Source organism: Macaca nemestrina, chromosome 13 (assembly GCF_043159975.1).
Source record: "Macaca nemestrina isolate mMacNem1 chromosome 13, mMacNem.hap1, whole genome shotgun sequence".
In the NCBI taxonomy this organism is placed as follows: Eukaryota; Metazoa; Chordata; class Mammalia; order Primates; family Cercopithecidae; genus Macaca; species Macaca nemestrina.
In genome coordinates, this window is record NC_092137.1 from 28376426 (window position 1) to 28437373 (window position 60948).

General features: G+C 50.7%; 1 protein-coding gene across 2 annotated transcripts; it reads left to right on the forward strand.

The window, feature by feature from the left end:
- Nucleotides 1-20128: 20128 nt before the first annotated feature.
- On the forward strand, nt 20129-40320 carry LOC105479731 (FOS like 2, AP-1 transcription factor subunit). 2 transcript variants are annotated; one of them, XM_011737897.3, is made up of 4 exons: nt 20129-21076; nt 31282-31533; nt 36058-36165; nt 39284-40320. In XM_011737897.3, the coding sequence occupies exons 1-4, from the start codon at nt 20975-20977 to the stop codon at nt 39800-39802; spliced, it is 981 nt and encodes a 326-aa protein (XP_011736199.1). In that variant the 5' UTR covers nt 20129-20974; the 3' UTR covers nt 39803-40320. The 2 variants fall into 2 exon arrangements, with proteins under 2 accessions (XP_011736199.1, XP_011736200.1); XM_011737898.3 differs by lacking the exon at nt 20129-21076 and adding an exon at nt 22193-23022.
- The last annotated feature ends 20628 nt before the right edge of the window (nt 40321-60948 follow it).

Genomic DNA, 60948 nt, shown 5'->3' on the forward strand with positions numbered 1-60948 from the left:
CCTGTCTCTCTCCCCATCCCTTTTGTCAGATGACCTGACCCCCACTTTTCAGAGCAAACATAAACCAACCTGAAGAGTCTTCCCTGAATTTCCCTAACTTCTATTTACATCCAACCTTTGCACTTACTCTCAACTTGCTGCCATATGGCTCCTCTGATCCAAACCTCCTCCTCCTCCTCCTCCTCCTCCTCCTCCTCCTCCTCCTCCTCCTCCTCCTCCTCCTCCTCCTCCTCCTCCTCCTCCTCCTCCTCCTCCTCCTCCTCCTCCTCCTCCTCCTTCTTCTTCTTCTTCTTCTTCTTCTTCTTCTTCTTCTTTTTTTTTTTGAGACAGAGTCTTGTTCCGTTGCCCAGGCTACAGTGCAGTGGCGCGATCTTGGCTCACTGCAACCTTTGCCTCCCAGGTTCAAGTGATTCTCCTGCCTCAGCCTCCCGAGTAGCTGGAACTACAGGCATGCGCCCCCATGCCCGGCTAATTTTTTGTATTTTTAGCAGAGACAGGGTTTCACCATATTGGCCAGGCTGGTCTGTAACTCTTGACCTCAGATGATCCACCTGCCTCGGCCTCCCAAAGTGCTGGGATTACAGGCATGAGTCACCGCCCCAGGCCCCAAACCTTCTGACAGTGTAAAAGTCCCCTCAGTATAGCGTGTTGGTAATGGGTCAGGTCTGGGACTTTTTTGTCCTTAGAGACATACCTCCTGGAGGCCACCACCCTTTGGTTCCAGCCTGCATAGGTTGCCCTTCATGACTGCTACATAGTTGTCATCTGAGACTTCTTTCATCACTCACCTGTTTAGATTCCTGGTTTCTTAGATCTTCCAGGGAACGGATTCATAGGAGGTCACCTTTTTGGGGTGATCACGTCTGAAGATTTTGTATGTATATTTCTACCTTCACTTTTTTTCTTTGACTGAGTACAGGCAGAAGATCATTTTCCCTCATAATTTTAAAAACAAGCACCCTTGTCTTCTTGCTTTCAACAATGCAGTTGAGAAGTCTGATTTCATTCTAATTCTGGATCCTCTGCTTTTGACCTATTTTCTGTCTACTCTGGAAGTTTGTAGATTCTTTTATCTATCTCCATCCAGAAATTTCACAATATTCCTTGGGTCTTTTTCATATATTGTATTAGCACTTGGCATTTTTTTTTTTTTTCTTTTTTGAGACAGGGTCTCACTCTGTCACTCAGGCTGGAGTGCAGTGGCATGATCACAGCTCACTGCAGCCTCATACTCCTGGGCTCAAGCAATCCTCCCATATTAGCCTCCTGAGTAGCTGGGACTACGGGTGCCTGCCATCATAACCAGGTATTTTTTTATTTTTTGTAGAGATGGGATCTATGTTGCTCAGGCTAATCTCAAACTCCTGGGCTCAAGAGATCCTCCCACCTCGGCCTACTCCCTTTCTCCCAGGCCCAGTGCTCCGAGGGGTTAACCTAGGAAGCCTCTGAGGTCCCTGCCAGCTCTAACAGTCCCCAGTCCCCTAACTTAGAGGCACACTCTCCAGAGCACTCTCTCTGGGATGAATCTGCTTTCTAACATTCTTTAAGTTTATGCAGGGGCAATCATGAAAAACAGACCTCAGCCTCCCAAACAGTTGGAATTACAGGCATAAGCCACCATGCCCAGCCTGGCAATTTTCTTGCTGAAAGACATTTGATGATTACTTTCATATTGGTCACCCATGTCATTAGTCCCGGAAAATTTTTCTTTTATTATTTATTATTTATTTGATTATTTTTTCCCTCCAATTTCCCCATTCTCTTTATATGTAATTATTAGTATATAGTCAGATGGTGAACCTCTTGGATTAATTCTCTAATTTTTTGATTTGTTTTTTCTAATTTTTCACCTTTCTATTCTATTTTCTGGGAAAGTTTCTCAACTTTATCTTCCAACTTTTCTACTGGATGTCTTTAATTTTTCTATCACATTAATTTCAAAGAGCTCTTCTTTATTTTCCAGTGGTCTCCCTTTGTAATATATATCTTCTTGTCTTTATTTCACAGATACGTAGCTTCTCTTATTTCTCTGAACAGTACAGGTCATTTTTAAAAGTTTCTTGTGCTCCCTTAATAGTCTGTTTTCACTCTTAATAGTCAGAGGCAGAAGCAGGCCCAGAGTGCAGTGAGGTTTCCAGCCAGGGCCTCTGTCTTGAGGCCTCACACTTTGAACATTCCCTGTGCCTCCTCTTTTTCCTTCCCTTCATCAAGACAAAACCCATCTTACACCCATCTCCTTAACAACCTGCCTTATGGGAGCTAACCGTCAAAGTTTCAGGAATTTGGAGAACTGGCTGGTGTCGCATTGGCAGCTTGAAATCAGTGGTGAGAGAAGCATTTAAACCATGACAATTTGCAAATGCTATACATCAGGTTATTGTTGTTTTGTGGCTTGGGGGGCTACTTGGGGGAGTTGTTTTAAGAACTGGGTATTAAACATTTACCAATATACCACTGAGTATCAGTGTCTCTCATCCCGTGCTCTTGTCCTAGGGAGTGGGTTGCAGGACGATTGCAAGGAGTTGTGTAACAGGGCAACCCTGGTGGGGACTGATGCTCCGAGGCTGGGCCTGCTGTTGAATACCTCTGTTGAATGCCTCTGCAGCTTGCTGCATTAATGAATTGATTTTACTTTACGTGCTTGGAATTATGACTTATTATGCAAACAAGTGCAACCTATCTTCAAATTACTATCTCTGGGACACTTTTTTTTTTTTTTTTAATAGTCACTGTAATCCACACGGCAGGGCGCCATAGAACCAACCACAAGCACCAGGGGATCCTGATTGTCCCCAGGAAGCAAATGCATCTCTTCCTGAAAAGGTAAACCGAGGACTCTCTTGTCCCCGCAATGTGGTGGGCAGCCCACCCCACCTCTTCAGTCTTGTAACCTCCTGTTTCTACCTCTCTTAGCTGCTCCTGTAAAGATAGCTTGAAAGGCTGGGCTGCCCTTGGTGCCAAGCCTCAATGTGATCCCACATACAAGGTGACCAGAGGAGTTTGGGAAGTGCAGAGAAAAATAGGGAGTCTGTTCTCAAAGCCCCGGTGCAAAGGGGTTGCCCGGGGTCTTGACTGTCTCTGCCCCTTCATGCCCTATGCTCCCATCTCCTGCAGCTGCCCTCCTTCCAGTGCCTTCGATGCCGGCTTCTGCCACCCAACCAGACTGAAGATGGGCTGCCCAGTGCACACTTCCTGGGGCAGCACAAGGGGAAGGAAAGAATCAGGGAAGCAGGTCGTGAGGTGCCTGCTCTGAGCCTCTCACTGGCCCCTTGTGGACTCTGACTGACTGCTCCAAAGGAAGGTGCCCCAAGTGGACCCTGGGGGTCGAGGGCACCCGGGCTTGGGCAGCATCAAATTCTAGGTATACTAGGTAAGCACTTACCCTTCTGCCCTGTTCTGATTTCTTTCTGTGCCTTAGTTTTCCCATATGTGAAATGGAACTAATCACCCTCAAAACACCCCTGCAAGGTACTAATTACTGTCTGTGAAAGGCTTTGAGATCCTTGCATGGAAAATAACAGTACTAATAATGGATAATAACACTCTCCTTCTCCAGGGCCTTTCATCCACGGATCTCAAAGCCTTTCACAAACCTTAATTATTCTCACAACACCCCAGTGCAGGAGGCTGATGGTCATTAGCCCTATTTTACTGCTGGGGAAACTGAGAGAAGCCAGGAGACTGGCTTGAGGCCACACAGTAAGTTGGAAATCTTTTGAAGGTTGGAACTCACAGCCCCCGGCCCTTGGGAAGGGCTCAGACAATGGGGCCTTCTACCCAGCCCAGCAGGGGGCAGGAGCCCAGCGGGGCAGCAGCAGAGCCTCCCAGCCCACCAGGGCCCCTGGAGTGGCTGCAGAGGGGAGACTCGGGAAAACAGGAGGAGGCCCATAAGCATGGACTTTGCTGGCCTGGCCTGGCAATTTGGGAAGAGAAGTAGCATTTATAGGGTGGTTCCTGAATGTCTTCAGGAAGCAAATGGACCTCCTCCAAAAAAGATAGATTAGGGACTCATTTGTCCACTGAGCCCTTGATGGGGTCGGCAGCCTGGCATCCCTACTCCCAGGCCTCTGTGGCTAGGAGGGCTAATGACCATCAACCTCCAACATACACCAGGTCCCATAAGAGGCACTTTTGTGTTGTGGTCTCCTCCTACCTGTGAGGAAGGGCATAGTGTTCTCATGAAGAAACTGACTTGTTTTATTCTCACCTCCGGTGGGCCCGGCAACTTGCTGCTGCCTTCATTGGCCCTAATACAACCACAGGCCATGCAGGGACTATTAGCACTAGGCCCTATTAACCATCATTTTAGAGATGGGGAAACTGAGGTACACAGAGGAATACTGACTTGCTCAAGGGTGTGACTGTGACAAGCCACTGCTCTTCAATGGCCTTTCCCCGCCCCCTCCCCACCCCGAGTGAGTAGGTGAGGCTGAATGAGATCATGTCCAGAAGGCCTTTGAAGTGTGCGGAGACTGCAGCTCTGGGGCCTCCCAGGGGAAGATGAAAAGCCTGGGGTCCTGGGCTCAGTGAATGGAAGACAGCAGGGTCATCTGGGCTGACTGGGCATCACCTGGGGACATGTCCTGCCTCTGAACTTCTCTGGGGGAGGACCATGCTTCCTGGGACAGAGGGGTGAGCCCAACCCTGTATGGGGCGGAGAGGCTCTGAGACCACAGCTGTGCAATGGGGCAGCTACTCTCCTTCTCCCAGGCCCAGTGCTCCAAGGGGTTAACCTAGGAGACCTCTGAGGTCCCTGCCAGCAATGACAGCTCCCAGTTGCTTAACTTAAAGCCACACTCTCCAGAACACTGTTTTTCATGATTGCCCCTGCATAAGCTTAAAGAATGTTAGAAAGCGGATTCATCCCAGAGACAGTGGCAGGACCTTGAGGATCCAGCAGGGTGTCAGGAGCCCCGGCTCAGGCTCCTGGCCATCTCACAGAACTGCTGTGTGATCTGCACAAAGGTCTTCCTCCTCCTTGCCTCAGTTTCCCTGTTGGTAAAAACAGCAACGGAGAATACCAATGGAGTAATCCTGAGGCGGCTTGTGAAGCCCAAGGAAAGACATGCAGGGGGTGGCAATGATGAGCTTTCGTTGGCCAGGGAGAGCGCATGCAGGGACTTACAGAACGAAACGGGGGCGGTGCACATGGCATTTTCTTTCGGGGACAATACTAAAAGCTCTATTACAGTTTTGCTCACAGCCTGCCCAGCCTCGATAGAAGTAACATTTCATGTCTGTGTAGCCTTTTACCTAAGTTAGCAACAGGCTTTCTCTCCTACGTTATGTCTTTCCATTCCCCTAGACACCTCGGGGGACAGGTATAGTACCCTCGATTTAAGGACAGGGAGACTGAGGCTCAGCAAGATGCAGTAATCTGCTGGAGGACACACAGGTGAGGGCAAACCCAGGCCTCAAAGCCAGCAGCCCCTTTGAGACATGCTTCTCTAGAAACTTCCACACCACGGGGTCCTTCCTGGGACCAGTACAAGGCAGGTCCGTCCTAGTGGTTGGGAGTGTGGTCACCACGTGCCTGGTTTGAGGGTCTGGATCACAGAGCCCACTTTCTGGGTCCTTTTCCTTCTCTCGAGGGCCCCAGGAGGTAGGCAAGGTCCCTTAGAGTGGGGGGCCTGGCCCCATGTGGGAGGTGAGGGCAGGGTGGGCGAGGTTCCTTGGGGTGGGAGGCCTGGCCCTCGTGACAGTGAGGGCAGGGTGCAGCCAGCAGTAGGTGGGAGGTGCAGGAGGCTCCTGCTCACTGGCGGGGCAGGGCGGGGCAGGGCGGGGCAGGGCGGGGCAGGCACCAGGAACAGGGTGACCTGGACACCGTGACCTGTGATCGTTGAACAAGGCACGCAGAGGCAGTGGTGGAGATAGGGACACCCTCTGTGCCTGGGGGAACCCTCACTGACGTGGGCACCCTCTGAGCCTCCCACCCTGCTAGCTCCCCCTCGGCCACCGCTAGGCAGCTTCCAGCAAGGATGTTCCTTCTCCCTCCCAGCAGGCCCTCACCTGGAGCCTGCTCAGACCTGCCCTCCCCACAAAGCACGGTAGCAACTCCCCAGGGCAGAAAGTGTCTCTTCTGAAAGCAAGACAAGAGTTTAATTAAGCCCTAAATGCGCAGAGTTCAGCCTGAAATTAGGGTGGTGAAGGGAGGGGGAGAAGGCAGTTGAGGACGGGGGGCTTCAGCCCAGCCCTGCCCCAGCTGAGCAAAACAGCCCACGAGCAAACATTTGCAGAGCCCGAGGGCGTGGTTACAAACATTCTGACCTAGAAAGGGGAGAATGCCAAGTTCCCTTCCCCCTAAACTCAGGTTTGGGGCGTGGTATTGGGTTTGGGGCTAATTTGGACAGTGGAGAGGGGGAAACCAAGAGGTAAAGAGAGGCCACCTCTGAAGGTGGATGCCTGGGTCTCTGAGGGTGTGCGGGGAAGCATGGGTCTGCCTGGATGGAAACTGGCAGGTGGGAACCCTCCCCACCCTGAGAGGGAGGGAAGGAGAGAGGACACTGAGGGCTGCCGGGCTCTGGGTAAGCCAGTCAGACTGCACACACAGGTGTGCCAGGGCTGGGACTCCTGCCCAGGACACCCAGCACCGCTCTACCAGGTGGGCAAAGCTCATTCTGCTCCCCAAGGAGGAAGGGAGCGGCCAGCCCTGATTGACACAACCAACTGGGCTCCTGGCTTTAGGGACAAAGCAACTGAGACTTGCTTTTACCAATGGCTGCAGGCATCTGGACAACTGGCAGTGTTGAAGGGAGCACTGGCCTCAGCCCCTCTCTCTCCTGTCCCCAGGTCTCCCTAAACTTCTGCTGAGACATTCAAACCGCAGCCTCCTCCTTTCCCTGGTAATTGATCCTCTTTTGCCCTGCAACTTGGGTTTGGTCTTAATTTGCCAGGCACTAAAGGCAAGAAGAGACGAGCAGGAGGGCGTGTTATCGCTTGTCTCCGGGCACAGAGGCTGTTGCAACAGAGCTCCTGAGTGCGTGTAAAAGTGCACGCGTGTAGCAGAGGAAGGGAACAGGCTGCACACGGGGTGGGGGATGGGTGCCCAGCTCTCCTCCCTTGTGTGTGCGTATGGCGGGGGGAGGGTCACTGGGCTGATTTCTGTCACTGAGGCAGGGGACCTCACGACACAGAACAGACCCAGCAAGGCCTTGGTAGCAGCAGCCGCTGCCTGAGCTGCTCAGCCTCCCTGTACTGACTGATACTGACTGAAGCTGGCCTCACAGCCCCACTCCTAGCTTCTCAGCCCGTCTTGACTGGCACCTGCCTGGCAGCGCATTGACCACTTAGTGGAGATGGTCTGACACCCTGGGGGCTAGAAGCTGGTTGTAGGTTCTTTGACTTTAAGGGACTATCTTCTAAAGAGGCCAAAGTAGGCACCTTTGCTGGTGGCTCTGGCAGAGCTATGGAAGCAGCAGCTCAAGTTCTGCCTTGAGACTGAGTCCATTTGCTTTCCCCCTTCGCCGGACAGACGGGAAATCCTACCACAGTTTTCTCATCACTGAATCAAAGGTATCACTGGGGGTGACGACCAGTGGGCAGGGGGTCAGGAGAGGCCCTGGGATCACTCAGCACAGACTCCTTCGCCGCCTTCCTCCTCAGCACCCCTACCTCTCTTGGCTTCCTGTGGCTGCTGTAACAGATGACCACAAACTCGGTGGTTTAACACAACAGACTCTTCCTCTTTCACAGTTCTGGAGGCCAGAAGTCTGAAATCAAGGTGTTGGCAGGGCCTCGCTCCCTCTGGAGGCCCTGGGGGGACCCATTCCTCGCCACTTCCAGCTTCTGGAGCTGTCGGCATTCTTTAGCTTGTCTCTGCATCTGTCTGATCTGTCTTTGTGAGGCCTTCTGTGTGTGTGTCATCTCCCTCTACCCCACTCTTATAATACTTCCTGTTGAATTTAGGGTCTGCCCAGATAATCCAAGAATCCAAGATGATCTCCTCCTCTCAAGATCCTTAACTTCCTTACATCTGCAAAGACCCTCTTTCCAAATAAGCTTACATTCACAAGTTCCTGGGATTTGGACACAGACCTATCTTTTTGGGAGACCACCATTCAACCTGCTACACCATTCATTGGTTGGTAGGTTGTGGCTTAGACCCCTCTAGTGATGGGTGGCTCACTAGGGCAGGAGTTGGCTCCATCTATGTCCAAACAGGTCTAATTATTTTAAAGTTCTTACTTGGGTGGAGCTGAAATTTTGCTCAACAGGAACTTTTACCCACTAGCCTTAGTTCTGGTCTTCAGAGTACATAAAATACATCTAAATAAATAAACCTTCCAACCCTACCGCCTCTGCCCCTGATTATAAGGCAAAAACAAAATGAGAAAAAGGATGAATGGGCTTAGTTTTGATATCAGGGAAAGTGCACAGACCCCAGTCTCCCTGGTGGCTCTGTCCCTAGCAGTTTGTGCCTGTTACCTCACCGTAACACCAGAGAGTGGCGGAATCACCGTTTCATGGAATGCTTTTGAGAAATGCATCCTGGAGATTCACAGTTTGCACTGGTACATTAAAGGCTCTGAGAAGTCCTAAGTAAAGAAATCCACTGAACCCCAATATTTTCCAAACTTATTTGAAAATACAGTGCTTTTATCGACTACCGTCTTCTTTTGTCACCTTGCAAAACTTCCTCACTGTTTGGGGAAATGCTTTCAGTGATGCCTCGGGGTCTTTTCCAGCTTTCACAATCTGTTTAGGTCAAACCTAATAGCTCATGTGCTCAGATGCCCATCCCTAGCACTGTTGTTAAGCATTTTGCTGGAGGTAACAAATAATCTGGAAAATTAGAGGCCCCTGCCCCAAGCCACAGACAGCCAGGGTGAGGCTGTGGGCCATGGCCTCTGCCTAGGGGCCCTGGGCCTCTCTAGCCCCTACCTGGCACCACAGGAAGCTGAGGGCCCTGTGGGAGGAAGCCAGGGAAGTAAGGAGTATTTCTGTTGCTCTGTCCCCTGGAGATCCAGACCTTGTCTCCACTTCAGACTCAGCGCTGCTCAGCCATCCTCGTTAGGTAATGCTGTCTCTGAATCAGGTCTTCTGGAAGCTTTATTTGGAGGTCTGAACTAAATTCTACCTTGGCTGTGGGGGGGGGGGCAGGGAAAAAAAAACAATCTCAAAGGAGTTGAAGCTTATGAAGTGGGAGCAAGAAATACCTAGACCCCCCCAAATGAAAGGTGCTTCTAGTCGGGAAAAAGAAGGATCTGAATGATTTGTCCTAATGGAAGAAGGAGAGAGACTGAGGATCACTCACTGATGGAATCGGTGGGGCTGGGTGAGAGATGGAAACGTTGACAGGAAAGCTGAATTAGGAGAATGGAGTGTCTTGAAAAGGCTACCACGTTTCTCCCCCTGCCCAGTGTGAGATGACATGTGGGCTATTACCCTCTCCTATCCTTTTCTGTCTTTAAGACTCCTAGAAGAGGACACACAGGCTCAGAGGATCAACCTTTATGGAGTGTCTCTTACCCGATAGTTTCATCTGCAGAAACAAGGTTCGCTGTGCCCTGAGATACAGCTGTTTACTGTATCTCAGTAAACGAGTGCCCCGTACCAGATACCATGCTAGCTGCTGACACACATATATTATTTCATCCTTTTAACCTCTAAACTCTTACAGGTGAAGACACCAAGGCTCAGGCAGGTTTAGTGTCATGCCAAATGTCAAGAAGCAAAGCGTGGAGCAGGGCCAGATCTGTCTGGCTCCTGACCCCACACCACAGCTTTCGACATTATTTAGTAACAGCCTCTGCATCCTGAGGGTGCTCTCCCTTGGTCTGACCTGAATCTCTCCTCCCCTTGCCTGAGTTGGATCTGATGGAAGGACCCTGCAAGTAGGTCGGATCTGCTCCTAACCCAGCCTTGAGAGACATCACCTGTCTTCTCGTGCAGGTAAGTAGCCTTCTAGCTACTGGGGTGGGGAATGTTTGCCTTCTGTTAATGAAAAGAAAGATGTGATAATAAATAAATGCCCAACCCAGTGCAGTAATCAGTGTCCCTAACAATAAGGCTCTGTGTTTGGTCTTGGCTGTGGGTTCTATTCATTGGCTAACGTCACTGCTCAGGAGCCCCTGGGCATGTCAACAGGGTAGGGCCCCAGGCACACTTACAGGGGAGCGGACTGAGCCTTTCTGCCCAAGCTCCCAGAATTCCTCCTGGGAAGTGAAGTTCCTGCAGACCTGCTTCCAGGTGCCCCAGGCCAGAGTGAGGGAGGTGCCTTGGGCTCCCAGGTGCATGGGGCAGTGGAAATGGCACCCTGCGCCTGACATCAGGATATGGGGGTCTTGGCCCAGTTCTGCCTCTGGCGCCCTGGGTGACGTGAGGCAAGCCTGTTTCCCTCTCTGAACCACAGTTCCCACATTTGTATAATGGTGGGGGATTGCACCAAATATGTTCTCAAGTTCCTTCTAGTTCTGACATTACAGGATCCTGTAGACGCAGCTTCTCCCAGATTTGCTTTATTCCAGGTGCCACAGCACAGGGGCCCCCAGCTGGTAGGTGGAAGACCCCAGAGCTTCAGCAGCCCAACCTCTTTTTTCCGTAAGCTGCTGGACACACTTGCCTACCTCAGCTTCCCCGGACACTTCCTTTCTTCCCCACTGTCATGTGTATGAAATTTCCCAGTTTGTGAGACATTTTCAGAAACATTATCCCACTGAAGCCTCACCACAACCCTGTGAGATGGGCAGAGAAAGAAATGTAAGACTGTGGGCATCACCCATGTCCCCCCCTATAGGGACTCTTCCTATAGCTAGAGAAATCCTTTTGGGAATAAGGCAGAGTATAAATAAACAGATGGTGGGTGGATGGTTAGACAAATACACACGTGTAATTCTCACCGCGGCCTGGAGATCTTGGTGTTATCATTATCATCACCACATCACAAGGCAGGAAAGTGAGGCTCAGAGGGGTTCAGTACCTACCCAGGGTCCCCTGGCTATCAGGCAGCAAAACCAAGATTTGAACCCAGGCCTCTGTGGCCTAAGCTCATGGCCCTTTCTGCTGTGTGCTAAGGACACAATCAACATTCTTTGCTCCAAATGAACTGGATATATAGAGATGAAGTGACTTTGTCAAGGTTACTGAAGCTCCAACTGGCAGAGCCGGGAGTCAAACCCCCATTTGTTGCCTACAAACGTAAGGCTGTTTCTGGAAACAGCACAGTTGCCTCAAAAGAAAAACCAGTGGAGTCCCTCCCACCTTCCCTCCCTTTCTTCATTCCTCCCTTGCTTCTGTCTTTCCAGGAACATCCCCTCTCCTCTCACATGTCCTGAGCAGGAAATCGCATGATCTGCTCCTTGGCTCAGATAACACAGCCACCACTCCCCAGGCTCTGTGTCTTTAGAGGCGTGGGGAGTGCGGGCCCCAGGCAGCAGCGCATGTACTCAGTGACCCACGGCAGCTGATCCATGGGGTCTGTGTGTGCTGTCCTTGAGATGTCTGGCTGAGTCTATGCAGGTCTCCTCTGTCCCTCTGAGCGTACCCCAGGCAGTTGGAGTGGCAGGGCCTGCCCACACAATGAAGTTGGACTCTTTCTCTGAGGTGTACTTGCCTTCTTGTCACCTGGCCCTGCTACAAAGTCTCCCTACCTCTCTCCCGAACCACGGCAGAAGAGTCAAGCCGCCAGCCTCCTCTCTGGGCTCTTCCTGTTGCCTTCCATTCTTTACCCTGCCACCAGGGAGATCAGCTTAAAACCAGACTTTTCAACTTCAGGCTGCAGCCCATTACATGTGTCCCACGGGTCATGGGAAAAAACATCTCACTCTGGAAAGTAGCAAATTTGTTTGGAAAACTCTTGCTTAAAGCATAGCCCAGAGCATGTCTTCTCCTCGCTTCTCAAGAAATGATCAGTGGAGGAATCCTACTTACTTCAGATCTCTCTCCGTGTGTGTGTGTGTGTGTGTGTGTGTAGGGGGTGGTATTTTGGAGTGAATTTATTGCAGTCTAAAACATACATAAGGTACACAAATCATGTGCACAGTTCAGTGAGTTCGCACAGAGCCAGCAGGCCTGCAGTAGAGTCCCAAGTCTGGCACAAAACTCACAGAATGTTAAACTCGGCTAATTCGACTCTCATTTCGTTTCTGAGTCTCTTTTCACAGCATCCACCGTACAGACCCAGCCTCTTTCTGAACATTTGCCCCAAACAGGTAGCACCACCTTCCTTAGTCAGGGGTCAGGTCTACTTCCTCCATCTGCGAGCATCCATTCTTAGTCCTAGCCTTGTCCTCTGGGGTCACTCCAAATAAGCCTAGTTTCTTTTCCATGGGGAATATCTTCAAATATTTGGAGATACTTCAGATACTTCAGAACTATCCTTTCCCCACCCTGCCCCAGCCTATGTTTTAGACCTTTCCTTTGGTCCCAGGTAATCCCATCAATTTACACTTGCCCCTGCATGTCCATACTTCCCTGAACCTGGGCCCTTCCTCATGCTGTCTGCCCTGTAGCTTCCCTGCCTTCACCTGCCAACATCCTATCAGACTTCTGAGGCCAATTTCACCACTACCACCTTCGTGAGAACTTTTCTGATGTGTTCCATCCAATATAGAAAATTCTCACCCTTTGCATTAACCTGAGAACCCGGGTAGCTGCCTTGTGCTGTCAATTGTGTTCTGACTTGTTTTAAAGTTTTTGGAGAATCTTTGTTATCCCTCACCAGCTTCCAACTTCTTTGAAGACTGATCCTTTCTTATCTGTATTTGTTTTTCTGGAAATGTCTTGAAAAGAGTAGATGCTTGGGCCGGGTGTGGTGGCTCACATCTGTAATCCCAGCACTTTGGGAGGCCGAAGTGGGCGGATCACAAGGTCAGGAGTTCGAGACCAGCCTGGTCAACATGGTGAAACCCTGTCTCTACTAAGAATACAAAAATTAGCCGGGCATGGTGGCACGTGCCTATAGTCCTAGCTACTCAGGAGGCCAAGGCTGGAGAATCACTTGAACCTGGGAGGCAGAAGTTGCAGTGAGCTGAGATTGCACCACTGCACTCCAGCCTGGGTGACAGAGAAAGACTCCGTCTCGGGGGGGTGGCGGGGAAGAAAGAAAGAAAAAAAAGAGTAGGTGCTCACAGTATGTGCTCTGCGTTCACTAGTACATTAGGACCTTTTTGGTCATAAGTGACAGATATCCAACTCAAATTGGCTTCAACACAAAAGGGATAATTTCTGTATAACAGGAAAGTCCAGGGAGATAACCACTGGAGGTATAGTGGGGTTTAGGCCATCAAACAATGTCATCAGGAACTTGCTGTTCTCCACTGCTCAGCTTTGCCGCCCTCTAGCTTGGTTTTCTTCCTGGTATTTCCGTCTTTAAGGAGTAATAAAGAGTATAGTGCCTCAGTTGAAAAAAGACTGCTTCTCCGCTTCTCCAGGAGTTTGAGCCATAGTCTCAAATGTGACTCTCAGAAGCCAGTCTTGGGTCATTGCTACAATCCTGAACCTACTACTAACTGTAGGGAAGCGAGATGTTCTGTTTGGTCAGGACTGGATCGTGTGTCCATGTGTTCACCCCAAGAGCTCAAGGGTAGGGTCACCCATGGCACATGAAATGGGGAAGTGGAGGTTCTCCAAAGGAAAATTGGGGTGCTCTTACCAGAAGAAGAGTTCATTAACACCATTTGTACCAAGACTCTGGGACCAGAATACCTGCATTGAAATCCCAGCTCTGTTGCTTTTCAGCTCTGGAAACCTGGGCAAGTTGACCTCTTCTGACTTAGTTTTCCCCATCGTTGAATGGGGATAATAACTGTAGCTACCTCATAGGGGTGTTGTGAATATTAACTGAGTTAATGCAGTATATATGATCCAATTAAAATACTGTCTGGTACCAGGTAAGCCCAATTAGAGGTTTTTATAGGTGTCCCCACAGTTATTGCCTCATGCCCCTAATATTTTGTGTGTTACTCTTCATTCTTCTCGGCTAGATTGGAAGTTGCCTGAGGGCAGCGCCCATCTAGGCTTCCAGCTTCTCTTATACCCCTGAGGACAGGCTGATAGTGGCTGTGAGACCATGGCTGTGAGACCCTGGCAGCATCCTGGGCCCCCCACCCCATGAGGAGTAGATAAGCCTGCCTGAGCCTCCTGGTCTGGGCCTGAAGCAAGCAGGGCTCCCGACAGCCCCTTCCCCCTTGCTTTCCCAGATCCTCAGAATAGGAAGGGGGCAGAATCGTGTTTCACAGTGGGATTTGAAGATGCTGGGCAGGAGACTCATCCAGATGGAGGGGCAGCAGGGAAAAGCTTTACCTCCTTTAGGACTTCTGTGTCTCCCTTGCCTTACAATGTATCCAACATTCAATCCAGCATCTTGGTGGCAGATGAGGAAGCCGAGGTCTGGAGATGTCAAGGGGCTTTGCCCAGGTCACACAGCCCGCCATAGCAGGGCTGCCCTTGGAGCTCCATTTCCCAACTGGAAGCCAAACCCTGTGCTGCCTCTCCTTGTGCAGATCCTAGAACCAGAGAAGCAGCAGGGGAAGTTGTCCTGTTTCTCTTCTCCCAACCTGACAAACATTCCTACCAGGGGTGACTTCTGTTCTGACTCATAAAGATATTTCTGAATAAGAGCACTGGTCACTTTATCTCTGGAATGTATCCGGCTTTTAAAAAAACCAAAACCAAAAAACTGGTGGCAGGGAAGTACCCTCTTCCTGTCCCCCCGCCCCCACCACCGCCAGGGCACTGATTCCACTCAGCCTCCTAGGGGCCTCATGGGTTCGGCCGGAACGGCCTCATTTGCATATGCTTTCTCAAAAGTCTTGCCCACACTTCAATATAACTCTAAATGTGTTCTAAGGAAATAAAAAGGTTTTGTTGTCGTTGTTTGCTTCTTGTTTTTTGTTAAATCGAGGGTAACATATATAAAGTAAAATGAATAAAATGGTGCAATCCTAAGGGCAGAGCCTGTGGATGAACTTTTACACACCCACAGACGTGTAATACCGCACCCAGATGGAGATCGTTGTTTTAAAACTACGATATGACTGCCTCTAGAGTGATATTTCTTGTCTTCATTTCTTCTCCATTGGTGTACAGCCCATTCATGAAATGGGAATCATGTAGGGTGAAGGCTTATGTGTCACATCTGAGAAGACTTTAGCTGGGAGGGTTGCTCTTGGAATTTCAAGGAGGTAGCATAAAGCCACAGGAGAGAAAGTCATGCTTGCTTCTTCCCCAGGAGTGGATCCCTGTTCATCAGCGGGTATAGCCTTTTCTCTGCCCCACACCTGAAAGATACAATACATGGCTCAGTGGCTCAAGTATCAGTGTGAGTGGTTTCGTGTTATCAGTAAAGAGGGGAGATGTGGTTTCAAAAAGCTGTTCAGGCTATTCCAGTGTTCACTTCCACAGTACATGAGGTGTAAGGCCTCACTGATTTACCTTATTTCCCTCATTCTGAAACACCATCCCTCGTTAGATCCCTCATGTGCTTAATGGGATTTATACTGGTTACTCCCCATTTGCTGAGTGCCCCACTAGATTTGCTCTTTACCCTTCTTTGCCCTTCTCTGTGCCCTGGGAGGCCAACCTTAGTGGACTGCATGGATCAGCAGCTCCTGCTGTTTGGCCAGAGAAGGAGGCAGGAGGTGGGAGAGATGGTCTGGTATTTCTTGACCCCAACTTCTCCCTCCCTTTCAGTGGGCTATCTCTGGCAGGGGCTCCTTCCCTCTACCCGCTGGATGGCCCCTCCTTCATGGTCCCAAGCTCACTAGGCTCCAATAACATGATTGCCTCCTCTTTTCAACCCTAGGGACGGTCATCATTTCCTGCCGTTACTAGGCTCTAGGTGCCTCAATTCCCTCTTAACTTTGTCCATACCTCTATGGGAAACTCCATAAGGAGTTTCTCCATTAAAGCCTCATCCTTTGAACCATCTGGGTTAAAGACTGTTTCCTGATGGACCCATGAGTGATTCACAGGTCTTTGGACAAAAACGGGAACACTTCCATATTCAATAGTCATCAATTATAAGATACATCTGGCTTTCAGAAATATTACATCATCTAAAAAGTATGATTTACTATAAAGATATGATGGCAGGTTCATTCAGGCATGATGGATATAGAGGACAGTGTATCATTAAGAGATGTAAGCTGGGAATGGTGGCTGACGCCTGTAAACCCAGCACTTTGGGAGGCCAAGGCGGGCTGATCACTTGAGGCCAGGAGTTTGAGACCAGCCTGGTCAACATGGTCAAACCCCAGCTCTACAAAAAACACAAAAATTAGCCAGGTGCGGTGGCGTGCTCCTGTAATCCCAGCTACTTGGGAGGCTAAGGCAGGAGAATCACTTGAACTCGGGAGGCAGAGGTTGCAGTGGGCTGAGATCACAACACTGCATTCCAGCCTGGGGGACGGAGGAAGACTCTGTCTCAAAAAAAAAAAAAAAAGAAAAAGAGAGATGGAGTTTGCTCCTAAACTTACAAGGCTGGAAGCATGGCAAGCAGCAAAGTGCTGGGTTTAAAGTCAGGTGAGACGGCTTTGAACACAGACTGACACCTACAGCTGGAAAATTTTGAGTAGGCTGCTGTGCCACTCTGCACCTAAGCCTCCTCTCTGGCAATCCAGAGTCACTCTGCTGTCTATATCCCTTTCAGAGATGTCATGTGTAAGGACAAGTGAGGCGATGTGTGTGAAAGGGCTTCAACTATCTCGTGCTGAGATGTGTGGGCCAGCGCAGCTCAGAGGTGCCAGCTATTCTGGGATTCCTCATCTCTCAAGGGCCAAACACTGGCCAGGATGGACAAACAAGGAGACCGGCAAAAGTGGGACAGAGAGGTCTCAGAGACCAAGAGGCAATGAGAAGACAGCTCAACTACCCTTTTCTTCCCACCCCAGCTTCCCTCTTCCCCTTCCCTTCCCTTCCCTCACTTGACATGGCCTCTTCTCTAAGCTGAGGGATGGTGCTGAGGCTATTTGTTCAGTGGAGAATTAAGGAACACACTAAGTGTAGGATAAAGTCATGCACCAGATAAAGACCATGTCTTCCAAGACCAGTAAGAGAGAGACAAAGACATTCCAACAGGAGGCAGGTCATGCCATGTCCTGGGGAAGAAGACGAGCCTGGGGTCGGAAAATCTCAACTGCACTCCTAACCGATCACTAACTCACTAACCCTGGACAAGTTATTCAATCTCACTGTCTTCTGCAACCAGAGAATAATACCCACCTCCAGCGTTTGCTCTGAGAATTCCACTGAACAAGCCCTGTATTCAGCATGGTGCCTGGCTCTGATTTTAGCACTCGATAAAGGGTCACCTCTATTTTTAGCATTCCAGGGAGCCAGAGGACCCTTTCTAACTGGATGACTCTGGAATGATTTCCCAAGGAGAGGGCACTGAACTAGGCTTGGAGGCTGAATTCTCGGTTTGGCAGGCACAGTTCGCTGAGGCACTGGCTGAACCTGGGGAGGTCAGTCTCGCAGCAGCACCAGGGCACAGAGTTGTGTGTCCGGCGCTGGGAGTACTGAAAGGGGGTGAGCCGGCGGCGGAACGCAGGCCTCCCGGCGGGCAGAGGGAGCCAGCACGAGCTCTGGAGTAGGAGAGGGCCGGGATCAAAGCGCTCTGAGGCAGGCCAGGGCGCACCAAAGGGAGGCTAGTGAATTGCATCAGCACAGATTCCGTGATGCTCTGCAGACGTCTCCAGGCTGCTGGGCTTTACGGGAACCCACAAGAAAGGAAAGGACCGGGGAGCTAGCAGGCGGGGGCGGGCGAGGGCGCGAGGGTGCGCTCGCCCGCGCGCTCCCGGCGGCGCCGGGCCGGGGCTGGGCGCGCCCGGGACTGCGGAGGCCGCGGAGGAAGCTCCTGCTCCCCTTTCCCCGCCTCTTTTCCCCCCGCATTACTGGAAGGACTGTGTGGGAGAGACCCAGAAGCACCCGGATTTTCGAGCGCCAGGTGGGGGAGGGCGGGGCAGCCTCTACTGCTCAAAGGAAAACCAAAAGTGCGTCTGTTCGCGCCGCTCCGACACGCGGTTGCTACTGGGAGGGCTCAGGGCGCTTTCGCCGCGCCTCCCTTTGCAGCCCCCAAGACTTGGCTAGGGCGGCCTGAGGCCCGCGTGGCGCGGGGAGGGGCTGAGAAGAGAGTGGGAAAGTGTCACGATTTCTTCTGTGCCCCTCCCGTCCCTACCCCCACCCCCAGTTTTCTGGGTTTTGCTGCTGCCGCTGGGGAAGGACTGATTCGTTTTGCGTCAAAGGACTGCATTTACTCAGTCCTGCTGGGAGAGGCGCGTAAACACCCAGGCAGGCCAGGACGCAGGGATGGGGAGGAGGAAGAAAAAAGCAAAGCACCCACGGCTGGCGTGCGCGTCCGCCTGCCCCACACCCCTCTCCTGGGCCCGCGGAGTTGGGGACTCTGCCCAGCGGGCAGCAGCGGAGGTGCGAGGAGTCTGGCTGGCCTTGTCCCGTCGCGCACGCGCGCGCGTCCTTGGGGATAGCGTTCAGGACAGAATGTGTTTTATAGCTGTAAACAATGACCCCGAGTATTGTTTGGGATTACCGTATCTTGGGGCCCTTGGGGCGGCCAGATGCCGCCAGCCGTCCCGGAAATGCCAGCTCTTTATATAGAGCCCCAGGAAAGCTTCGCGTTCCCGGCTCTGTTTTTCTTTCCTACCAACACCCCCACTTTACAGATAAGGAAACTGAGGACAGAAATTGTGTGACGGTGCACAGCGAGTTGCCCGCAATGGACTCTCAAGAACACCTCTTAACTTTGGGGCCTCATAAGGACCCTGTGGGGTACAGACGGCTGGTGCTACTTAAGAATTGGGTAAACTGAGGCTAACAGACCCTGGGCCAGAACCTAAGTTCCCTGAATTCCGCTACAGTACTTCTCCATTCACACACCATCATCTCAGCAGAAGGACTGGAGCTCCAGAGCAGAGAAGGGCCTAAGGTCATGTCTCCAAACTCCTTCCCTTTATAGGAGGAAACTGAGGCCCAGAGAGGTTAAGGAATTGGTCTAAGATCTCACAGCTCGTAAATAGCGTAGCCGGGCGTTCCTGCTCCAAGGTCTGTGCTCTGTACCCTGCGCCGCGCCCCTCCCAGCCCCGCCCAGTGAGGGAGGAGGACCCAAGTGTCCGGCTACCCGCGCCCTGAACTTCGCTCCAAAACAGCTGAAGACGACAACGTTGGGGCACACCCTCTCGCTGGCTACTTTTTTTTTTTTTTTAATTCGTAACAGTCGGGAGTTTGCTTATGAACGCCCGATTACTCTTATTAGATGCGTCCTAATTGCTCGGCGTACAGGGCAGCCGGAATGTCTTGCCCGGTTAATTTCATCTTCAAGGCTACTCCTAACGAATTAACTGTAGGACCGAAAACATGAAAAACAAAAATCAAAAAGGGAAGCGGTAGGCAGCCCGCCACGGAGGGAAAAATAGGCAGGCCAGCCCCGCCCGGCGCCGCGCCCCGCCAAGACCCGGCCGCAGGGCGGCGCGGGCACCCTGCGCGCCCCGGGCGCCCGCTGCACTCGGCGGCGCCGCGAAGGGCGCCTACGACCGCGCGCGGCCGCGCCCTCCCTGCGAGCGGCTCTGCGCGCCCAGCTCCCGGCCTCCCGGTGGCGCCGCACCGAACCGCCCGTCTCGCCGTCAGGGCTGTGATTATTTTCTAAAATCCGGAGTCGAGACCGCGCGGCCGCTCTCGGGGCCCCGCCCCGCGCCCCTTCCCGGGGCGGGGGAGAGGCCACAGCGCACTCGGGAGCGGGCGAGGGAATCCCTCTCCCTCCACGTCACCCGAAAGCGAGGAAACCCGCACTCGCGTCCTCTAACGCAAATGACCATCTTTGGCAACGTGCGCCAATGGAACAGACCAAGGGCGCTGGGCCCGGGGGGTGAGCGGGGGGCGGGGGAGGGCCGGGGCTGCCTCGGCGCCCCCCAACCGTGCGGGCCGCCCGCTCCCGCCCGGGCCACCGCCTGGCTTCCTCGCGCGGGGTGCGCGGCTGGCGTCAGCGCGGCCGGGAGCCGGGGCTGGGAGGGAAGAGCTGCGCCCGCCTCCTCCCCTCCTGCGCCTCTTCCTCCTCCGCGGCCTCCTCCCCCCGCCTCCTCGTGCGCTCCTCCCTGCAAGGTGGAGTCTGGGGTTGACGTGAGTGAATCCACATGGTACAGGGCTGGAGAATAAAGAGTGTGAGTTGAACTCGTGCCATTGTAGTGACTCATCTCGGGCAGAGCGCTAGGGCTTCGAGCGAACCAGCGAGCGAGCGAACGAGCGGCGCTCGGCGGGGACAGAAAGAGGGAGAGGGAGAGGCGCGGTCGGGCGAGGCGGGCCCGTCCGGGAGCGGGCGCCGGGGAAGGGGTGCAGGTCCGGGCGCCGGAGCGGGGAGCAGGGCCGCGTCCCTCTCAGCGCCAGCTCAGCTTGAGCCCCACGAGCCGCTGTCCCCCTGGCGCGCTCGGGGCCGCGGGACGGGCGCACGCCGCCTTCTCCCAGTCAAGTATCCGAGCCGCCCCGAAACTCCGGCGGCGAGTCGGCCACGGGAAGTTTATTCTCCGGCTCCTTTTCTGAAAGGAAGAAACAGAAGTTTCTCCCAGCGGACAGCTTTTCTTTCCGCCTTTTTGGCCCTGTCTGAAATCGGAGGGTCCCGGGGGCTGGCAGGCCAGGCTCTCTGAGCTCCTAGTCTTTTTAATTTCCAATTTTTGATTGGGCCGTGGGTCCCGGCTGAGCTCCGGCTGCGCGCGGGGGCGGGAGGGCGCGCGCAGGGGAGGGACCGAGAGACGCGCCGACTTTTTAGAGGGAGGGACCGGGTGGACAACTGGTCCCGCGGCGTTCTCAGAGCCGGAAAGAAGTGCCGTAAGAGGCGCTCGGGGGACGCTGTTCCCGAGGTGTCGCCGCCTCCTTGTCCTCGCCCGCCGCGGTTGGGGAGAAACCCAGGAGCGAAACCCAGAGCCCGCGGCGCGGCCGGCGGACGAACGAGCGCGCAGCAGCCGGTGCGCGGCCGCGGCGAGGGCGGGGGAAGAAAAACACCCTGTTTCCCCTCCGGCCCCTACCGCGGATCATGTACCAGGATTATCCCGGGAACTTTGACACCTCGTCCCGGGGCAGCAGCGGCTCTCCTGCGCACGCCGAGTCGTACTCCAGCGGCGGCGGCGGCCAGCAGGTAGGTGCGGGCCCCGGTGCACCTGGCGGCGCGGGCGGACCCCTGCCCTCCTCTCGCCGCCACTGCCTCTTTTGCTTTCTTTTCCTTTTCTTAGCGAAAAAATACCTACGGGCCACCGTTGTTAAGTTCTGGATTTTCGTCCTCTCCTCCCCCACCACCCCCTTTTACATCAGGGGATTGGGGAGTGGGCTTGAAAAGACAACATGCCCTTTTCCTCCCACATTATATTTTACCCAGATAAACTCCTGGAATTGTAGGCCCCCTACCAGGAAGAGCCTGTTACCTCCTCCCATGAACTACTCCCCCTCCCCAGTGCCCGCCCCTCCTCGCCCCCCGCCCCGAGTCTTCTTTCTGGATGGTGGACAGACAAGAAAATCTTTGCACCCACTGGCACCTTTCGACATCCTGGGACCCTATTCTTTCAGGAAAGCCCTCTCTCTCTCCCCTCCCCGTTCTCCATCAGTCTTAGCTCCTTTCTGAAAGGGGTTGGGGATCCAGAAACATGGTTGGACTCCTTCAAGTAATCTGGAGCGAGGGAGAGGGCTGCCGCTCTGGGAATCAGGTGCGAAGGTCAGGAAGGAAGAAGCCAGCCTTGATTGGCTCATGCCGCCTGTGTGCCCAGTGCCTGCCCGCCTGCCCGCCCGTCTTCTGTAAGGGTCGAGGACAGGAGGCTGCACTGTCCCCCAGGAACGAAGGAGCACCGTGAGGGTCTGGGGGTACCTGGAGCAAGGAGGCCGGCAGAGAGAAGAGGGGGTCGGGTGGGGGAAGAGACATCACACAGGCTCCTGGGTGGTGCTGGAAGCAGAAAACAACTTGTTTCTAAAGCAGCCGGACTGGTTTGCGGTGGAGGGATTGTGCGTGTGATCTCTGTGTTTATAAATACCAGGAAGGTACTGTTGTTGCGGGGCGGGGGGGGGGTGCTGATGGCGTGCCTGCCCTCTGCTGCGGCTCCCCACCCGCTCTGTCTCAAGAGAGAGCTGGGTTAACGCAGGCCCAATACAACATGAAGCCCACGGTGGTCAGCATCTGTGGAGTCTAGCACAGTTGGCTGCAGCAAGGGATGCTCCATAAGGCGGTGGCCTTGGCCTCTAGAAGGGGCTGGGGTGGGCTTCCAGGGAGGGGTAGATTCAGCTGGAAAGTCTTATGGAACATGGCTCTTTTTTGGATCTGATGAGGGGTCCCTTGTTCCAAAGTGATTCCCTATACCTGATGAGTCCCCAAAATGGCTTTTCTGCCTTCCCTCTGCCTCCCATGGTGCTCCTATAAGCACCCGCAGTAGAGACAGCCTGGTCTGTTCATTGAGGGTGCAGTCAATGCACCGTTCGTATTGAGCACCAAGGTGATGAGTTTTAAATCCGAAAAGTTACTGGTTATGTTTGCTTCCCAGCCCCGTTGGTGGTTTGTATTGAATGTAAACATCCTGAGGGAATAGGCTGAAGTCTGTACCCATTCCCTCCGTCTCCCGTTCAACAAACCCCAAACGCCTGTCCTCCTCCCTGGAATCAGGAAGGGATCTTTTGATTTCTTCCCTGTTCTTTTCCCTAATGTGTCTTTGGCAGTTATCGTTGGAGTATTACAATCTCACTGCCTGGCTTAGCATAGACCCTGGGGCCTGCCGGGATGTCAGACCGGACATCATTGCCCCAACTGAATAATCTGTGTCACTAGGGCTTTGAGCCCAGGATGTGAGCGGAGGCAATTCCCGGTTTTGGAAGAAAATCAGACAGGAAACCAGTGCTAGGAAGAAGGAAGAGAACTCAGTCCAGCAGAGTGTAATAGGGCCTCATTACCGAAGCAAAAAGCAGCTGTTGGCTAATTCCTAGCATGCTATAACACATGAGGATTTTGCAATTAGTAATAACCAGTGCACGGGGTTCTCACATAGACGCCTGCCCATTCGACCTGGCAGTGTGTGAGACGCCTTTCAAACCAGAGGGACTGGCAAGGTAATGCCACTTGAGACGAGGTTCTTGGCCTGTCCGCTCCTTGGTGTGGTCGTGGTTGGGTGGGGGACGAGGAGGAACGGGGTGGATTTTTCCGTCGTTGCTCCAACTGTGAACAAAATCGTTCTGTGGTCCTGAGGACTGACCTCAGAGGCTTTTGTTCCTTCACAAGTCTGTGCTATGACCTTGCCTGATCTTGGGCTCGAGGTAACTTTACTACATACTAGATAAAACCTGTAATCACTTTATTTCTCTCAGCTTCCTTTACTGGGAGACTTCCCTGGCAGTTAGTGGATGGGCCTTTCTCTTCTATGGCATATCTCAGTGGACTGATCCATATGAGACAGTTCTCTGGTTTTTCTTTGGGGAAGTGAATTTTATTTTTTTCAGGTCTCTCTTTTGGGAGTCCAATATTCCTGATCAGTTTGTTGCCAGTTCTTCAACCCAGAGCTTTCCCATCCCCTCTAGCTTCATGAAGCTGGATCTTAACACATGGCCATGAGCTCCAGTGACTTTGGGGGTGGGGGGAGCAGACTAGTCTTTGTTCCAGCCTCTGTTCTTATATATGGCAGGAACTTGAGGCATGAAAAATATTTCCTGTTCCAGTTATAGTTTTAATCTCAAAAGTTGGTCATTGGTGATTTTGTTTTGTCAGTAATTGTTGCACACACCTCCCCTTCTTGGATTTTTCTTTTTGCTGTTGTTTTTTCTCTCCTAACTTTCCTAGGAAAACATCTCCCAGATATATGCCCTGCCTGGCTGCTTGACTATTACGGTTTCAGGGCCTGAGCATTACGCAATCCAGCCAGTTACACAAACACAGGTCATTTCATAACTTGTTTTCATCAGCTGGCCCCCTTTTAATGAAAAAAAACAAAACAAAAACAAGACCTAGAACTTTTCCAGGGCTGCTATTTGTTTCTCAGATAACTTGTGAAAATAAATCAAGGGCAGTATTTCCTTTTTGGAGTTAAGGAATACCAGACTAGCACTCTTCTTCCTCAACCACTCCTTCCCAAGACACACAAACACACACTTACACACACACACACACACACACACACACACACACACAAAATTCCCCAGAGTGAACTTTTGCCAACTGTACCAGACTGGGACATTCCTCACATCAAAGAACTTTTACCAGAAATGACTGTGATTCCCAAGCCAGCCTCAATCATACCTCTCTAGTGCCCTCTACGGGAAATTTTTAGGACAACTATCTTGGGAATGTATTTTTCCAGTCCCAGAGTGTTAAATTGGTGAGTTCGGAATTCTTAGGATGCTTTTTCTTTTTAATGAGGGACAAATAAATGCCACATATTTAACCTTGGTTAACTAGGAACTGCTTGACTTTGAGTTTCTTTTTTGTTCTGTTCTAAATAAAACCTGGTTATAAAAGGAGTGCTTTTTTCTTTTTCTATTTTGATGTCTGTCTGTTCATTAGGGTGCCTTCACAATTTGTTCAAATTCCCAAGGCATGTTTTCTTATGTGCTTATATTAGGAGGGGGCTTGTTCAGTTGGTGGGAATGTGGGAGGCATAGATTAAGGGTCTGGTGCTTTTTTTTCCCCCTTGATCTTACAGATGTTGCAGATTAGGATCAAACAAAATGTTATCCCAAGAATTTGTCTGTTCCGCTGATTCTTGATGGTGGAAGTCAGCTTCACTTTTTCATCAAAGGGACTGGGGTGAAATAGCAGTCATGTATTGTCTGACTGGCAGTTGAATTTTCCTATCCAAAACCCTGAGTGCATTTCCACTACCTATTTCTGCTTCTGCCTGTCTTATTATTCAAGGTGAGGGTAAAATTGGAAGACTTGTTTTTTTCTTTTCTATCTTAATACAAATACAGCAGAACTTATTCATCCAAATCACTATTGTCCCCTTCCTTGTTTTTTCCTTGAGGAGACTAAATGCTTATCCGAATGCTGTGGCTATTCTCAGACTGAGAAAGGTTTTGCAGTACCCCCTCTTTTGCAATTGCTTTCAGCGTATTCTTTTGAAAATCCTCCCTGCTAACAAATCTTTGTCCTCTGAAGGGTGAATTTGATATTTGGAAATTACCAAAAGCCTCTTTGGAGCCAAGTCTGACATACAAGTCTAGATGATCCCGCTGAGTCCAAAGTAGGGTGGGACCCCGTGTCCTTCAGGCCTCTGGAGTCTACCTGGGAGAGCATGCCCACGACAAAAGACACCAAAGCAGGCACCTTTGCCATCAATAACTTGGATTTTTTTTTCTCATTTGTTAGATAGGAATAAAGATACTGGTTGTGAGAATTAAGGAGATGAACATTCTGGTTTATTCGTTGAAACAAAGAAAAAAATAGCATCATTACTTTGTGGGTATGTCTCATCTGTGTTGTATGTGTTGTCTTTTGGTGGCCACAGTATTTCAAAATGACAGCAACTGCCCTGACTGAGGGAAATAGATCTGTTCCAAACCCCATCTGGTAATTCTATCCCTTCTCAGCTCCCTGGGCTGGAGAGGGAAGGTGTAAGGTTTCTCCTGACACACCTGGTCTCTCAGCCCTGTCCCGTGGCAGTGACACTTTCCTAGGCTCACCTTCCTGTGGCTCTAAGGGAGGATGAGAGGACATGTCATTCCCATGGAGTGTAGTGCCTCTGGGGCGCTGTGGGGGCTCCAAAGGGGCCCACAGAATAGCGGGGTGAATTCCCCAGTGCTTTGGTGTGGCGCTTCTGGCCAAAAGGGCCCTGGCAGGGAAGCAGCTGGGGAACCTGGGCAAGGGCTGCCTTCTCTTTCTGTTTCTTTCCTTCCCTGGTTATCTTCCTCCTGGCAGGAAGCCAGGTGGAGGAGGATAGAGTAACTCTTTCAAGGGAACCCAGGAAAGCATGGAGGCTGAAGGGAGGTGGGTCGCCTAAGAGAGCGTTTATAAACTGTAAAGCTTTGGGAAATTACAACTTATTAGCAACAGTTTCCATTGTGACATAGTGGTATTTCTTCAGAGAGGAATGAAAGGTCAGAGGTCAAAGTGATGTTCAACGCAGAACCTGTGAAGACTGGTTAAATTCCTTATGGAAGGCTTTGGGGAACATCCCAGGTTCAGTAAAAATACGAAGCATTTGCATTAAACTGGACCTCAGAGGGGATGTGATGGGAAGTATGAGACAGCGTGTGCCCTTATCCTTTTCTCTTCTCTGGAGCCAATCTCTAGGATGTTGGAGTTGTCCCTTTTCCATCCTGGGAATCTAAAGAAAGGGTTTTTAAAGGGAAAGAACCCAGTCCCTTCCTAGATACACTCAATCATAGCTGCTTGCCTGGCAAGGCAGGTTACAGAGTCCACAGGGCTTCATGGCTTGAATGCTTGACAACCCAGATGAAAATCCATCTGATGGAGAATTGCCTGGCCAAGGGACTGGGCCAAGAACCCCAACCCTGACTTCCATCTCACATACCAGTTCTGCCCACTCACAAGTCTCTGGGATAAGCCCTCGGCCGCAACCAGGCCTGTAGGGGCCCAAACCCTAGTTCCAATACCTGTCAGCAAAAAGCCATGGGTTCATGGCTGAAGCCAAGGCTCCAGTATAGAGTCTCAGGAGGCAGTTTTCCCAAATCAGCAACTGTTGGGCTGGGGAACGTCTCTGACCTGCTGAGGTTTGGTGGCCCTCGAGGGTCCATGTCCTCAGCTGTGTTGCTCATTGGCAGTGGAAGGAGCACACGCATCCTTCCTAAGCAGCCCCGTGGCACCCTAGCAACAGGGTACAACAGGGTGATGGGCGTTTCCATGCCCAAAGACCACAAGGCTTGTACAGGTTTGAACGTCGACTCAGGGTCTGGAGGTTCAAGCTGATGAGTGAGAGCCCATCTCCTCGGCTACCTGGGTTGAAGGAACATCTCAGTTCTGACTCTTTGCTTTCTTATTTCCTCTGTATTGTTTTCCCTGCAACCTGAGCATGGGAGATGAGAATGAACCTCTGGGACAGGGGTTGGCAAACTATGGTCTGAGTATTTTTCTAAATAAAATTCAGTGGCACAGTCATGCCTATTTGTTTACGTGTTATCTAGGGCTGCTTTCTCACTGTGGTGGCAGAATTGAGTTGCAGCCAAGACCGTATAGCCCACCAAGCCTAAAATATTTGCTGTCTGACCCTTCACAGCAAAAGTTTGCTAAACTCTGCTCTAGGAGGTGGATGGGGGACCACTATATCCGTTTATAGGCATTCTTGCCCACCCAGCAGTTGACAGGGTGACATGGTAAAATATTTGGAGGCTTTGCCAGGCTGGAATGCTACACAGGCATCCAGCATCTTCAAAGTGTCCTCAAGGAGAACATGTTGGCTACAGAGTCCCAGGGAGCCAAGTGAGGTTTTTGGGTTATCTCTCCTGATCCCCTCACTCCCAGCACACTCCTGACACTGCAGCAGGTCTGAAACAGCCCTGTAGCCCCCAGCTGAGCAGCTCTATCTTGGTTTGTGCTTAATGTTAACTCGTGCATAGAGAACCATGATTTATCTCCAGTGTGACATTTGGCTGATTCTCGGGTCTATTGGCGTAGAGGAATGCTAGGCTAACTTCTGGGACCACAAACTCCTAACTTCACCTCTTCTCTCCTGCCCCAGTGTCTGAATAACACGTTTCTGAATAACACGTTTCTGAATAACATGTTGGGAGTTGAGACAAGGCCCATCTGCCAGATCTAATTGAAACTTTTGTGTGTCTCCCAGAGAGGCTCCTCTTGGAGACAAAAGCCTTCTTTATCAAAGCCCCGGGCCCCTCTGGGGATGGGACATTGTTTTCCTTGCAGTTTAGAGCCAGTGCATTATCCAGATGGCTTTACCTCCTGTCTGAAACAAGGTGTACATGCGTTTTCAGAGGCAGTCATTACCTCCTGGCTGGTTTTTATTGCTGTCTTGTTTTGTCTAGACCAAGCCATTGCTGCAAGGAATCTGGCTGATGTATACTGGGGAGCACACACCGCGGACCTGCCCTCCACAGCGGGTGGACTGGAGGGCCTCAGAGGGGCTAATGGGCATCCACTTATTCCGAAGGGGTCTTTGTCCCTCAGCTTTGCTTCAGATTTTCTGCTGCGTTCCCCAAGCCTAAAACGGGAGCACTTTTATTTGTTGGAATGAGGAGTGACTTTCTTAGGTGCTTTCCTAGAAGGAAGGCTAACAGCTTCCCCGTGGAGGAGGGGGGTCCTATCAAACCATGGTGTTGGATGCCTCAGGTGCATTTCAAACCCAGACTCTGGCTTGGGGAGAGAAATGGAATTTAAAAGTTGGGAGCTTCCCAGGAGTGGGAAGCTGGCACTTCCCCCTGGAGGCTCCTGTGCGGAGTGCACAGGCACATCTAATGGTGACGGTGATGGTGATGGTGACCTTCCATTTGTTAGGAGCAATGTTTCTCAACCCTGGCTGCAGAACAGAATCTCCTTGGGAGGTGTTTTTTTTTTTTTTTTTTTTAAAGTTTATCAGAGCCCGGCCCCAAACCAATTATTTTAGAGGTCTAATGGCGAGGCTCTGACATTGGTGTATTTTTTACAAGCTCCTTGGAATATTCTCATGTGTAGCCAGGGTTGAGAACCACTGGTGTGCTTTTATAGCCTAAAGTAGCTACTCATTTAATCCTCATGACAGTGCGGTGAGTTTGATGAGTATTCCCCTTTACATCCGTGGAATTGAGTCCTTGAGCCCAGGGCAAGGCACTCAGTGGCTAAGACAAGCCTCAACCCCATGCCTCCTGACCCCGAGTGCAGTGCTGACTCCCCACCCCTCCCATCCAGCAGCTCAGGAAAAAAATAGCTGTCTGGGACTTGGTGCTTCTACACACACTCAGCCATGCCTGCTGTTCTCACGACTCTGCCTACTCACAGCCCAGCCCCAATTGGCCATTTTTCCTCTTGGAAGATCATTTCCCACTTGGATGCTTTCCTGTTCACTGCACTCTTCCCTCCTTCACGTGCACACACCTGCTGCTTTTCAGTCAGTGCCTGATAAAAAGCCCACTTTTGTTTGCCTTCAGAAATGCAACTCAGAATCTATCACCCTGGGCAGCTCTCTTCACAGGATCCCAGAATCCATTGTACTGGGTAACTTTTCTCCAGAATCCTGGAACCCATTGCTCTAGGCAGCTATCTTCTCGAATCCCAGAATGCACTGGGCTAGGTAACTTTCCTCCAGAATCCCAGAGCCCATTGCTTTAGGCAACTCTCCTCCTGAATCCCAGAATGCATTGCACCGGGTAACTTTCCTCCAGAATCCCAGAACCCGCTGTTGTGTGCAGCTCTCCTCTTGAATCTTAGAATGCATTGTGCTGGGTATCTTTCCTCCAGAATCCCAGAACCCATTGCTCTAGGCAGCTCTCCTCCCGAATCCCAGAATGCATTGCACTGGCTAACTTTCCTCCAGAATCCTAGAACCCATTGCTTTAGGCAGCTCTCCTCCCGAACCCCAGAATCCATTACACTGGGTAACTTTCCTCTAGAATCCTAGAATCCATTGTGCTGGGCAGCTCTCTTCACTGAATGCCCTTGGCCTGGGCCCCTGGGGTGGTCTGGGAGGTGGGGCAGCTGTTCCACCATACAGACTAGGGTCAGGCAGATAGGAGGGAATTGAGCAAGAAGGGGTCCCCAGCTCCGTCAGCTGTAGTGAGGTACTCTATGCATTATTTACATAGCAGGAGCCCTGATGTGACGAGGCAAAGACAGTGGTGGTTCCAGCTTCCATTGCTGTGAATGCTTCTATCCTAGTTGGTCTGATTGGACCAGCATAGGGAGGGTACTACAGCATTCATGCTAAGAATAGTGGGGTTCCATTCGGGGCCAGACAGACCTGTGGGACCTTCTTGGTGAGAGGGAAGGTCTATAGGGGATGACCTGACACTCTGAGGGCAGTGGGGGTAGATAACCAGCACTTAGGGCTGGATTTTGAGAAGGAAAGAAGTAGTGGCAAAGGAGCTTCTATACACTGTGTCCAGAGGCTCTGGCCTCTTTGTTGGGCTGGACTGGGTTTGAATCCTGAGCCCGCTGCTTATTAGCAATGTGGCCTTGGATAAAGTACTTAATCTCACTGAGCCTAGATTTCTGTCCCTAAAATGCAGCTAATGGTTGTTCTTCCCTCAGAGGGAGATTTAGTGAGATAATCTAGGTAAGACATGGTGTCTGACATTTAGTAAGTGCCCAGGAAACATTAGCTATTGTCATCATTTCACCCACTTTTTAAGTGGGAAAGAAACTACTTGGAGAAGCTTTATGTGGACCCAGGAGTCATCTGAAGATGAAGGTTCACCTGGGTTCCATTAGGGGGACTTTCCCCTGAAAAGCTAGAAGTGGGGGGCCCTCCTCTCCTCTCCACTTCTTCCATTTTCCTGTAGCTGCCTTGGAGAAAGGTCAAGACCAACTGCTAAGGAGCACAGCCCATTTTAGTTTCTATACTCTGTCATCATCTTATATTTTAAATAGAATGCTTCCTGCAGCATGTTCCAAAGAGTTCTGCAACGTGGTCTGGGCATAAATTAAGAAGCGGGGAGAAAACTGCACTAGCAGCACCAGAGTTTCCCACAGAAACATCTGTGAACATAGATCGATGCCTATGTAGCTGAGTAGAGAGACACGCTCAGCCGGTCTGCCCCAAGCAAGATGCTAATGATGGGAAAGGAGGAGAGACAAGGAGAGCAAAGGATGTCTGGCTGCAAATGCTGCTACTTGTTAGTCTCATGGGTTAGAGGACATCTTTTCCTGGACCTGGCTGTGCCCTGATGGAGTCATAGCTCTGTCCTGAACCTCTTTGGAAAGTGACAAAGGCAGACACGGTATGCTCCCTTGGTGATCTTTGTTGGTCCAAAGCTACTGGTGTGCAAATCCCTTCAAGGTGTCCTGAGCCGGTACCCTGAGAAATAGTTGGCAGGTGACTCAGAGGCTTAAGAGACCCAGGTGCCACATCCTGCAGATGTGTATCCTGGAGAACTGCCAAGAAGGCCTGCCGAATGTGAGTGCTGGGGACCACGTTTATCTTGGAAGTCATTTGGGATACGACAGTTTCCTCACCGAGCCACCTGGGGATGGAGTTCTCAGGACCCCAGTCAGGGAGCAGGTCCGACGTGAAGCCCCAGGAATAGTTAAGATTCCCCTCTTGATTCTTGGATGCTCAGGACTTGTCCAGGCCCACCTGGGGGCCGGATCTTGCCCTCCAAGCACTAACCCTGCTCTGTGCCAGTTTTTGCCTCGGCTCTGTTCAGTTATTATTAAGCATCCTGTTCAGCTTAGTATTTATTGGCTCAATTGTATTTTTTTCCTCATTTCAGAAATTCCGGGTAGATATGCCTGGCTCAGGCAGTGCCTTCATCCCCACCATCAACGCCATCACGACCAGCCAGGACCTGCAGTGGATGGTGCAGCCTACAGTGATCACCTCCATGTCCAACCCGTACCCTCGCTCGCACCCCTACAGCCCCCTGCCGGGCCTGGCCTCTGTCCCTGGACACATGGCCCTCCCAAGACCTGGCGTGATCAAGACCATTGGCACCACCGTGGGCCGCAGAAGGAGAGATGAGCAGGTACAGCTCAGACCAGTGGGAAGGAGCCACGTCAGTGGCTTTCAGAGCTCCAGAAACACACAGCGTTTTTCTGCAGTCTGGTAGGGTTAGTGTTCTGAGAGCAGGGGAGACAAGGGAGCTAGGGGTTGAAGAGCACGTCATCCTCCTCACTGGAGGCGGAGCTGGAGACCCAAGACTCAGGCTGGCTGTGTCATCTCGCTTGTGTCCCTTCGAATCTCTGAGTCTCAGTTTCCTCAGCCACAAAATGGGGATCATGGTCCCTGCCAGCCAGGACTTGGCTACAGATGGGAAGGACCATTATGACCTGCCACAGCAGGATCCTTCTCTGATCCTTGGCAAAAGGGCCATGGGACAAGCAGCCAATGAACCCTGGCTGTGAGCTTTTTAGGATTAGCCCTTAGCTGTTTCCCAGGGTCTAGTGCAGGCCAGGCACCCAGCAGACCTGCAGGGTCAAGCTCTGGGCCGGCCCTGCCCTCAACTTCCCATTCCTGCTCAGTGTTCCAGGCCTCCAACTTGGGGCAGGAGCCCATTTCAAGGGCCTAGAATGCATGTTCCAGCAGTGCAGTAACTCTGGGTCTTTAGAGTCTGTTCAGCGGCATGAACAGATGGGAGGATGAGGCGGGGGAGGCCAGACATCAGCCCTTTTCTCTTCAAGGGGCTCAGCTTTGAGAAAGAATTAACCTGGCTGGAGAGGGAAGCCAGAAAATGGGGAAGAGGCGGGGCGCTGCTATTTAGGCAGCGCGTACCCAGTACTGAAGAGGCTCATTGCTTGGGTCAGCAGTGAGCCAGGGCAGTGCCAAGTCCCCTGGTCCTGGAAAGGGAAATCAGAATCATGCATAATTCCAGAAAGAATGGAATACAGCCTCAGAGAGCCCCATCTCACCCCCATGTCAGATGGTACAAGCAAGGCCCAGACATACCTGCGTGTGGCCACTCGACCAGTGAGTGGGGAAGTCTGGACTATATCCCAGTTCCCTGGACCCCTTATGCAGTGTTCTTTCTCCAAGGTTATGCCACCCTGAGCCCAGGGAAGGGAAAATACTTTAGCAGTGGAATCCCTTTTCCAAATGAATTATTTTCCTGGAAAACTATTCCAGTGACAGCCTTGGAACCCTTCCCCATTTCAACCACTGTCCATCTTCACTCTGTGATCCCCAGGGCCACAATGTTCCAATATACGGACCTTTCAAACATGGTTCCCAGTGGATCAGGGTAGATCCAGACCCCAGGATACTTGGAATTACAGGGATCACCACACCAAGGAACTGGAAGCTTTCTCAGGAGCTCGGTTCCTCCGAGGGCAAAGCTGGGTCTTGTATCCACTACTTGTTGGTTTGTTCTGTCAATGGCGGAACCACAGTGCAGAACCACTTGCGGGGAGTGTGTCTGCTAGACTCTGTAATAGATTCACAGCTGCATGTGGGGCCTCTGCTGCTGGAGCAAGTGGCCAGTATCCTCCTCACAGTTGCTTTCCATAATTGCAGTTGTAAATATTGCAGTAGCCATGCTTATAATGACCTTTATAAATATGCTTCCTTTGCGGAGTCCAAGGTGCAAAGCCTTATACTCACCAATGAGCTGGACTCTTCTGGGATGTAAGTGATCCTGAGTGAGAGCCAGGCTTGCCAGGGACTCTTTGGGGCTAGCAGGACCACAAAGCCGGAGGATATGCTGAATGCTCTCCATTCTCTTTTTTTCTTTCTCTCTCTCTTTTTTTTTTTTTTGAGATGGAGTCCTGCTCGTATTGCCCAGGCTGGAGTGCAGTGTCACGATCTCGGCTCACTACAACCTCCACTTCACCGGTTCAAGCAATTCTCCTGCCTCAGCCTCCTGAGTAGCTGGGATTACAGGCACACACCACCATGCCTGGCTTATTTTTTTTTGTACTTTTAGTAGAGATGGGATTTTGCCATGTTGGCCAGGCTGGTCTCGAACTCCTGACCTCAGGTGATCCGCCCGCCTCAGCTTCCCAAAGTGTTGGGATTACAGGCGTGAGCCACCGCGCCCGGCCACACTCTCCATTCTCTTCTGGGCCTACCTCACACCAAATTTAGAAGTTTATATCCAGAAGGGACTTTGGAGACCATCTTTTCTCATTTTCCCTTTATACCCATTTTATAGACAAGGAAATGGAGACCCAGAAAGGTGAAGGTCCCTGTTAGAGTCGCACAGTGAGTTAGCAGCAGAGCCAGCACTGGAACCCACCTCTCCTGACCTTTAGTCCTGCGGTTTTCCCACCACACCACCTAGGCGTGCCTCATACAATCTGTCTGGAGAATTTCCTTCCTTTTTTTGAGAGGGAGGGAGAGAACAAGGAGCATTTTATTCCGTATCAGTTGGGAATTCACACATCTCCCAGCAGCGTTGAGGAAGCCTGGGCAGTGGCAGTCTAGAACCTTGGCTGTTCAGGTTCCCAGCCCTCAGGGCTTTGCTCTGAAGCTTACTCTGGCCGTCCCTAGCCTCCCCGAGCCACCCTGCTAGGGAGGAGCCTGCCCCCAGAGCCAGCCTGGTGCCTCATAGGCCTCCTCTAGAGCCCGCCTGGGAGGTTCCCTCTGTGCCCCGTGGCGGCGACTCTGAGGAGGTGGGGAGGGGAGGGTGTGTGTGGCTTGTGGGTGGGTACGTGGTGCTGCTGACACACTGAAGCTGGAACTATGTTGATTTCACAGCCCCTGAACACTTCCTATGTCGACAGCTCCCACAAGTTGCCCCACACCTCACCAGTCAGGGGAGAGACTTCTAGGTCTAGAAGACTTCAGTCAGGAGGTCAAAAGTTGTCCAGAAGCAGCCAAGGGGGAAGGAGGGCTTGAAGTGGGTCAAGGCAAGCCTCCTTCTTTTCTGCCTCTCATTAGAGAGGGATCTAGGGGTCTTCCTGGGCCTTAAGGGGAGCCCTTGTGGCCCTTTCTGTGTGGTGAGCCCTAAACCCAGGCCTGCAGCAGGGCCATAAGGCTTTCTTGGCAATTCTGCCGGGCTCAAGACAAGACAGGTTTAGGAGCAGCAAGTATTCAGGGCCTTGGCCAAGTGGCCTCATGACCTCAGCCGGGCTGTGGCCTCCTCTCTGTGTGACAGGCATGGGATCGTCCTCTGTGGTGCTGTGATGATTGTCCTCTCTTTGCTGTTCAGAACACCACAGCAACAGACCTCCAGGGCTGGAGGGAGCCTTGTGGGACTCTGACTTGGACCCAGCCAGGACAGTGGCTCTTTCCTTCATGGGGTGACCTGAAGTCAAGGCAGTATCCCTCCTTGGGGCAGCTTCTCCCTGTTCCTCCAAAAGTAGCTTTGATTTTGCCCCCAGGTGTCCCGTGAGAGCTGACCCAGGTCTTCTTCCCCTTGAGGTCTTCGAGGCTCCCAGTATAGCACCGGGTACTTAGTAGGTGTGCAGTCCATGTTTGATAACTGAATGCGGGTACTTAGTAGGTGTGCAGTCCATGTTTGATAACTGAATGCGGGCACTTAGTAGGTGTGCAGTCCATGTTTGATAACTGAATGAGTGGTCTTTCCCTTTGCATTGCTTTCTGCTTTGGCCCACAGCCATCTCCTTGTGTCACCTCTCCCTGAGAGAGGCATTGGGGTCACGGCTCTGCAGGGCTCTGTGGAACCAGAGTATTAGCCCTGCTCATGAGAGCAGAGTTCATGCTCTCTGGTGTGAGTGACAAGTTCCTAACCATCTCATTGGAAGAAGCTAGATCCTAAGCTCTTTGCAGGGGAATCTTCCTTTGTTTGGTTCGCAGATAAAATCCTAAGCCCCTAGAACTGCATCTTGCATATGGAACCAGGTGCTCACTTGTTGAGTGGATGGATATGGTGGGCAGCAGGATTTTACCTGCCGGGGGCTCCTCCTCATTTTGCATGTCCTGTCCAACTTAGCACTGCACCAGGCATGTGGGGGAGTACTTGGGGTCGAACCGTGAGCAGCTGGCATTCTCGGATTGGCAGAGGAAATCGGGAGTGGAGTGGCACTCTTGACCCTCCCATCAGCAACATAACATTCCCCCCTGGGTGGTTCTTACCTGTGTGGGGACTCCAGGCCCAGCTACTTAACCAAATGGGGATAATGAGGCTTGCAGAGCAGGCAGAGTGATAGGAGGAGTAATTGGCCAGGGTTTGGAAAAAGCTGCTTAAGTGGGTGGGACCACACCTGGCTGGCAGGAGGGGACTCTTGGAGAAGCATCCCCAGCTCCTTCTCTCTGGCCTGGGCACTGAGAGAGAAGCCCTGGCTGATGTGACAGGTGCTGCTATCATGCCTGGTCCGGTGAATCCCTGACCCATTGCTGTCCTGTTTAAACATGGACTTTAAACTTGGACATCACCTTCTGGGGCAGATTCAGCTCAAAGAGCCCTCCCAGGCAGCCAGACATCAGGAGCCACATGTTCTGGGGCCTCTGAGTCCAGCCATGATCCTCTTGCCCTTCCTCCTCCTCTTCCCATTTCCAGAAGGGCTTCTTGCCTTCCTTAAAATACAGTTTTTTAAAAATGCTGTGAACCATTGTCCCTGTTCTAATCGTGATCCTTGGCTTTGGCTTCTAGCTGTCTCCTGAAGAGGAGGAGAAGCGTCGCATCCGGAGGGAGAGGAACAAGCTGGCTGCAGCCAAGTGCCGGAACCGCCGCCGGGAGCTGACAGAGAAGCTGCAGGCGGTGAGGAACTCTGTGTAGGGTGGGAGCACCTCTGGGTAGGGTGGGAGTACCTCTGCATAGGGTGGGAGCACCTCTGGGTAGGCTGGAGTGAGAGCCCCGAGGGTCCTGATCCTGTCTCCCACAGCTGTCTCCTTACCCACAAGCGCTCTACAGATGAGTCAGTGGAGATAGAGCTTTCCTTCCTTTGGACACATGGGTCAGCCTTGTATTGATTGAAAAAAGAGAGAGGGAGGGAGGTGACCTTTAGCACCAGCCAGGGCCCAGAGGGAAGAAATGAACAGCCTTCTCGGGGGGTGCTAGCCACTTTTTTTATGCAGTGCCTGAGTGTTCTCTGCTCGCAGAACTGTTGGGGCTCCTGGGTGAGGGATGGTGGAAGGTTGGGAGCCAGGACAAGACCTGCCCCTCCAGGGCTCCTTCCCGAGGTTCCAGCCACTCCCATGCCTGCCACCATCAGGAGTGGCCCAGCCTGGCCTAAGCACTATGGGTTGGGCCGGGGAGAGGTCTTGATGGAGATGGGTCACGTGGCAGCCGGGTTGTATTTTCTTGGGGTTTTCTCATTTCCTTTATGGGCAGGCGGGTTCCCCACCTCTATCATGAACTCAGAGCTGTGGCCGTGATACCGCATGCTGCCCTCGTGAGTCACTCTCCCGTGCCACCTAATTGCCCAGACCTGGGGACCCACAGCCCTGCCCTTCCCTCTCTTAAGCTTGACCTGACCAACGTCACGTAACTCCTTTCAGAGCCTAGCCCTGCAGGAAGGGCCGGTCGTGTGCTGTGTAGAGGAAGCCCCGAGTCAGGGTTGACTGTCCCCAGTGGAATGCTTTCAGAGTGAGGAGATGAGAGAGACTCTGTCACTGGTCCTCACAATGACTGCCCAGGATGGGGCTTTGGAAAACATCCCCTCACTTGTTTTATTATTATTATAATTTTTTTGAAATGGAGTTTCGCTCTTGTCACCCAGGCTGGAGTACATGATCTCAACTCACTGCAACCTCTGCCTCTTGGATTTAAGCGATTCTCCGGCCTCAGCCTCCCAACTAGCGGGGATTACAGGTGCCTGCCACCATGCCTGGGTAATTTTTGTATTTTTAGTAGAGACAGGGTTTCACCTTTTTGGCCAGGCTGGTCTCGAACTGCTGACCTTGGGTGATCCACCTGCCTTGACCTCCCAAAGTGTTGGGATTACAGGCGTGAGCCACCGTGCCCGGCCCATCCCCTCACTTGAGTTAATGTTCCCAGGTACCATCCACCTGCTTAGGCTTGTCTTTCTCTGTCCTGCAGCCCTCCCTCTGGGGTGTTGAATGAATTGAATTGCGTGAATTCTGTGATGCCTGTAGTAATGTCCCTCGGAGGTGTTAGAACCGGGGAGGATGAGTGGGAATTCTTCATTCCCAGGTGAGGCAGATCCACAATCCACTTGCTCAGCGGGCCCTCCCACCACTAACCTTTCTCTGATTGGCACTTCAAGGAGCTGTGCCCCATGTGGTGCTCCTTACCAACCGCCCCAGAATAGCCCTGCCCCCTGAGGCTCCTCTACTTTCCTCCCCTCCTCCCAGAGGCCTCACACCCTACTCCCCTGCCTCCCCCGCCTCCCCCGCCCTCTGACCCAGCCACCCAGGCCCCTGAGCCACATCCTCCACAGGAAGCCTCTCAGAAGCTCATGACGTTCGTCAGACCCTTGAGACAGACGGAAACTGTTTTTCACTCCGGAATATGCTGTGCTCTGCTGAACGAAGCCCTTGCCCGTATGTCCTCACTGATGAACAGGAATCCATGTTAGGGAAAACGTGGGGAGGAGGCTGGTGACACACACCTCTTCCCCTCCCACAGCGGCCCCTCCATGTGTGCTTGCTTGCTTCTGCTTCTCTGGCTGGGGATGAAAGAAGGGGGCTGAGGTCCTCGCAGAGTGACCCTGGCATCCTCATGGGCCGTCTCGGGCTGTCACGTTACTTCTGTGTCAAGCATGGTGGCTGAACCGAATGTTCTCTGAAGGTTCTGAGAGTCCTGAAATACATGCTTAAGAAATTGGAGCAAAAGGCCAGGCACCATGGCTCATGCCTGTAATCCCAGCACTTTGGGAGGCCAAGGCGGGCGAATCACCTGAGGTCAGGAGTTCAAGACCAGCCTGGCCAATGTGGTGAAACCCCATCTGTATGAAAAATACAAAATTAGCCAGGCGTGGTGGCGGGTGCCTGTAGTCCCAGCTACTCGGGAGGCTGAGACAGGAGAATAGCTTGAACCCGGGAGGCAGAGGCTGCAGTGAGCCAAGATCATGCCACTGCACTCCAGCCTGGGCAAGACAGAGTGAGACTCCCCCTCAAAAAAAAAAAAAAAAAAAAAATCAGAAAAGAAAAGAAAAAGAAATTGGAGCTAATAAAGGGAGGAGAGGCTGTGATAATCCCACAGGGATTTGCTGAGCACTTACGAGAAGCCAGGCACTGTTCTAGGCGCTGGGGATACAGGAGTGTGTATGACAAAGTCTCCACTCTAGCAGCCTAGGGCTTAGCGTTTATCCATCCACAGGCGGGCTGGCACGGGGCTGGGGAGTAAGAGAAGGAGAGAGATGGGTAGAGCTGTGCTCCATGCCCCCTTCTCCATGCAGATCTCTGCAGTACTCACCCCTCGGGGGTACCGAGGCGGCAGTCCTGGCACCAAGGCCATAGAACATAGTAGTAGCACATAGACTCTGGAGTCAGATACATTGGGAATCAAATCTGGGCTACCCCACCTGCTAGCTCGGGGACTTTGGAAAATTATCCCCTCTGAACCTCAGTTTCCTCATCTGCAAAATGGGGTGATGATAACATCTGCTTCCACAAACTCCTGGAAGGTTGAATGAGATCATCTCTGAAATGCTTAACGGTGTCCTGCACAAAGTAGGTGCTGAGTTATGACAGCTGCAGTTGTTTCTTCACCTGCTCTCCAAGCTGACTTTCCTTCTTTGGAAATGAAAGGAATCTTGAGCCTGCAGGTGACTCAGAGCAGCAGGGTCTGTGGTTAGGTGTGTGAGCCTCTGCTCTCACAGTGTCTGAGGACAGACGTTACTGGTTTTCTCTTTCCTGCCTAGATTGGTCCCCGGCAGGTTGCTGTCCCTCACATCCCTCTCTTTCCCTGGCAGGAGACAGAGGAGCTGGAGGAGGAGAAGTCAGGCCTGCAGAAGGAGATCGCTGAGCTGCAGAAGGAGAAGGAGAAGCTGGAGTTCATGTTGGTGGCTCATGGCCCAGTGTGCAAGATTAGCCCCGAGGAGCGCCGATCACCCCCAGCCCCTGGGCTGCAGCCCATGCGCAGTGGGGGTGGCGCGGTGGGCGCTGTAGTGGTGAAACAGGAGCCCCTGGAAGAGGACAGCCCCTCGTCCTCGTCGGCGGGGCTGGACAAGGCCCAGCGCTCTGTCATCAAGCCCATCAGCATTGCTGGGGGCTTCTACGGCGAGGAGCCCCTGCACACCCCTATCGTGGTGACCTCCACGCCTGCTGTCACTCCGGGCACCTCGAACCTCGTCTTCACCTATCCTAGCGTCCTGGAGCAGGAGTCACCCGCATCTCCCTCTGAGTCCTGCTCCAAGGCTCATCGCAGAAGCAGTAGCAGCGGGGACCAGTCATCAGACTCCTTGAACTCCCCCACTCTGCTGGCTCTGTAACCCAGCGCACTTCCCTCCCCAGCTCCGGAGGGGGGTCCTCCTTGCTCCTCCTTCCCAGGGACCAGCACCTTCAAGCGCTCCAGGGCTGTGAGGGCAAGAGGGGGACTTGCCAGGGAGCTTCCTGGCTCTGGGGGACCCAGGTGGGACTTGGCAGTGAGTATTGGAAGACTTGGGTTGATCTCTTGGAAGCCGTGGGACCTCCTCCCTCATTCATCTTGCAAGCAAATCCCATTTCTTGAAAAGCCTTGGAGAACTCGGTTTGGTAGACTTGGACATCTCTCTGGCTTCTGAAGAGCCTGAAGCTGGCCTGGACCATTCCTGTCCCTTTGTTACCATACTGTCTCTGGAGTGATGGTGTCCTTCCCTGCCCCACCACGCATGCTCAGTGCCTTTTGGTTTCACCTTCCCTCGACTTGCCCCTTCCCTCCCCCAGTGTCAGTTTCACTCCCTCTTGGTTTTTATCAAATTTGCCATGACATTTCATCTGGGTCTGAATATTAAAGCTCTTCATTTCTGGAGATGGGGCAGCAGGTGACTCTTCTGCTGGGGCTGACTTGTCCAGAAGGGGACAAAGTGCAATACAGAGGCTTCCCTGCCCTGACGCCTCCCAGTCACCGTCTCCAGAACTCCCGGCCAGGCTCCCTGAGCTCTCGAGATGCTGCCCTCACTGGGAGGCTCAGAGGACCCTTCCTGCCCACCTTCGGAGACGGCTTCTGGAGGAGCAGCTTGGCCAGAAGACAGGGTGTGAGTGAGACAGTGGGGCACAGGTTGGGTTTGCCAAACGCCTAATTACCAGGCCAGGAATAATGCCAACAAAGCCACACGGGTGTCCTAGCCAGCTTCCCTTCACCTGGTGTCTTGAGTAGGGCGTCTCCTGTAATTACTGCCTTGCCATTCTGCCCCTGGACCCTTCTCTCCAGACCAGGGAGGCGTCCCTCCCTAGGAGCCACACATTATACTCCAAGTCCCTGCTGGGCTCCGCCTTTCCCCCACCCTGGCTCTCAGGGTGACGCCACCCACAGAGATTTAATGAGCGTGGGCCTGGACCTTCCCCAGATTGCTGCCAGGCAGCCCCTCCCTGAGCCTCAAAGGAGCACTTGCCGAGGATGGAGAGGCAGGGGAGGGAGGCAGGAGGCCGTCACTGGAGTGGCGTCTGCAGCAGCTGCTGAGCAGCACTCGCTCAGCCTGTCCTGGCTGCTCACCTCCCCGCAGGGCGCCAGGCCTTTCCTGCCCTCTATGGTCATCTGCCACCTGCTGGATCAAGTGCTTTCTCTTTTACACTCCCCTGTTCCCACCCCAGTGTGCTCTTCTGGCCCAGGCAGCAAGCAAGCTGTGAGCAGCTGGCCTGAGCTGTCGCTGTGGCTTGTGGCTCATGCGCCATTCCTGGTTGTCTGTTGAATCTTTCTGGCTGCTGGAATTGGAGATAGGATGTTTTGCTTCCCACTGCAGGAGAGCTGCCCCCTCTCACAGGGTTGGGGAAGGGTCCCCCTGACCTCCAGCAGGAGCACAGCTCAGCAGGGTCCCTGCTTCCCACCTCCCTGAGCCTTTTCTTCCCAGGGTATGGCTCCTGCTGAGTTTCTTGCCCAGCAGGGCCTTGACAAAGGAACCCGGGGAGTAGCTCGTGGCCAGAACCAGCCTCTGAGGGCCTTGTGCTCTGCAGGGACTCTGCTGCTGGGGATTCAGCTCTAGAGGTCACAGTATCCTCGTTTGAAACATCAAGTAAGATCCCCTGTGGAGAAAGCAGTGACACATTCACACAGCTGTTCCCTCGCACGTGGAGTCCATGCGTGCTGGTCATTATTTCATGAACATGACCTGCTTTCGTGCACTAGACACACAGAGCGGAACAGCCATATGCTTAAAGTACATGGGCCAGTGGGACTGGAAGTGACATGTACAAGTGATGCAGAAAGGGGAGTTTCAAAGAAAAAGGATTTTGTTTAAAATACTTTAAAAATGCTATTTCCTGCATCTCTTGGCTGTGATGCCGCCCTCCCGGTTTCCCAGGGGCTCTGGGAGGGACCCTTCTAAGAAGATTGGGCAGTTGAGTTTCTGGCTTGAGATGAATCCAAGCAGCAGAATGAGCCAGGAGTGGCGGGAGATGGGCAGAGAAAACTGGGGTGCACTCAGCTCTCACAGGGGTAATCATCTCAAGTGGTATTTGTAGCCAAGTGGGAGCTATTTTCTTTTGTGTGCATATAGGTATTTCTTAAATGAAGCTGCTCTCTTGTCTTTGATTTCTAAAAGCCCCCTTGCTCCACTTTGTGCAGCAAACATCCCAGTGCAGGTCACAGCCTGATTTGTGGCCAGGCTGGACAAATTCCTGAGGCACAACTTGGCTTCAGTTCAGATTTCAAGCTGTGTTGATGTCGGGACCAGCAGAAGGCAAAGCTCCAGCCAACACACAGGACTGTAAGAGGCTCTGAGCTACGTTCCCTCCGAAGACCCCCAGGCTTTGTCATAGGAGGTTCGACTTCCCCAAAGCCAGAGGTGATTTGATTTGGGGAAGACTGAATATTCACACCTAAGTCATGAGCATATTCTGAGTTTACTTCCTTATGGCTTGCCCGCCAAGTTCTCTGTCTCATACACACGCACACGCACCCTTGCTCCAGAATCACCAGACACTGCCATGGCTCCAGCTATGGGAACAGCTGCATTGGGTTGCCTTTGTGTTTGGGTTAGGAACTTCTGTGCTTCTCGTGGCTCCACTCACAAGGCGGCTCAGAGGCATGGACTCCGACTGGGCTGCAGGCAGCTCTGGGATGGCACAGGGCAGGCACTCTAATCAGCTCGTGGAAAACACTGTCCTCTCGGCCTCCTGGCCAGTCTTGCTGCGAATACTCCTCTCCCTGGCCAGGTGAGTGGGGAAGCTGCTGACATAGGAAGGAGAGGAGATCCTGGCTGAGGCTTAGGAAATTGCTGGAGCCGGCTCCAAGCAGAGAATTCACTGGGGAGGTTTTCAGAAAGAGTCAAACATCATTCTGCCTGTGCTGGGGGCCAGGTGTGTCACACAAGCATCTCAAAGTCAAGAGCCATCTGGGACTGCTGCTTCTCTTTCTCAGGCTTTGGGGAAAGGAATCTCCCTCTGCTCTCACTTGATTCTAAGTGTGAGGGTGGTTGAATTGTCTGGAGCACTGGGACTTTTTTTTTCTCTTTTCCTTGATGGACCAACAGTGCAAATGCAATCTCGCCATTTAACTTTCAGGTCAATTTCCTTTCCTGGTTGGACATCTTTGTGCCCACTTTAGGAAGGAAAAGAATACACCTACTATGTGCCAGGCACTGTGTTAGGTGCTTTTATATAGATCCTCTTTAGGATGAGACTGAGGGATGAGGACATCTCTTTATAAAAGGCCCCTAAGTAATGAATAAACAGAAACACTTAGAGGTGAGGTCTGTCTTCAAAGATCCAAGGTAAGATTGCCTTCAGTCTGATGTTTGTTCTCAAGGACTTATCCCCTACAATATTCTCCTACTCCATACTTCTCCTTCTACCCCACCATGTGCTCCTGTGCACTCCTCAGATGGTCGGAGGGGTAACCCGAGTCCTTAGAGAATTTGGGGACCAATAGGATATGTGGTGTGTAGAACTTTCTTTAAAAAACTTAAGGGGCCTTTGCTACCTTCTGCTTGTTGAGTTGTTTTGGCATTCATCTTAAAAGCCAGCATCTCACTATTTATTGACAGGTTGGGCTATGTGTGTGCGCATGTGTGTATACATTTCCAGGCGTGCCTGTGTCCTGTAGCTTTTTAAAAGGAAACCCAGTCATCCCACTATGAATCTGGCATCTTCTTATGCTTCTAGTGTTTTGGCCATACATTAACCAAGGGGTTTAATTTATCCAATGCTTGACAACATGTTCAGGAAGGGCTGAATAAAATTTTGAGAGGGTTTTGGGAAAGGGAGGGGGAGAAGAAATTGACATTTATTTTATTATTTATTTTAAATGTTTACATCTTCTTTATGTTGTATCAAGCCTGAATAGAAACTGATAGCATTAAAATACTCCGTTCCTCTCTCTCTTCTCGCTTCCTTTTTTTTTTTTTTTTTTAAATTTAGGATAATGCATTTTTGTTTCTAAAGTGATTGTGATTTGTGCTGTATAAACTGTATAAAAAGGTTCTGTTTTTAAAGGTGGATTTTTATTCCTCTGGGGACAGTGGTCGCCAAGACATCTACATTGTAAGAGAACACAGTGGAAGATCCTGTCCTGATTCTCAAAATTACTTTCTCTGTATGATTAAAAGTTTATTCCATTTATTTTAGTTTGTGTTTACTTGATTTTGAGGAAGAAAATATTTGACTTTGTACAAAGAGTAGGGTATCAGATGTCTTTTCTGCCATGGGAGATGTGTGTGTATATATAGTATTTTGGTGTATAGTAGAAAATAAGCTTTGTGCATCTGTATTTGAGATATGTCAATGATGTGGAGTAAAGTCAGCTGTGAGACTGTGGAGGCAAAAACAAGTTGTATATGGTTTATGTGGCTCTGTGGGGAATTTAATTACCTTTCTGGGCACTTTTTTTTTTTTAAGTAATGGTGAAATGGTCCCATTGGAGAGTCTCCTAAATAGACCTTCCAGGCAGAATCGCAAGCTCAAAATCTTTGTATAGTTTTGAAAATTGAGGAGTAGCTTTGTTTGGAAGCCTTTCTGGTGGTGTTTTTTGTCGTCGTCGTCGTCGTTTTGTTGTTTTACCGTATGTAATACAAGCCTACAGTATTTGCACTAAAGAAAGCTTGTTAGAAAAAGCTTGCTGCTATGGAAGAAAGAACATATTAAAACTTCTTTCCCTTGCGATTTTTTTTGGGGGAGGGGGGCTAGCTTTTCCACTTTCAGTTGAGTAGCATTTTGTAGAATAAAATCAATTAAGATTGAAGAGCCTCTGATGGTTGGTTTATTCTGTCTTCCCATCTCTCCTTTTTCTTCTCTTTTCTTCTATTCTTCTCTACCTTTGGCCCTCATGGGTAAAGTTGGTTTTTCTGTTGGTGGGGGTGGCATGGGGGCTGGGGGAGCTGGGAACTTCTTTCTGCTTGCTTAGAACCTCTTTCTGCAGAACTATGAGGTAGGCTTCTGGGAGGGCATCGGGGCATCTCTATCTCCCCATCTCATTCTTCTTTTCTCTTTTGACCCCTTCCCAATCCCTCCTGATCCTGTTTCCTTCTCAGGGCCTAATTCTCAGCCAGCTGCCAACCCTTGCCAAGCTGTAAAAGTGTAAGGTGCCATCCCTTCCTTGGGGTATTTTGTTTGAACAGGTTGACTCTGGAAACGCAGAAATCTTCAAAGAACCAATTAAATGTATGGCTAAGGTTGTCAGGGTGGTTGGATGAGATCATGAGCAGGAAAGGGCTCGGAAAACTGCGCAAATATGTGGGGTGATCACATCTCTAGACTTCTGTTTTGGAAAAGTCACAGGTTGTTAGGTGTTGAGCACTTAAAAGTATCAGCTCAGGCCCCCATTATCCTGTAGACCAGGAATCCCAGGGTGATTGGGGAACATCTGCTCTGGGGTACTCTTTCCTTATAGTGTGAATGATAGGGACGAAACTCTGTCATGAGTTAAGGCCCATGGTGACTGGCAGCTGGCTAAGACTTAGCCCTAGAAATTTTACCACTTGCTCCAATATGCTTTATTATTTTCTTTTATTTTGAGATAAGGTTTCACTCTTACCACCCAGGGTGGCATGCAGTAGCACAGCCATGACTCACTGCAGCCTTGACCTCTCAGGCTCAGGTGATCCTCCCACCTCAGCCTTCCAAGTAGCTGGGACTACCGGCATCCGCCACCATGCCTGGCTGATTTTTGTATTTTTTTGTAGAGATAGGGTTTCACCATGTGGCCTAGGCAGGTCTCGAACTCCTGGACTCAATCCTCCCACCTCAGTCTCTCAAAGTGCTGGGATCACAGGCATCAGCCACCATGACTGGCCTCCCACATGCTTTAGACAAGCTCAGCGTATAGGCCTCATTCTCTGGAGACACCGGGAGCGCTAAACTGGGAGTCACAGGGACCCTAAATCCTAGGCCTGCCCCCAATACTCACTGGCTATTGAGGTTTGGAGAGAGCCGTTTAACCTCTCTGACCCTTAGTTTCCTCATCAGCAAAGGAGCAGTGTCATGATAATATTATATATATAAAATATATAAGTAAACACTTAGGAGGAATAACAATATGCCTGCCTTTTTTTTTTTTTTTTTTTTGAGATGGAGTTTCACTCTGTTGCCCAGGCTGGAGTGCTGTGGCACAATCTCGGCTCACTGCAACCTCCGCCTCTTGGGTTCAGCTGATTCTCCTGCCTCAGCCTCCCAAGTAGCTGGGATTACAGGTGTGCACCACCACACCCGGCTAATTTTTGTAATTTTAGTAGAGACCGGGTTTCCCCATGTTGGCCAGGCTGGTCTCGAACTCCTGACCTCAAGTCATCCACCTGCCTCAGCCTCCCAAAGTGCTGGGATTACAGGTGTGAGCCATCACGCCCAGCCTCCTTTTCCTTTTACGTGAGCCAGGGGCATTAGGGAACAGGGCTACTCAGAGTCGTAGCACTGGGCCTTGTAATGACCTCTTCTGTCTGAGTGGACAAGGAACCAGAAGGAATCTGGAGGGTTTCAGTGCTACCTGTACTTTCTTGAGTAACTGGTGTGTTTCCTTGTGGTATAAATGCCAAGGAGGCAGATGCTTGGGAGGTCTGCATCCAGCTTCTCTGGGCTTTGGGGATTATGTTGTCAAGAGAGACACATGTGCTTATGCTTTGTTGCTTGGCTCTCATGCCTAGGCCCTTCCATAACATTGTTCATCTTCAAAATCCACTGTTTATTTAAATTCCCACCTCTTCACCCATATGGCAATTAGAGAGGTTGATGGCTGCCAGGGGCTTATTAGATGGAGTCAGAAGCTTCTCTGAGCAGCTGTAAATGCCTTCAAAGCATCCAGACAGTTTTTCAGTCTCTTATGGAGAAAAACAGTAAGGGGCGACCTCCGCTGGGTTCTCAACCTAAGATAGTCTGTTGGGGAAATGTTGCAGTCACCTGTCATTCTAGGCTGCCTTGGCCCAAACCAGTTCAGTGACCTGGGGTAATGGTTAACTCTCGATGACATTTCCAACACATTTGCAATTTTGAGGATTAAGCACCATCTGCTTCCCCAGGAAAGCTGTCTTGGTGAGGAATCCCTGGGATCCATCCCCTTTTGCTGGATCTAGAGTTCCCCAAGTGAACACAACCTAGTCTCCAGGCTTTCTGTGTTCATTAGTCCCGCCACTATGTAAGGGAAAAGGAATTTCTCCTGGAGCTGATAATTTCCAACATGTTGAGCAATGAGACCATGTATGCGAGGGCATATGAGAAGAAGTGAAGGGCTCAAGTCAGAGGGAAACTTAAGTAGTTGAAATCACAGACCTTTGTGACAGTGTTGATGGAGGCAACTTGATTAAGGGGAAGCCACTGGGCTCTGGGCTCCAGTGCCGTGTTTGAAATGAAGGGTGCGATTTCCCTTTTGGCCTGTGTGTTTGAAGGGTGAATGGGATACTTGCACATGGGTAGCTCAGCCCCTGCTGGCCACAGGGCCCTGCCAGGCCCTTACGCAGGTCTGATGGCCTTCAGGGCCAACTGTGCACCTGGTCCGGGATGCTGTTCTTACACCTGATGAGACAACTAAAGGACTGTTTCCTGAGACGCTGTGAGCTGTTAGGACAAGTCCATCCAGCGTTCTTTGTTTTTTTTGTTTTTTTGTTTTTTGTTTTTTTTGAGACAGAGTTTAGCTCTTGTTGCCCAGGCAAGAGTGCAGTGGTGTGATCTCGGCTCACTGCAACCTCTGCCTCCCGGGTTCAAGCGATTCTCCTGCCTCAGCCTCCCAAGTAGCTGGGATTACAGGTGCCCATCACCATGCCCAGCTAATTTTTTGTATTTTTAGTAGAGACAGAGTTTCATCATGTTGTCCAGGCTTGTCTCGAACCCCTGACCTCAGGTGATCCACTCATCTCGGCCTCCCAAAGGGCTGGGATTACAGGTGTGAGCCATTGCGCCCGGCCCATCCAGTCTTTGCAGTCAGCTTCTGCCTTTGCCAAACCTTCCCGGAGTGGAGAGCAACTATACCCCATGACTTCCCACTGGGCAGATCCTCCTCCTTCTCCTCCACTAGGCCCCTCGTGGGTAGAGGCCACAGTGAAGCGCATCTGTCATCTATCCAAAGTCTGTGAGTTGTTGTCCCTGGAAAGTTCCACTTACTTGAGGGAAAAAAATAGAACCTTCTTCAGGCTCCACCTCTGGAACTGGGAAGTCCTTAAACTAAACACCTTAACAAGTCCTTCTGTAAACCCAAGGGGAAAACAAACCAAAACACAAATGCTCCACAGTGGCCCGGACTGCAGTGTGTTCGGCTGAGTGTCTCTGAGGGCACTGTGAGGACAGGGCCCTGCTTAGACACGGGGACCCCCTTCTTTCTCCAAAGGCAAAGTACAGGCTGCTGTGGGGCATTCAGATCTGCCGCTGTTTCAGAACATAACGCTGCCTTGTCCCTCTGGACTTCTGGAAACTATTCAGTATTATATAGGTGTCATATCTTTGTTTTGTGGTGGAATTCATATAGAAGAAAATGAACCATTTTAGAATGAACAATTCAGTGGCATTTATTACCTTCACAACGTTGTATAATACAACTACCACCTCTATCTAGTTGCAAAATATTTTCATCACCTGGAAAGAAAACTCCAAACTCATTAGGCTACTACTCCCCAATCCTCTCTCCCCCATCCCTGGCAACTGCCAATCTGTTTTCTGTCTCTATGGATTTATATTTAGGTAGTATTTTTGAGAATCCCAATGACTCTATTTTCTGAACTAAAAAAGAATCATGAAACATTAGCACAGAAAATAAACTAATAGAGATTAGTGGTACTGTTTCCCCTTTATTTCCATACTTTGTAACCTTTTCATATGCCTTTATATACATGGTCTCATTCAGTAACCCAAGAGACAAATGTTGCTGGATGTGTTGGAAAATCTCAACTCCATTAGAAATTCTCTCTCTCTTTTTTTATTTTTATTTTTATTTTATTTATTTTCGAGACAGAGTCTCACTTTGTTGCTTGGGCTGGAGTGCAGTGGCACAATCTTGGCTCACTGCAACCTCTGCCTCCCAGGTTCATGCGATTCTCCTGCCTCAGCCTCCCGAGTAGCTGGGACTACAGGCCCCCGCCACCACGCCCAGCTAATTTTTGTATTTTTAGTAATGATGGGATTTTGCCACATTGACCAGGCTGGTCTTGAACTCCTGACCTCAAGTGATCCACCTGCCTCAGCCTCCCAAAGTGCTGGGATTACAGGAATTTCGCACCCAGGCAGAAATTCCTTTTTTCTTACACAGTGGTGTGTCTGTTCCACTGGCAAGTACAGTTACTACCTTGATCCAGTGCAAATGGCATGCATTTGTTTCTCAAATAAAGATGGAATAAATCTGAAAAGGCAGACTTCATTCACTGAAAAAAACAGACACCTTATGTTGTAAGCATAAGAGAACCACGTTTTTAAAACTTAGTGTGCAGTTGGAGACTGTCACCATTATAGTCTTACAGGGATGAGGGAGAAAATATTCATTAAAAAATATTTTTGTGTTCCTACTAAGTGCATGACACCGCCAAAGGCACTCTTGGGACACAGTTCTATAAGACACTGTTGATGCCAGTGTTAGACATGAGGCGTCTCTTTATTTCACAGTCAAATGTTTTCGTTGGAAATAGCAATGAGCTACAAACTAGAAGCTGCCCTCAAGGAGGTCACAGTCTGGTTGGGGTGGAAGGAGAAGCAGCACAGACATTTTGGCAGGTGGGGGGACTTCAGAGAAGATTCCGTGGAGGAGAGGATCCGAAACTGGAGCCTGAAAGTGGGCGGCTATGGGTAAGATGGAGTGGAGCCGGGCATGGTGGCTCACACCTGTAATCCCAGCACTTCAGGAGGCCCAAGGCAGGTGGATCACTTGCGGCCAGGAGTTCAAGACCAGCCTGGGTAACATGACAAGACCTCATCTCTATAAAAACTTAAAAAATTAGCTGGGCATGGTTGCACACACCTGTGGTCCCAGCTACTCGGGAGGCTGAGGTGGGAGGATCACTTGAGCCCAGGAGGTGGAGGCTGCAGTGAATTGTGATCACGCCACTGCACTCCAGCCTGGACAGCAAAGTGACACCTTGCCTCAAAAAAAAAAAAAAAAAAAAAAAAAAAAAAAAAGGGATAATGAGGAGAAAGCGTGCCTGGCCAAGAGAACAATCTGAGCAAAGACACAAGGGGAAGAGAACATGGGTTGGCTTTGGGGGCTGTGCAGGAGGCCTGGATGTCCTGAGCATGGGCTGATTGGGGATGTTGGAAATTTAAGCTGCCAGCCTCAGTCTATCAATGCCTTCTATTGAGCGCCTATTTGTGCTAGGTGCCGTTCTCGGCTCCAGGAAGACAGAGGGGACAAGGAAACCCCAGGGACCCCCACCCCACCCCAGGCCATTGTAGGATAAGTAATTACAGGTTCACAGAGTGTCTCAGAGAGATGTATAAGGCGCCATGGGGACAGGTACCAAGGGGACTTTCCCTAGTCTGGGGGATGGTTAGAAAGGGCTTTCCAGAATCAGTGGCATTTCACCAGACCCCAAAAGTAAGAAGAAATGAGAGCTTTATTTCTAGGTATTGGGTGCTGCGAAAGGGGCAGCTGCATGGAGGAGTGACACAGCCACCGTCCCACTCTAGAGAGGTGATTGCAGCAGGTGTGCAGGACAGGTGGGCGGGGGGAAGAAGGAGGCCCCGCGAGAGTCTGCACTAGCTGTGATGTCAGAAGGACGCTCCTGGGGAAGCTGAGTCTGAGAGGTCTGCTTCCAGGAATAGAAACTGGGAGGCAAGAGGAGGAGCTGGGTCGGGGGTGGGAGGCCCAGGTCCTGAGTTCGGTTTTAGGCATTTAATGCCAGGAGCTGGTGGGTGTGCAGATGGGTGCCACCATCACGTCATGTTTCCACCCTGCCCTGGGCCTGAGCCCTCTTGTGTTTTCCCAGCCAGTGCTCTCTTGTTCCCCAGAGGGGCTCCCCAGACCCCAGACTGCCTCCCCTCTTCTCAGGCCCCCCAGCCCCCTCGCTTTCTACAGATGATGTCACCTTCCACCTCACAGAAAATGGAGGCCATCAGAGGGCATCTCCTCCATCTCCCATCGCTGCCATCTGTCTCCCACCTTCCCTCCTTCTCCTGATTTGACAGAGAAGGGCCCTTCCTGCCCCCAAACCCCTTCCTTTGCCCAGCTCTGGGTCCTTGCCATGCTCCTTCTTCTCGGGGACCCTCTTCCATCAGCTTCCTCGTCTTACTTTGCGGTTGACGTCTGTCTCTTCAAGGGCCCTTTCCCATCAGCATTAAATGGGATCAGTGTCATCTGTCTTAAACATGACAAAAACCCTCCCTCGGCCCCACTCGCATTTCAGCTTCACAGCCGAGCGTCTTGGGAAGTTACCTTTACTTACTTCATCCACTTCCTCACTCCCACTCTTCTCTCAGCCTACTGAAGTCTGGCTTCCCCCTCTGCCCTGAGCCTCTGTACTTCCTTGTGACAAAATCTTACACAGACACATCTCAGCCCTTATCATCTTTGTTTACTGCCCAGCATTTGGCACTGCTTACCACTTTTTCTTTGAAATGCCTTTTTTTTTTAAACTTTCCTCTCTCTGTCCTTGACTCTCATCTCTCCCTCAATCCCCCTATCAATGCAAACACCCCCCAAGTCGTGTCTGCTCCCCATGTAAATGTTCTATCCTGCCCCACTGCCTCCATCCTAGTATAAACCCCTCTCATCTCTCATCTAGACAACCACAGCCATCTCCAGTCCCCACTCTGCAGCCAAAACAAACTGATATGAGTGTTCACAGCCTGCTATTTCCTGCTGCTGCTGTAGGTTCTGGATACCTAAAACCAAACTGATTATTTCAGACTCCTGCTCAAAGCCTATTGGAGAGGTACTTCCGTTAGGATTCCATCCAGCCGCCTGTGCCTGAAAACCCAAATCAACAGAACCTTGAGCATACAAGGTTTTCTTCTCTTCTCTTATCTAAGAGTCTGGAGCCAGAGGTTGGGGGGAAAATTTGCTCTCTGGGAAGAATTATTTTGTTCATCGTCTGTGTCTCTGGGCTCTTACTTCTGGGAGGTTCTTCCTGGTTCACTGACCTCCATGGTCACCCTTGATATGGGCATTGGTGAGTGGGCTCCCCGGGTGTTCACAGCCTACTTCTTGCTGCTGCAGGTTCTGGGGCCCCTGGATTGTTTTAGGATTTAACTGTTAAGGTTATGACAGACCATACTCACTGCTTTTTTAAAAAAATTTTATACATTTTCCTCAAAGCTTGGTAGGTTTTCAATCTATTTGCTTCTAGTCAGTTTCTTAAGCAAAACCACAGCTAAAGATCTAGCGTAGACATCATTTTCACACCACATGGGAACCCAGGGTGGCTTGAGAAGGTTCAGTTCAAGCCGTCTCTGTGACTAACCGCACCAAACCACCAAGTTTACTTTGATGGGAAGACCTCTGGATAGATATTCAAGGAAATCTCTTCCCAGGGACCTGAAAGGACCGCCTGTTCCTCTCTCTTCTAAGGCATCTTCACCCTCTGGGACTTCAAACGGAAGATAGAAGATTAGGACGCACATCTGACTTCCTTCCCCACCTGCTTCTCTCTGGCCTTGTCCTTGCCATCCTTTGGACTGAAGGTCAGGGGTTTCTCCTTTATTCTTTTCTTCAGGTAAAGGCCCACAATCAATTCTGTCAGGTCTTCTTGATATCTTAAAGAGGGAGCTAAAGACACCAGAACATCTTTTTTCTTTCAAAAAGAATGTTTTTTGAGACTATTTTCTGGCTGAAGAATCTTATTTTGGCTGTCAGAAGCTATGCATTATCTTTCTCTCCATTTTTTTCTTTGGTAATCCTAGTCCCTTTCCCCAAGGAAGCAGATGTTTGAGCTGAGCAGGAAGAAGGTCACATGCACAGAAATGCAAGAGAGAAATGCAATTAATCCTGTTTTCCAAAACAGGATCCTGTTTACATCATCAAGGACTTCCTATTTTGCTTAGGGTAAGTCCAAAATGTGTAATAGGGTCGTTCTGGTCTGAGCCCTACTTATCTCCCCAGCCTCATCCGATCAGTCTCCCAGCCTCACACGCTTCACCGCAGCTACCCTGCACTTTTCTCACTTCCTTCAACACAGGTTGCTCAGGGCCTTCCAAAAGCTTTAGTGTTGGCCAACTCCTATTCATCTTGCAAGTTTTGATTTCAAAGTCCCTTCTGGTCTTGGGAAGGATTTCCTTGACTCATAGCATCCCTCAGAGCACCTTGCATCCTTGTGATTAGTTCATTAATTTTTTAATGGTTATTTTTGATTAAACACCTCTATTTTCCAGTAGAACACCAATGGCAGGAGGGCAAGAACAATGTTCTGTCTGCTGGGAGCCTCCTCAGGTCATCATTATCCCTAGTCTGGATTAGACAGATGTGTTTCTAAGACGCACATCTGTGCAAAACCCTTCAGTGGTCCCTCTTTTTACTCAGGTACTCCTTTATGTCACTTCCAAGGCCCTGCATGATCTGGCCCCAACTTCTTCTGCCTTACCCCTCATCTTCTTCAACCTTCATCTAGACTGAAACATCTCTCAGTTAATAAAAGGGCTGACTCTCTTGCCTACAAGTCTCCAGATACTCTCTACCCATTTTTTTCCGGTAGAGACAACTCCTATTCATTCTTCAGCTCTTGGTCGATAGATTACTTGCTCGATTTATTGACTTATTCACTCATGCCCGTTCTAGTTGCCAGGAACTACCCTGAGTGCTGAGGAACAGTCAGCAAGACAGACCCAGCCCCCGGTCTCCCCCTTGTTATCTTCCCTCACCAGCCTCACCTCGAGGCTAAATTAGTTGTCTCTCCTCTGGGTCCCCTGGCTCTCTGTAAAACTGCTGGCATTGCCTTATCACAGTTTTAATGACACTTAACCTGTCGCTCCCCGCTGCTAGTCTATGGGCTATTTGTTGAATGCATCTGTGACTCCTCAAAATACTCTGCTAAGGGTAATTAAAAGGAATAGCTGGCTGGGTATGGTGGATCATGCCTGTCATCCCAGCACATTGGGAGGCAGAGGCAGGAGGATCACTTGAGGCCAAGAATTCAAGACCATTTTGGGCAACATGGCGAAACTCTGTCTCTACAAAAAAAAGTTTTAAAAATTAGCTGACCATAGTGGTGCACGCCTGTAGTCCCAGCTACTCAGGAGGCTGAGGTGGGAGTGTGGCTTGAGCCTGGGAAGTTGAGGCTGCAGTGAGCTACAGTCACGTCACTGCACTCCAGCCTGGGCCAGAGTGAGTCCCTGTTTCAAAAAATAAAAAAGAGAAACAGGAAATGGCATAGAATGGAGGAGCTGAGCCACAGGTGCTGCTGGTGGGTGCACAGGGCAAGGTGGACAAGGGGCGGGGCGGGAGACAAAGGCAGAAGAGGTCCCTTCTCCTCCTCCTTCCTTGGGGAGTAATGGAAAATAACTTGGACCCAGACACAAAAGGCCACATGTTGTATGATTTCATGTATTCCATTACCAGACTAGGTAAACCCAAGGAGACAACACAGATTGGTGGCTGTCCAGGGCTAGGAAGAGGGAGAAAAGCGAGACTGGCTGCTTAATGGGGATGGGGTTTCTCTTTGGAGTGATGAGAGTGTTTTGGAACTAGATAAAAGTGGTAGCTGCACAACGTTGTGAATGTGCTAAATGCCACTGAATTGTTCATTTTAAAATGGTTAATTTTGTTGTTTTTTATTTATTTTGTAGAGACGGGATTTCTCCGTGTTGGCCAGGCTGGTCTCGAACTCCTGGCCTCATGTAATTCACTCACCTTGGTCCCCCGAAGTGCTGGGATTACAGGCATGAGCCACCGTGCCTGGCCTGAAATAGTTAATTTTTATGTTATGTGAATTTCACATCAAAAAGAGACAAAAAAAGTTTGGATCTGGAGAGAGGGGAGAGGCACGGGGGCCTTTTCCTCTCCTAGTCCCTGATGATGTTCCAGTGACTCCTCAGATGCTGGGGCTGGCTGGGTCTCTTCAAACTAGAAAGAGGGTCTCGCAGAGCCAGCCGGGTCCTCTCTGGGCACAGGTAAGCTTGGACAACTGGACATTGGCCCCTGTGCATGCCAGGGCACTGCAAGAGCATCGCAAGCTTCTCAGACACAGGACCTGGATGGATGACAGTCTTTCCTTCATGGAGCAGAAGAAGGATGCCTCAGGAAGCTTTTGCACCAAGAATGAGGCCTCGAAAGCAAGGGTGAGGAAATGTGAGAGTGTTTGTAAGGGCATGGAATTGGCTTGTCTAGCTGAGGGGACAGTGTGGTCAAACAGAAACTACCCAACGTATGGAACCAGAAGTGCTGCTCTACCAACTAATAGTTGTGTAATCTTAAGCAAGTCACTTTCATCTCTGATTTAAAATAAAAGTCTTGGCTGGGTGCAGTAGCTCACACCTGTAATCCCAGCATTTGGGGAGACCAAGGCTGCCGGCTCGTTGAGCTCAGGAGTTTGAGAGCAGCCTGGGCAACATGGCTAAAACCCGTCCCTACAAAAAATACAAAAAATAGCAGGGCGTGGTAGTGTGTGCCTGTAGTCCCAGCTATTTGAGGGATGGAGGCAGGAGGATCACTTGGGCCCAGGAGATTGAAGCTGCAGTGAGCCATGTTTGTGCCACTGCACCCTAGTCTGGATGACAAAGCAAAATCCTGTCTCAAAAAATAAAATAAAGTTTCATTCATTGCCAGCGGGAATGCAAAACAGAACAAATACTTTGGAAGACAGTTTGGTGGTTTTTTACAAAATTAAACATATTGTTACCAGGCGATTCAGCAATTATTCTCCTTGGTATTAACCCAAAGGAACTGAAAATGTACATCCACACAAAAACCTGCACACCAATTTTATAGCAGCTTTATTCACAGTTGCTAAAACTTGGATGCTACAAGGAGGACCTTCAGTAGATGCTGAATAAATAAACTGGAGTATATCCAGACAATGGAATACTATTCAGTGCTAAAAAAAAAAAAAAATGAGCCATGAAACCACAAAAAGACACGGAAAACACTTAATTGCATATCTGTAAGTGAAAGAAGCCAACGGAAAAGTCTGTATACTATATGAGTCCAATGATATGACATTCTGGAAAAGGCAAAAGTATGGAGACAGCAAAAATATCAGTGGGGTTATCAGAGGTTTGAGGAGAGGGAGGGATGACTCTACAGAAAACAGGATTTTAGGGCATTGAAACCATCTCATATTACAATGGTACATACATGTCATTATGCACTTGTCAGAACCCATAGAATCACAACTCTTAAGAGGGAATCCTAGTGTAAACTATGGAATCCAGGTGCTAATGATGAGTCAGTGCAGGTTCATTGATGGAAAGAAATGCACCACTCTGGTTGGAGCTGTTAACAGTGGAGGACTCTATGCACGTGTGTGGGCAGGGAGTATCTCGGATCACTCTGTACTTTCTGCTTAATTTTGCTGTGAACCTAAAACCGCTCTAAAAAATAAAGGCTATTTTTAAAAATTGGTTTGAGACCAGCCTGGGCAATATAGTGGGACCCTATCTTTATAAAAAATAAAAAAAGTTAGCCAGGTATGGTGATGTGCCCCTTGTATTACTAGCTATTCAGGAGGCTGAGGCAGGAGAATCGCTTGATCTCTTCAAGGCTGCCTTGAGCTGGGATTGCACCACTGCACCCAGCCTGGGCAACAGAGTGCGACCCTGTCTCAAAAAAAAAAACCAAACGGACCTGAAAAAGAGAAAATAAAAAGCTATTGGTTTTGAGTGCGAAGCATTGCACATCCACTCTGTTTTTAGTCCCCACAATTACCTCCAGGTTATAGATGAGAAAAAAGCAGGCTCTGACAAATGGATGACTTGTCCAAGGCTACCCATCTGGTCATCAAGGAGCCACGAAGGACTCTGCAGTGCCTGCTGTGGGTCACCTTTCTGCCTCGATTGACCACCAAAATGATGATAATAGTAATATCCCCTGCTGGGTGACTGTGAGCATTAAATGAGCCTTGGACAAAAAGGTCCTTTGTAGAGGTTTTCATAGGAGTTATTGTTTTATTAAATGGACGATTAGGAAGTTGCATGTAAAGGATGTGTGGACTAAGTTCTTGCAAAGAAGGGCTCAGTTTAAACTCAAGCCAGCATGCTATTGCTGGGATGTGAGAAATAGATGACAATCAGTAGCCCTTCTCAGATGAGTCAAAAGACCTCAGGAGCCTGCAAGAGCAAGCGACAGTGTGGATTGTGGAGGCCGCAGGGCTGCTACTGCTCCACGTCCTGCAGGGCCTGGTGGTGGGCTAGGGCCATCCCTGCCCATCCCCTGTGCACCAAGCTGAGAGCCCAAGCCCTCAAGCAGCGGTGAGGTGGAGCGCAAAGGAACCTCGGCAGCCTCTCTCGATTTTTCATGCTGAGGATGGAGCGCAGAGCTGGCCCAGAGGGATCCCAGCTGGGAGTTTTAGCAGGTCCTTTGGAACTGGCCATTCCAGGGTTTAAAGTCCTTATTTGTTGAGTGACCTTGAACACATTACTTAACCTCCTTGAAGTTTCATTTTCTCATCTGCAAAATGAGGATAGTAATATCTATTTCATAGGGTTGTCATAAGGATTACATAAAATAATGTGCTAAAGTCACTCAACTATAGTAAGTGCTGCAGGTTGGTTAATGCTATCATTATGTAGTCATTGTCCTTATTATAACATGAGGGAGGGGGAACCCAGAGAGTTGAAGCAATTTGTCCAAGGCCGCACAGTAGCTAACTGCAGGCCTGGGCTTCCTCCGGGGTCATGATTTCCACTCCTTCCTGAGTCGGGGCTTTTCTGAGAACCTTAAGAGGTCAGATGAATTGATAGTCTGCACCTCACGCCCTAAGTGCTGCCTCTCTACACCTTTTGACAATGGCATTAGAACACCACAGTCTGCCACTGCTTCCAGCTCAGCCACTAATGCACCACTTGCCAGGCAAACTGAGGTTTTGTTGAGCTGCTCTGCACTGATCCCCTGCCCCCTTCCTGGGAGGGGGTCCTCCCTATGGGAGGTAGCTGTGCTTCTGAGTGGGTCAGCATACCTGTCCATCTCCATGAGCCATTGGAGGATTCTGAAGGCCCTGACATGCTGGTCCTGCAGCCAGAATCAGTATCCAGATCCATCCCTCACAACCTGCCTCTCCAGAGTGGAACCAGACCCATCAGTGTTTCTGACTTTGTGACACCTACTTCCACCTTCTCCACAGGGCCTCCTGGCAAACAGATGTTTTCACCATGGCCCCTGAGATCATGAAAGACACCTCAGCATTGTGACACAGAGCTAAGGAGCTCTGGCCCATATGAGGCTGTCTCTGATGCCCAACCCTGGGCATTCGGTGACCAGCAGGTATGCTCGGCTCAGCCCTTGGAGGATCTCCCTGTTTGGTGTCTCTGCTACTCTGGAACCCCACCTCCTCCTGTCCTCTCCTCTCATACCAGGGGCCATGCTCCTGGCATTTCAGAGCCCCCAGCCTCGTAACCACCACCCCAGAGCCAGCACTCCTTTCCTCCCTGGGCAGCAGGCCACACGTGGGCCCTAGGAGCAGGTGTAAAGGGGTGACTGGTTGAGAGTGGCACTAGGTGGTTGGAGACCCTGAAGGGGCCCTTACCTGCCAGGCCCAGCTGGGAGATCCCTGAAGGGGCCACAAGGAATTGCCACTAGCACCAAAGCAGCCTCACCATGCACCAGCTGTTCTATGCACTTAACACACAGCAGCCTATGTGGTAGACACTATCATTACCCTCACTTTAGAGATGGGAAAATTGAGGCAGGGGCTAAATAGCTGGTCCAAGGCCACACAGCTTGAGACTGGCAGAACAGAGATCTGAGCCCATCATGGGAGCCAGCATGCCATTGTCACCCTGCTGATGGTACCCCCTAATCCAATCCTGCTCACCCCACCATCTCTCTGTGCCACAGACAGGTCTGTTATATCTGCAGCTGCATTCTCAAGACATGTGCTGTCTCTCCAAGTCAGGACAGGCTCATGCAGTTGATGGCCACTGGCTGAAGTCCCTCAGCCTGCTTTCCCCACCCGCAGGCCCAGCACCCCCACCCAACCCATGCCTGGCCCTGGCTTGGATACCATACCCTTCAAGGGTTTTCTGCAGAGCACCTTGCTGCCAGGATGACCTGCCTGGGGCACCTCTTGGAGATCACTTGTCGACCCTTAGCCACCAGGTCCAGGGTCAGAGTCCCTGGGAAGCTCCCTTGGCCCCAAGTCCTACTAGGCTGCCTTAGTCTTTTCTGGAACTTAGACCTGCCTTGGGGCAGAACTGGTGGATGGAGTCATAAGAAGCCCAGAAGTGTCTGGAGATGGTGGCGGGGAGGGTGTTCCTCCAGCTCCAGCCCTACCCCTCCCTACCTGCATCTGCTGCTCTAACGGCAGACCCTACCCCAAGCCCCTACCCGAAGCCCCTCCCTTTTTTTCTCATGCTTTTTCTCATCCACTCTGGACCCTCTCTCCTCCCATAAATCATACATCCAAGGTTCATTTACACCAAGTGAAGAAATGCCTACAAAACCGCTCAGCTTGGGGCCTGGCAGGCTGTGGCTCCAGGTATGAACTTCCCTTCCCTTTGCCTTCATCTCTCCATGTAGCTGGCCACAGTCAAGTGGCAGATTCCTACCTCCAGCCTCTACTCCACCTCACCTACACTGCCGGATAAAGGGCAGATGGTCATCTGCAACACTTTTCTCCCTTCCCTCTACCTGGAAAACTCCTTCTTCTCCTGAAGAACTCAGCAGAAGTGTCACCTCCTCCAAAGCCTTCCAGGGTGCCCCAGGCAGTGGGCGGCCCCTGCCCCAGTGGCCACAGTGCTCTGCCAACACTGCCTAGAATACTTACTGAGAGCTGTTGGTACTGGCGATTTATTTGATGTCTCCAGCCGGGACCCCACAAAGACGAGTACATGTGTCTTCTTTTTTTCTTTGGATTACTTAACAAAAATTTTTAAAAATTATGCAAATAATTAATGAACAAGATGCATGTTATAAAAATGTTTTTAAATGCGCAGTGTGAAGCCCCAACCCCTTCCCCAGAAAATACCATGGTTAATAGTTTTGCCAGTTCCATTCTGTCTGTATTTATTTTCTCTGTAGAAATTTATTTGGTATTTTTTTACATAAACAAGATCCATCTATATGCATTTGTCCTACAGCTTGCTTTTCTCACTTAATAATACACTGTGTGTATGACAGAGTAATGCTTCCCCAAATATGTACACATCCTAATCCCCCAAATCTTCTAATATGTTATCCTAAATGACAAAAGGGCCCTCGCAGATGTCATTGAATTAAGGCTCTTAAGATGGGAAAGTTACCCTGATTATCAGGGAGGGTCTGATATAATCCTATGGATCCTTATAAGAGAGAGGCAGGAGGGCCAGAGAAAGATTTGAAGATGCTACACTGCTGGCTTTGAAGATGGAGGAAGCGCCCATAAGCCAAGGAATGCAGGCAGCCTCTGGAAGCTGAAAAAGGCAGGAAATGGACCCTCCCCTGGAGCCTCCAGAAGAAATGCAGCCCTGCAGATACCTTTATTTTAGCCCAATGAGACTGTTGCCTTATGTAAACAACACACATTTATGGTTCTAGGACATCCTAGAACTATAAGGTAATAAACTTGTATTTTAAGCTGGTACAGCTGTGGTAACTTGTTATAGCAGCCATCAGAAACTAATACAGTGTGGATATACAGTGGAGGGAAGGAATGTTGATGTAGCAGTCAGCATTTATTGCATATTGTATGACAGATACTGTTCTAGTACTTTATGTGGTATATTAACCTACTAGGGCTGCCGCAACAAAACACCATAGACCAGAGGCTTAAACAATAGAAATTTATCCATGCAGAGTTCTGGAGGCTGGAAGTCCAAGATCAAGGTGCCGGCAGGGTTGGTTGATCCTGGGGCCCTGCTCCTTGGCTTGCAGATGGCAGCTTTCTTGTTGCCTCTTCCTGTGGTTGTCCCTCTGTGTGTGGGCACCCCTAAGGTCTCTTCCTCTCCTTTTATAAGGACACCAGTTAGGCTGTATTAGGGC

Coding starts and splice junctions, on each gene's coding strand:
- LOC105479731 (XM_011737897.3), top strand. CDS start 20,975: ATGTACCAGGATTATCCCGGGAACTTTGACACCTCGTCCCGGGGCAGC. Junction 31,534..36,057: donor GCAGAAGGAGAGATGAGCAG/GTACAGCTCAGA, acceptor TTTGGCTTCTAG/CTGTCTCCTGAAGAGGAGGA. Junction 36,166..39,283: donor TGACAGAGAAGCTGCAGGCG/GTGAGGAACTCT, acceptor TTTCCCTGGCAG/GAGACAGAGGAGCTGGAGGA.